This window comes from Telopea speciosissima, chromosome 5 (assembly GCF_018873765.1).
Source record: "Telopea speciosissima isolate NSW1024214 ecotype Mountain lineage chromosome 5, Tspe_v1, whole genome shotgun sequence".
NCBI lineage: Eukaryota > Viridiplantae > Streptophyta > Magnoliopsida > Proteales > Proteaceae > Telopea > Telopea speciosissima.
Window position 1 is genome coordinate 16112029 of NC_057920.1, and position 72089 is coordinate 16184117.

General features: G+C 38.8%; 3 protein-coding genes across 4 annotated transcripts in view; 2 read left to right on the top strand and 1 right to left on the bottom strand.

Moving 5' to 3' along the window:
- The first annotated feature begins 1052 nt into the window (after positions 1-1052).
- LOC122661182 (tubulin alpha chain-like) lies at positions 1053-3506 on the top strand. The gene is made up of 2 exons (XM_043856521.1): positions 1053-1271; positions 2144-3506. The coding sequence occupies exons 1-2, from the start codon at positions 1179-1181 to the stop codon at positions 3404-3406; spliced, it is 1356 nt and encodes a 451-aa protein (XP_043712456.1). The 5' UTR covers positions 1053-1178; the 3' UTR covers positions 3407-3506.
- Positions 3507-5599: 2093 nt separating this feature from the next.
- Positions 5600-55995, bottom strand: LOC122662272 (actin-related protein 4). 2 transcript variants are annotated; one of them, XM_043857854.1, is made up of 21 exons: positions 55877-55995; positions 55672-55763; positions 52047-52217; positions 51868-51941; positions 46174-46254; positions 39963-40023; positions 39782-39831; positions 38821-38875; positions 27421-27498; positions 27265-27318; positions 25018-25071; positions 24872-24932; positions 15895-15946; positions 12191-12257; positions 11137-11199; positions 10763-10825; positions 9754-9816; positions 8572-8636; positions 6642-6710; positions 6033-6087; positions 5600-5872 (listed from the first exon to the last, which is right to left on the bottom strand). In XM_043857854.1, the coding sequence occupies exons 1-20, from the start codon at positions 55887-55889 to the stop codon at positions 6042-6044; spliced, it is 1332 nt and encodes a 443-aa protein (XP_043713789.1). In that variant the 5' UTR covers positions 55890-55995; the 3' UTR covers positions 5600-5872; positions 6033-6041. The 2 variants fall into 2 exon arrangements, with proteins under 2 accessions (XP_043713789.1, XP_043713790.1); XM_043857855.1 differs by lacking the exon at positions 5600-5872 and having other exon boundaries at positions 5991-6087; positions 11137-11196.
- A 15603-nt stretch (positions 55996-71598) lies between these two features.
- Positions 71599-72089, top strand: part of LOC122662672 (amino acid permease 6-like) — a 4038-nt gene continuing 3547 nt past the window's right edge. The window contains exons 1-2 of the mRNA XM_043858372.1: positions 71599-71719; positions 71819-72052. Coding sequence (XP_043714307.1) covers positions 71602-71719; positions 71819-72052 — 352 coding nt within the window. The 5' untranslated portion in view covers positions 71599-71601. The remainder of the gene's footprint in view (positions 71720-71818; positions 72053-72089) is intronic.

Below are 72089 nucleotides of genomic sequence, written 5' to 3' on the forward strand. Positions count from 1 at the left end.
TTATTTTAAGGAGGAGAGAGATAGACACATGGTAGTGCTGGCGTAGACCACACTCCCATATAGAAAACTATTTCCCAAATTTATTTGTTCTACATAGTAGGATAGTATACCGCTTTGATATTTGTATAAAGGAGTACACCATACATGGTACACATACTCAGGCATTCTCTCTCTCTCTCTCTCTCTCTATCTCGTTCGTGTGTCCAACAAAATGGGATTATACTCTCAGGTTCTTGTCGGGTACAATTGTCCGATTCCTCTCATAGGGGGTTGGAAATGACAACTTAACCCCCTGCCTGAACAAACTGTCCGGGGGTGATTAAGTTGTCATTTTCGCCTCCTATGAGAGGAACCAGACAATCAGACGGGACAGGAAACCTGACAAAAAAAAATGGCCAAATGTTTTTTGTGCCAGGGGCACAGGTTGCGTCCAGAGTCCAGACACATGGGGGTGAGCAAAATGACCACTATGCCCCCTGAATGGCAGACCCATGTGTTTGGACTTTGGACTCAGGCTGTGCTGCAGCACAGAAAAGCTCAGCCCAAAAAAAATTCAACAAGATGTCCCAATTAAAAGATGAAAAAGGGTTGACACACAGCCGGGTTGCCTACCTTATATTTGTTTCTCTTACACCCTCATTGAAAAGACGATCCTACCCTTCCCATCCCACCCAGCTCATTGGTCAAAACCATCTTTCAATCGATCAGCCTCTCTTCAACCAGCGAAGTTTTTTCGATACCCATCATACCCTTACCAGTGAAGGGCATCATGGTACATCCCTACTGCTTTTACCTATAGTATCATAACTGCAAATTTTTCAAACGTTGAGGGAGACCCGTTACGGTAACGAAATCGAAATCGGGCGGCAAAACTAATAAGAGAAAACCATGGTTAACAGAGTCATTTTAGCTGTGGCTGTCCAATGGTTGTGCTTCGCTGGTAGCCGTCCGTCACCGTGACCACGACCAACTAACTGTGGTTAAAGAACCAGATACTTCTCCCTCTCTAATCTCTATACCCTTCTCCTATAAAAGGCGAAGCGAAAACCCGGTACCAGTCCATCTCTCATCGAAGGGCGTCTTAATAAACGCCCGTCTTTGTGGTCTCCTGTGTTTCTGTCTTCTTCTCCTCCTAAATTTCTTGTATTCTTTCGAGAGTTCCTTCTCCCTAAGCGAAAATGAGAGAGTGCATCTCGATCCACATCGGTCAGGCCGGTATCCAGGTCGGCAATGCATGCTGGGAACTTTACTGCCTCGAGCATGGCATCCAGGTTTGATTTCCGATCTGAAACAGCGAACCTCTTTTTTATTGTTAATTTTTTTTTATTCTGTTTCTCCTTTTATATTTTTTTCCCGATCTATTGTTTCCCTTTCAGATCCTGTTTTGCATGTTCTTTTCTATTTTCTTTTTTTCATTTTCGTTTCATATATCTCAGATCCGTAGATTCGTAAAGGTTTATTTTAGTTGCATTTCGATAAATGTTTGAACATTTCTTGTAATTCTTTCAAACTCTTTTGATTTCTCTGATCTAGGGTTTTCGTTCTCAGATATCCCAGATCTGTGAGATTTTTGTTGTTTGATTTTTACTTTTGTATGTTTTTGTTCAATTACGGTGTGATGCATCATTCGGTGATTCTGTGGCAGATCTTTTTGTGAGCAAATGCTACGTCACAGTCGTACATTCTTATCTATTTCCGATCTGTGCATTTCTCCTATTTTCGGATTTTCTACAGAATTTCGTTCTCTTGCAATTTAGTCAGATCTCGCACCAGATCCGGCCATCTGTTTTTCCTTTGCAGTGTATTATATTTGTTGCCTCATTTCTTACTTCTATCATCCGTTCTGACTACACTCATGCTTTCGGATTCTTCAGATCAAGGTTCTTTGTTTTAAATCTAGTCTTTTAATGTTTCTTCTCCATTTTAGTATATAAGTCGATATACATACGCATCAATTTCGTGTTTTAACCTTACGGTTTATTGTTTGTTGCATTTCTGATGTAACTGCTTGTAGTATTATGATAACCTGACCTGGTGAAAATTCTTCGGCTGCCACAACTCGATTAGTCCTTTTTTAGTCGTCCATAAGTTATTGAATTTTAGTTTTCTTTATCAGTATCTTATGATATGCATTTTGTTGTAGCCTGATGGCCAAATGCCGAGTGACAAAACAGTTGGTGGAGGAGATGATGCCTTCAACACATTTTTCAGCGAAACTGGTGCTGGGAAGCACGTCCCTCGCGCTGTGTTTGTAGATCTTGAGCCTACTGTCATTGATGAAGTGAGGACTGGAGCTTACCGCCAGCTCTTCCACCCAGAACAACTTATCAGTGGCAAGGAAGATGCTGCTAACAACTTTGCCCGTGGCCATTATACAATTGGGAAAGAAATCGTGGACCTCTGCTTGGATCGGATCCGTAAGCTCGCGGACAACTGTACTGGTCTTCAAGGTTTCCTGGTTTTTAACGCTGTTGGTGGAGGCACTGGATCTGGTCTGGGATCGCTTCTCTTGGAGCGTCTGTCTGTCGATTACGGAAAGAAGTCAAAGCTTGGCTTCACTGTTTACCCATCTCCTCAGGTCTCAACCTCTGTTGTTGAGCCCTACAACAGTGTCCTCTCGACCCACTCCCTTCTTGAGCACACTGATGTTGCCGTACTTCTCGACAACGAGGCCATTTATGATATTTGCAGGCGGTCCCTTGACATCGAACGACCGACTTACACCAACCTCAACCGTTTGGTGTCTCAGGTCATTTCTTCCTTGACTGCATCTCTGAGGTTCGATGGTGCCCTCAACGTGGATGTGACAGAGTTCCAGACTAACTTGGTCCCGTACCCCAGGATCCACTTCATGCTTTCCTCTTATGCACCTGTCATCTCGGCTGAGAAGGCTTACCATGAGCAGCTCTCAGTGGCGGAGATCACCAACAGTGCTTTTGAGCCTTCGTCTATGATGGCCAAATGTGACCCACGCCACGGCAAGTACATGGCTTGCTGTCTTATGTACCGAGGTGATGTTGTGCCCAAGGATGTGAATGCCGCGGTTGCCACTATCAAGACTAAGCGTACAATTCAGTTTGTGGACTGGTGCCCTACAGGGTTCAAATGTGGTATCAACTACCAGCCACCAACTGTTGTTCCAGGAGGTGACTTGGCCAAGGTTCAGAGGGCTGTTTGCATGATCTCCAACTCGACCAGTGTTGCAGAGGTGTTTTCACGAATTGACCATAAGTTTGATCTTATGTATGCCAAGCGTGCCTTTGTCCACTGGTATGTTGGTGAGGGAATGGAAGAGGGAGAATTTTCAGAAGCTCGTGAAGATCTTGCTGCCCTCGAGAAGGATTATGAGGAGGTTGGTGCTGAGTCTGCTGAGGGAGAAGATGGTGACGAGGGAGACGAGTACTGATGATGTGTTCAATGTGTTCAGTTTGGCTGTGTTCTGTTTCAATGTTTACAGTTTGTCATGGGGGTGTGCTTTTTTTGGTCATATGCTGGGATTGTTTTGTGTGCTGGACTATTAGATATGCTTATCCTGCCATTTCACTGTTATGATTTGCTAGGGTTCCTTTTTTTTGGAGTCATATTTGCCTTGCTTACTGCTAAGATCGGTATAATTCTTAGAAATTGGTAGATACTTTGAATTGGGAATCAGGGTGAATTGAAAATTTGATGAACATCTGATTCCCATATAATGGGAAAAAGATCTACCGGCAGTGTTTCCTACGCCATTACTCCCACGAGTCTCTCTCTCATCCCATGTCATCATCCCATGTGAAAAGACAAATCTGACTCTTGTTTTGAAGAGGAGATAGAGAGACACCTCCCAGACCGAAAAATGCATCCATGATTCTACTTTTTCGTTGAACATTTGGTACTTGTTGGCGTAGGAACACCCCCCTTCCCTAACTGTTTTACAGGGTGCGTTTAATTGGATGGTTAACTTAATCAATGGGGCTTTGTTCTCTGTGTTGCAGTGTAGGCTGTGCCCAGGTACAAGGGGATGGGTGCAATGAACACCCTACCTCTCTGCACAGGCTGTGCCCATGTACCTGGGTGTAGCTTGCATTGTGGCACAGAGAACATTCTCCCTTAAGTTATTGCTTTTACTTTTTGAGACGCAAGTAGCTGAAGTGTTCTTTTCCCATCAATTACGATTTACCAAGTTTGTCATGGCCACTGCGTCTTTGAAAATTCTTTAGAGCCCTTTTGGATATGGGTGGTGGTTTTAATATTTGTAGTTTGGGGAATGCTTGGGGGGTCAACATGGACTTGATGGATGGATGTTGAAAGTAATCGATTATGGGCGAAGTCATCATATAGATCTTGAAGGTTTAGGGTGCAAGTTTTCGATTATACACCGAGGGAAATTGTCACTACTAAAAGGAAAATCAAAGGAAAGTGAAAGGAGAATGACGGTAGGATCCTTCCCCAAATCATCTCCCTGAAATCCATAGCTTGGTGGATGAGGGAATGTTGGCAGTGATCGTCTTCCGATGGATCATCCTTTCAAATTCCATATGAAATAACATGTAATTGACACTACAAAAAAGAAAATCCTTTTATAATATTTTGGGATGGAGATATTTCGAAATAGGAATTCAACCAAGCCTAAGAGTGAAGGTGCTAAGATGTTCTTAGTACACAACCCAATGGTCCTGCAGCCCATATCCTTTATATATAAACTCACAAGAAAGTAGCAGATGCCAAAAAACACTGATGAAATTTATATCCATACAACTGGAGAGTTTGTATCTATCGTAGAGCCCTCCAGCTAGTACTTTCGATACGACACCCTAAAATTTGGATGCACTTCCAAGTTTTCACAGAAAATTCCACCTTACTCTGCATTGTGATGAAGGAATAAAGAACGCATATGAGATTATGATTCCATTCCCCATATTGAATCAATTGATGTACCTTTAAAATAGGAGGTTTGAGGTAGTTGGTGTCGGTGTAACCAGTCTATATGAGGGAACCAAGGGTTATTCCAACCGTTTACCTTCAATCCATTTTCAAGCAAATCAAACTTAACAAGGTTTGGATAACCAACTTAACACTGTTCTATATCCATGACCCATTTTTAATCTTCAAATTTGGAATCAAGAATATTTGAGTTTCTTGCCATAAAAAAACAGATCCGAGTTTCTAAGTTAATTAATTTTAACACAAGGATCCAAAGAGCAAAAGGAGAATATGGCAACCTAATTTGAAAAGTACAGCCTTATTATGGAATGAACTTTGTCAAAAGCCCAAACGTTTATCGATAATCTTGTCTTCCCCTCCTTTCCTTCTCCAAAAACCAGCATTAATAGAAGCTAAATTGATTACAAACTTGTTTTTAGGAGAAAAGAAAGCAAGGCTTCAAGTATAGTGGTATTGAGTTTATAACTGATTCAATCAACACTGATCGTCCAGCCTGAGATAATAGGGGTATTTTCAAGCCTGACAGTTCAGCAGTACATTGAACCTGTTAGTCCACTTTTAATACCATCCACCATTAGTAATTAAAAATCAAATTCAAAGAGTAATCTATTCAAGACAAATAATCATCAAATTTAATCTAGCATCCTGTATATTCACTAAGAATTGACAAATAATCATCAAATTTAATCTAGCATCCTGTATATTCACTAAAACAATCATCATCTACAGCCTGTATATTCATTAAAACAATCATCAATACACTGCAATTGATATCTTGTTGATTGTCTAGCTCTCCAGTAATGGATCGGATTCTCTCCTTTGTCCACACATGAATAGATTTAAGCTCAAGAAAACCATCCATTGACTCAGTTGGCTAAAGGTGTCTTCAGAGTCTCGATTTATCGTACCAACCGCACTTTCTTTAAATGGTAAATAACAAATCTAACTACTAGATTGTCTGTAGCCTACCATCTGATCACTGAGAAACTTCATGGCCAAACCAAGCCCCTCCTCACCCCCTGCGTGACCCACCCAATCCCAAGAGGAGAAAAAAAAAATCATAAATACCTTGAGAACAAACAGTTGCTTCTCTCTCAAACCCCGAGAAACAAAGGCTCCTACGGGCACTTCCTTTGTACGTAGGAAGCCCCATGCTCCTCATACCTGCAATCAATAGAGAAGCAACAACCGAGGAATTACTGGAATGCAGTAAGAGATGCATTGAGAAAGAATGGTGTTCCAAATTGATGGACTTAGCAGAGGCTATTTAAGTCCAATCTGGTGAACTTAGAAACAAGATTGAATGTTGACCCAGCAGACCCAGCAGTAGTAGCCTTGCGGGCCTGAACTGGGGGGAGGTAGGCCAAATCAGTCATACTAGCTCACCACAAACAAAAAAAATGCAAAAAAACCACTTTTCAGGTCCAGTTCAACTGGTGAACCAGAGTGGCCTGGATTTGGATCAGATCAGCCCATATAAAGGGCCAGGTTCTCCCGTTGTCCAGGTCAATAAAGCACCTTCATGAAATTCTTCCTAATCTAATGAATGATTTTATCAGCAAAGTCATAAAAAGACTCCCATAAAGACGGGTGAATGATTTTATTACCAAAGTTCCACAAAGACTCCCAAAAAGACAGTTATGATTATGTGAACTAACAATAAGCATTTGTATGCATTTGAAATTAGAGCACGTAGATGAAAATCCTTTGAAACTTACTCTGCTTTGGAGAACCACATTTGCTGAAAAGAACCAAGAGAAGCCAGAATGCTCCCTCCAATCCAAACACTGGATAACACACCAATAGACATTCACAAATAATCAATAGTTAGAGGGGGTGGATGGAGCAAGCCTTACCCCAATAGTTGAAAGTATCGGAAGAGAGCACAATTTTTTGAGTAGGCATGATAAATGAAAGGGAGAGTGGTTCTGATACAGGACAGAGAATTTTTTTCATTGCAACAACGCATTATTTTCATACATAAGCATTTTAACATTTCCATTCTCCTATAAATGGAGAAGAAATACTACCAATAGATCATCAAGTTCTTAAAGAGTTTCCAATGATCTAAAAAAATCTTGTAAAACCTCAACACCCACTAAAGGAACCAAAATTGGGGGGTGGGGGGTGGAAGAGGAAATTGATCAAACATTTGTAACTGTCCCCACCAGGTATTACGTTTGACCCAGAGGATCTATGTATGAACAAGTCCGTAAATTAGTTTAAATTAGTTAGGACAAATGTATCATGCTTCATGGTGGTTTTCAATCTTGAACATTACCGCAGCTTGCAGCTTGCAGCTTGCAGCTTTGGGGTTGTGCCACTTCAGCTGCCCAACATATTGGTTCCCTCCAGGCAGCTATTGGCTCAAGCAGAGGCATTGGAGCCCCACGTGAAAATCAACACACTAGCTCAGCCATTTCCTAGGCCCCATTCAGCCTCTTCATGAGCAGTACATTGTTTACCAGCAAGGTTTAAAATCTCGTTTCGTTTCGGTGTTTCAGTCTGACCGAAATTTCCAAGATACCGAAATTGCATCGAAATATAGTATTTTTTCTATGAGTTTTGCTTGGCCATTTGTGGGTGTAAAATGCCGAAATGACTGAAATGACCGAAATTTCCAAAATATTGCATTTTTTCAATTCGAACTTGCGTTTCGTTTCGACTCGACCGAAATATTCGAGATTTCGACGGAGACGAAATGAGTTTTTGAACTATGTTTACCAGTATCAGGTAGCATGTTGAAGATGACCTCCCAATAATTCCATTGAAGTAATACCCAGTAAAATATACTCGTTCTAGTTTCCATCATAGGAGTATTAGACAAAATAAATTTTTGTAACAAGTGGATTCCAATGTACACCATTGAAGAAAGAAATTAATGGTATTAGTTAAACAGATATAATGCCAGAATTTTATTCACCCTACATTAATCCTCTAGTGGACAATTTCTAGGGCCAGGTTTACCATCCATATATTGCATGTGAGGTGTGGATTTATTTATTTGAAAGGTTATCAGGGACAAATTTGGAATATTGATATGTTGCAAAAATAACTGACTCTAACAGTTTATCTTATGACCCCCAACAAAGAGAATGACTTTAATTTTAATTACCTATAGTAAAACTAGAAAAATTAATAATTTCTAATGATCAGACACCATTACATAGAGGAAATGAGACCTTACACATAGATATACTACCAACACACACAATCAAGGGTGTTAACCTTTGTAAATAGCAACTTAATCCAGAATTTTACTAGTACACAGTGAAAGTAGAAAAAATGGTATTTTGTAATGACAACACCAGTCACCATTACAGAGGAACTGACACCTCACACATATAGAAATGCTATCAAAACTCATTAAAGATAAAAAAAACTTTCCGCAAAATTATGAGCATTAACCTTTGTAAATGGTGATTTAATCTAGACGAGTTCTATTTCCCGCCCCCCCTTTACCCCCCCCCCCCCCCAAAAAAAAAAAAAAAAAAGAAGAAAGAATTTAGACATGTTCTAAATAGTCATGCTACACTCAAGAACAAAACCAATGTTTTGATTTATTACAAAACTCCTGTAAGATCCTCACTATTTAAATCCTGACCACATAACTAGTGACAAACAGCGGATCAAAGATGTGAACTCTACCTGAATCGCCGTTCTGTTGAATTCCCAATTGCCAATACTTTAACTCTAGCTGTTTGAGGAGACTCCTGCATTTGAATAACACAAAATGAAAATCAAGATGATATTTGTGGTTTATTACGGCCAATTACTCAAAGCACTGATCTCCAAAGTGAAAGATTCTATCAGACAACCATTAGTACAATTACAAAGCAGCTACTCTAGCTGTCTACATTCTAAGCTAACATGGAATCTTTTAAGAGGTACGGAAAAGTAAACACCATGAGAAATAAAATTGAAGGACAAATTTTCAGCTCACATCATAAAACTTTTAATGATTATTATAAAATCACTGACATATTATTTTGAACACATATTTAGGCTCCATTTGTTTCAACATAAATGGCTAGAGGTAAATTAAAGTTTCGGAAATACTTTGCCTTCCACTACTTTATTTTATAGCCTAGGGCATAAAATAGTCTGTAGAACTTTACATCTCTTGTTTTTACTTCCAATGAAACAAACTCTATAATAATACATTTTACTTATTTTTTAATACTCGCCTGTTTCATATAAAAAACAAATGGAGCCGTAAAAGAAATAGAAAACAACTGATGCAACAATGTCTAAGATCTTGTGAGATTTCGAGAGAGATGGAAAGGGAGAAAAAACTTAGGCAAAGATCTAGAACTAGCTCCAGCTAATTCTACTTAAGTGACCCCGAAATTCCAGAAAGTGAAGAATATAGACAATCTAGTGAATTTCATATACAGAATATTTACAACACGAGAGATGAAACAGAAAAGAGGATGAAAGGCCCAGATGCCTTTCCAGATATACCAGATATATTTAGACAACCAATTAACTTATTGACCTTAATGTAGAAATTTGAAGCCAAAGAAAATAAAAGAAGTTAACTGAAAGAAGGTGAGCAGAACTTGAACTGAAAACTTTTACAGTGCTATACAGGGCTTCAAGGGAAGGAGTGAAGGACCATACACAGTCCAGAGTCCAGACACTGAGAAATAACTCTAGGTTTACAACAATGGTGCCCAAGGTAGACGTGGTAGTAACTTAGTTATTAACCAGATGGTGCCTAACTCTGCATCTCGAAGGTTTAGCCAATAGAGAGATCATAGAAACCATCAGCCTCAAAAGCCATTGTACAGGTAAAATATCAGACTACAATTCTGAGTGAAAATTTACCTCTAGCAAGTCCTTCTCAAGGCGTTCTTTCAACTGTTGCATTGATGCTGTGCCCCCAGCAAGCTATTTAAATGAGAATGGAAGAAACAAGTAAGATCAAGTCATTGCTACGAGCTAAAACTGACTCAAGATCAATTTATTTTGATAAAATTTATAATTTTAGTCGTGTAATAAGCCTCATTCACAGAACTTAAGCACATGTAGTTTATGTACCCAATCAACCAAAACCTGTATTGAGTTTTCTGCCAAAATGTTAATGTCACTATTCTGCCAGCATGAGAAAAGATATTGGCATAAACGTTGGTTTATCGCTCTTTCATAAATTCAGTGGCTTCTAATGGAGCTGGGAACACTGCCTCAAATAGAAACTTAAAGATCGGGTTCCTACTCTACCTGCTAGTAAGTAGTAATATGGACTGAGTCTTCAAACAAACAACCAATAGAATAATTAACAACCAGCTCACCCTATCCAATAGATCAATAGAAATAACGAAAGCACAACCTACTATGATTTCTAAACATTAAGACTTTCACTAATCAAAGGACTATAAACTAAAATCATATTAAGACCAAAAGGGGCCCGCAGCTGGGATTAAAAAACCCAGTATATTTCCAATCAGTTTGGCTTAGTCTGTATCAACATGTGGTCACAGCTGGGCTGGTTCAAGCACTGTTCAGGCCTCTTTTTGGTTTTGGGCTGACCATGTGTTATATCACTTCAGCTAGAAGATAAAAACACCAAATTTTTTCTCAAGTCAAACCCTGTTCTTCCATAGGTCAGATGATTAGAATGGAGAACCAAAGACCAGCGCTGGAATCTGCTAGAAAAACCTACGGTATGGAAAAAACAATGATAGCTCATGAGGTCCAACCATTAACAGCTTGATCAGTTGATTTGTACAGAGTTTTCCTTTAGAACTCTATAAAGTTTTGTCTAAATGAAATGCCTTCAGCTAAAAAGTTTAAACTGTGCCGACAGATGTCTAAGAGAGATAAGAAATTAACTTACCAGTATACTGCTAAATAGTTCCCTTCGGATGTCCACATCACATTTATTTATGCTCTCAACAACCTATGCACAAATTCCAAACAAGATGTGACCAAAACAGTTTGAGAAAAACAATTTATTCAAGATAAAAAATAAATAAATAATTATAGTATGAGTCATTGCTTAGAGGAACGGTATAAGGTTCAGGCTGTCAGGGCAAATGCCCAGGTTCGAGTATTGAGGGTGGCCACTTTGCGCAAAAAAGCCAAAGTTTAGGACCGACTCCAAACTCACCACTCCCAGGATCCCGCATAGGCGGGACCAGCACTGGGTAATGGCCCTTTAGTATGAGCAAGATCCTGTAGAAATGCATGACAAGACAAAATGCAATTTACCATCTGGGGAAGACCGCGAACAGGAGCAGAGTCTGAAAAACTCTCCATACCGGGAATTGTCTGGTAATAAAGATAAAAATAAGTATAGGTGAAAAGTAAACAACTAAGTTAAAAGAAAAGTCAAACTATCAGCATTAAAACGAATAGTTCAGGAATCGACCAACTAAAACAATTTTTTAGACTGACATGGGAAATCCATTCCCCAGCACTATCAACCTTTAAAACAAAATTAACACAAACCCAAGAGAACACATTGACATGATTAACTATGGAAGGTTGACTTGAACACAAACTAATTATTAACAGGTTGTACCAGGGTTGGGATAAATGACATGATGAGTAAACAAATCATGTTTTGGTAGCAAATTTGGTTCAACAGGAATCTGACATGAGGCAAGATGACCAGTTGCCAACTCTACTCCTAAGCACCCTATTGCATTAGTGAGAAGACAGTGGCTCTTGAACCTATACTTATGATGCATTTGGTTACGATTTTATAATTACTGATACTCATTGTGATCACAACCTAATAGCTTTCATACATGGTAACCAATGCGGATGTTGATTTCTAGCTGACGACTGTAACCTAAATGAAATCCCTCAAATAAGTGATGAAGATGCCAAACAGGGAAGATTGAATAATTCATAGCTTTTGATTAATACTCAGGTATAAGTAACCCTCACTCTAAGAAAAATTTTAAGTACCGTCCACAATACGGAACCAATTTCCAATGATTATATAGAATCTCTCAGCTTCCACCTTCCACCAACCTCAAGTTTGACCAAGCAGATTGACCACAACATTTAAAGAGACTTAAGAGCACCAAGTTTGGCAGAAAATTGATTACAGAAAACCCAAATTTTGGAATAGAACACATGCATGCAATACTTTGCAACATGAAGTGCCAATTGAAGTGTTTGGGCATAAACAGAAGCATTATAGATTTATAGTTGCCTACTTCTGTCCCTACAATTCCCAAACCTCCAGACAATTCTGACAAATAAAAATAAAAAGAATGCAGAAACCTAACAAGCCCAAAATCAGTTCACCGACCTGAACTAAGGATGGAGTGAACAAAACATCTGGAATCTTGAATCTATCAGCTCCAACTTCTATTGTCCTGAATAAAAAATGAGATACATGAAGTGATGTAAACCAGAATGCATCAAAGCCCTTGTATCATTTTCAGCGATTTCAAGCAAAGAAAAAGAGGTCTATTGAAATCTGATGTACAACAGAAATTGGAAAGATTGCGGAGATTTATGAGTCCCGATTAATGGGAGCATAGTTGTCAAGGCGGCTAGGCAACCCCAAGATGGTGTATGGGTGCCTAGGAGACAAGGCGCTCGACTAGGTGTCGCCTAGGCAAGCATTATATGTAGTATTTATGCCATAGACATAATTATGTTAGTAATGCAATATGATCAATTTAATGTAAATGTATCCATAGTTGTCATGGAGTCCAGGCGACCCAAAGCGTTGGAGAGGGGCAAAACTCAAGGCGACACCAATTAGGTGACCTAGGCATCCAAGGCACCCGCCTAGGCGCCCAAGGTGCCAAGACGCCTAGGCGACGCATTGACAACTATGTTTATGTATCAGTGAAATATGCTAGTAATGACCCAATATGAGAAAACCAATACATAATAAATGTAGGATATAATATAAGCATATTCATCAAAAAGAATAATATAAAGCAATAAACTAAGAGCATAATAGCATATGATTAAGAAACAGAATTATAGAACATGTAACTGTGAAAGTATGATTCCATGTGTCACGTATGCTTCATAATCTTGTACACAAATCAATAATAGGGTTAGAATTAGAACCCATTACCTATAACATAACCAAAAAAAACACACACACCATACAATATGGCGTCCACCATGCACAAGACATCCAAAGCGATGGCTAGATTCTCAGTTATGGAGTAAGTCTACTTGGGGAAGTTAGCTTAACAACTGCAGAATCGATGGACAGAATGGGGGGTTTAAACCAATGATCAATTAAAGCTCTAACAGTTGAATAACCGGTAACAATAAGTATGAACAGAATAGCCAAAACAGATTCAACAACCTGATGATTTAACAAATCCTAGTTGCAACAGGATTTCTAGTATTAATTGGAAAATTCAGATTTTGAAACTATCGAAAGATTCAGAACTAATAACAGAACAAAGAACTGAAATCAAAGATCAATTTTTGAACAAAGGATTTGGAGAAATCCAAGTTGAAGTAGGAAAATAGATTTCCAAGGGAAAGGATTTTGGGTTTTTGAAGCTATAGCTGAAACTAAATAAAAAGAAAAGATAAAAAGGTCATGGTCAGGAATCACCACCTGATCTGCAGGGCTGGAATCACCACCAACAACCCAGCCTTGGAATCCATACCAGGGACCCTACTGAATCACCACAGAACCAAAGGCAAAAGCCAACTTATATTCATCACATTTGTGTATAAAGGTGTAGCCCCTTACAAACTTATATAGAAGACTCAAAATCAGACTCAAAATCAGAAAAGTATAGGCCTAAACTGGGTAACCTAAACTAACTTGGAAACTGAAATACTAAAGGAGACCGAAATAAGGCTGGACTCTTCGAGACCTATTCTAGCCTAACTAAAATACTTGATAACGGGGCCTTGACATTGCCCTTCTGCGGCCTTCCTCCTCTGCGTAGGCTGGTTGCCGCCCTCTTTCCCCCCCCCCTCCCCTCTCTCTCTCTCTCTCTCTCCTCCCTTCTTCCTCTTCTTTCTTGTATATTGGTTCTCTTTCCCTGCCCTCATTTGGGATTCGGTAATATATTCATTTACCAAAAAAAAAAATACTTGATAACAAATAAAATAAAGAAATATTACTTTAACTAGACTAACAAATAAAATAAATATCATACTGATTCCTTCTACCCATATTTTAGGCCCATTAAAGTGGGACTACTACAATAAAAACCCATTGCGATAAAATAAAGAAATATTACTTTAACTAGACTAACAAATGAAATGAATATCATATTGATTCCTTCTACCCATATTTTAGGCCCATTAAAGTGGACTAATACAATAAAAACCCATTGAACCAAGGCCCAACATGGATAGAACCAAACCCAAGGCTTATTTCCACTATAATAAGCCCATTTTCGCTGATATATCTGCATCAAAGGCAGTTGCCTTTTCCGTATCAAATAAGGTGTGTTGTCGCCTTGGACCCTAGACTGTGCCTGGATGCCTAGGCAAACACCTTGACAACTATGAATGGGAGAAAATCAGCTCAGCCTTTTGTGACATCAATGGATGATTGAGACCTAAAGAAATATTAATCACTAAAAGGGAATGGTATTCTAAGTAGCAGCAAATGAGCTGTTCATCACTTTTATTCGGACTGACTTTGGGTAATCAAAACATGTCCTTTTTGCTTGATTTTGGCTCTGTTTGGAAGCGCTATCGATTTACCATCCAATGAGACAGAGATCATGCAATTCCAACTCATACTCTCATAGTGGAGAAGTTATGACTAATTTACTGAAGGAGTGTCAATATCTGATGCGATTCTATTTTTGGCATGTTTATTTAATTGAGCAAGGTTATTTTAGTCTTTACATTATTTATTGCAGGGATCAATATTAGAAAGTACTTTAGGACAGTTTTACGATCGGCTATGATGTATGGGGCAGAATGCTGAGCAGTTAAGAAGTGTCATATTGAGAAGCTTTGTGTAGCAAAGATGAGGATGTTAAGATGGATGTGCGGAAAAACTAGGAAGGATAATGTAAGGAATGAGCTTATTAAAGCGGACTTGGGCGTCGCCCCGATCAATGACGAGCTCGAGAGAGTCGTATGAGGTGATATGGTCACGTCCAACGGAGGCCTAGGGACGCCCCAGTAAGGAGGAGTGATATGATCCCGATTGAAGCTAAAAGAGCTAAGGAGAGGCCTAAAATGACCATAGGAGAAGTTGTGAGGAAGGACATGCATAGTCTAGGCATTGCACCAAGAATGACCTCAGATAGAACCTATTGGAGGGCAAGGATCCATGTAGCAGACCCCATTTAATTGAGATTTTCCTGACTTTGTGGGCTGTGCCTCTTTCCTCTTACTTTCATCTTTCATTTTTCATTTATTTGCCATCTTGCATTTGTCGTTTTCCGTTTTTCATCTCTCATCTCATTTCTCATCCCTTGTTTTCCATCTTTTTTTTTAGACCTCAGCTTTACCTACTTTGTTTTGTTTGGATCCATGTAACCGACCCCATTAAGTTGGGATAAGGCTGTGTTTGTTGTTGTCGTTGTTGTTATCAATATTAGAAAGTGCATTACATAAGACTAGAGGGTTCCAGATAAATTCTTTGTAGTGCTTTTCTTGTATAGGCATTGTAAAGGCCACAAGCCTGCATAGTGCGTAGTCATTGTTATTTTAATATTTTTGCAGAGATTTTTCTCCCTCAGTTCCTCCCACCATCGAATTAGGTTTCGAAATGGGTACTACATTGTTGATTTGATGCCGAAATGTTCCTGGTTTGCTTTTCAATTCTGCCTAATAGGCTTATCCTTTTTGAATCAAGAACAAAACAAACAGCAAACTAAATTAAACAATCACCAAAAAGAAACAGAAATCACGACCATTCAACAGCAGTCTGCCAAGGGCACTATTATAAAGATAGAACACTCGACAATATTTAGAGAGTAGAACTTGATAATTCTAAGAGTCATACAGTACAATAATTACTACAATCTCAAAATGGACCTTGAAGTAGGAACTTACTGTCCATCTGGAAGCTCATACGGTGTTGTTGGGACGTTAGCATATGCACTTTCTGTAAAGAACAGGCTAAAAAATTAAAATTCATACTTCATAATGGAGAAGACAAGGTTTTCCTTAGTATACAGTAGAGAAATGCAGCATGAATATATTTATTTGAGAAAAAAAATTTATTTGAGCAACACACTAATAGAAGTCAGGTGTATGATCTTTTGTTAACTTGAATACCATTTGGTATACCAATACATAGTCAATGCAATGTCTACGTATTAGAAACTCTCAACTGAATTCTGCTGTTCGGATGGCACAAAAACTCATTAAAGCACACATAATTTCCAAACACAGTTTTGACGACTTTGCGAATAGCTGGCTTTTGCAGTTGTGTATGTACAGTCAATAATATGATTATTATCATTTGTAACGTAATAAGAGACACCAGAAACTAAGAATTGACAACCCAAAATAATTCCCCTCACCCAAATTGGCACACCTTTTTGATAATTCAAATACAACCACTGATGCAGGAGCACTTCCTTGGATCAACATACCCAAAAAAAGGAAAGATTTGGAAGGAAAAACAAAAAAAGTAAACCTGTTTGGTAGCCAGACCAAGATGAACCAAGTCCAACTATGGTTTTGGTTCAGTAGGACATTTACGGGTATATTTATTTATTTGGGGTTATCTTGTAATCTTTTATTTTATTCTGTTTTATTTTGAGTTAGCTGCGTAGAAGATTAGATCAGTTATTTTTTTCAGTTTCCTGAGCAAGTTTCTATTTTGAGTTGCATTTCTTCATATTTATATGCAAGAAACCCACCGTTTGGAATAGAGAATGAAGAATAAAATTGATTTTTTGTTATAGTTTGCCTGTGTTACCAGAGCCAAGTGGTTGCTCCTGGTTCGTCCCTCCTCCCCTGCGAAATCACTCCTTTCTGGTAAGCTTCAGCTTTCCTGTTCTTCCTCCTAATTCTTCTTTACTTTAACTGCTCCTCTCTTCTTCTGTTTCTGTTCGCCTGTATCCTTTCTGTGGCCAGCATTACCCACAACCAGACTCTAGATTTTGTATGTAAGATTCCCTACCTAGGGCAACTCAGACTCTAGGTCCCTGCCCCTCATTAGCTCCTCTATCGTGAGTTACAAATCTATAACGAGAACACAAACAGGAACTTCCGCCCCAACCTGAGTTCAGAATATTTTGCTAAATCTTAAATTGGTGTTTCCGCTGGATCTTGTCATAAGGTTGAAGAAGACTTGGTGACGATAAATTAACTGTCACCATATCCCCCACTTTCCCAAAATACACCTCTTCATCTTAAATCTTGTCCCTATCCTTATGTTATGTTAATGCCTAGTCCACCCTTCTCTTCAAATATTAATTCCTCGTGTCCTAGTTCATAGTTATCTACCAAGCAACCATTTTAAGATTCTGTTTATTCAGAAATCTGTCATTCCCCTTTAAAGCTTGGAATCTTGATGATTGGGTGGGCCCATAAGTGATCCAAATAAGGGTTCTCGGTCTCCGGATTGCGTCAACCATATATCGAGAGCAACAACAACTCAGCCTTATCCCAACTAAATGTGGTCGGCTACATGGATCCTTGCAAAGACAAAAGATTAATAAAAATAGTAGAAAGAAAAAGAACATAACAACAATAACAACAACTCAGCATTACTCCAACTAAATGGCGTCGGCTACATGGATCTTTGCCCTTCAATCAGCTGTATTCGAGGTCATACTTGAAACAAGACCTAAGCTATGCGTGTCTTTCCTCACCACTTATCCTAGGGTAATTTTAGGCCTGCAGCTCTTTTAGTATATTCAATCTGAATCAAGTCACTCCTCCGAACTGTAGCATCCGAAGGCCTCTGTTGAACATGGCCATGCCACCTCAGACAAGTTTCTCATAGCTTATCTTGAATCGGAGCAACTCCTAAATCAACTCTAACATGATCATTCCTTTTTTTTATCCTTCCTAGTTTTGCCATACATCCATCTCAACATACGCATCTCCGCTACACTTGGCTTATCTATATGACGTTTCTTAACTCCCTAACATTCCACACCATACATCATAGCTAGTCGCATGACTGTCCTATAAAATTTTCCTTTAAGCTTTAAAGGAATACGTCAATCACACAACATTCCGAATGCACCTCTCCACTTCATCCATCCTACTTTAATTCTCTAAGCAACATCATCTTCTATATCACTATCCTTACTGATGAATCTCAAATACCTAAAATAATCACTTTGTGGAATCTCCCTCTCATCAATTTTCACCCCCTCATTATCCGTCCTAGAGTTACTAAAGTTATACACCATATACTTCGTTTTTGTTCTACTTATCATGAAAACTTTTGCTTCCAAGGTTGATCTCCATAACTCCAACTTCGTGTTAATTCCTACTTTTGTCTCATTCACCAAAACAATGTCATCAGCAAAAAGCCTCATCTTGGATGTCCCTGGTTCACAAATCCATGATAAGTGCAGACAAATAAAGGCTTACGCTGACCCTTGATGTAGCCCAATTGTAATTGGGAATTCACTACTTTGACCCTCCACGGTTTTTACACTAGTCACCATAATGTAGTCCTAGAATAGGAGATAATCCTACTAAGAGCCAAGTGAAATCAGGTTCTGATCAAGTCTGCTGTTTGGGGTAGATTTGGGGTTGTTTAGGGCAAATCTAGGGTTTAGGCTAGGGTTATGGATGAAAGTAATATATGGTAATGATCAGCAGGTCTAGGGAATTATTTTGATATAAAAAAAATAAGATTTGATTAGGTTTTATAATTCTGCAGATTTAGGGTTAGGGTTTCAGGTTTTAGAAATTAAGAAAAATTACCAAAACTAGGGTACGAGTGGGATCTAAGGGCTGGTCTTGGGATCGAGTTTACCAAACAAGGAGGGGAAGATTCGATCCAAATATGGGAGGGTTTTGATGGTTAGAAGTACTGATTCTGGGTTTTTAGGTTTATGGGGGATGAGGGAATTCTAGGGTTTTGAACTAGGGATGGAGACAGCAGTCAGGATCGAGTGGAGGGGTTAATGTAGTGATGCTGTATCTGAAGTTTGAAGGGATTTGGGTGATAGGATATGGCTGGACTGAATTTAGAACACTAGGGTTTATGAAATTAAAATAGAAAATAAAGGGGGAATTGATTGGAAAGGAGAATGAATAGAAAAAACAGAATTTAAAGTTCAAACTCACTACTGGAATCCACCGGCAGCAGCTTGAAGGATGAAGGGTGAAACCACCTTCAGAGGGAGATCCTCCCAGCCATCACGGCGTAAGGAGTCGCAGGAATCCACCCACCCTTTCCACCTTGAAATCCACAAGGATGCACACTCACAAGGAGCAGAACTGCAGCAGCAGTCGGCTAGCAGCAGAAAACAGTCTTTTAATTCAAATTTCAATGTGTGGGAGCCTCCCACGATTTTTACTTTTATAATAAAGGGCCAATGGCCAAATCCTAGTACAAATTAAAGTCTCCTCCTTCTAAAATCGTGGAAGGGAGAGATTTAATCTAACTTAACTAATTTAAAACAGTAAATTGACTAAGATACCCCTACTAACTTAAAATAAAATAATCTCACTTAAAACAACTAATTTAAAAGAAGATTCCATACTAGCCAATAGGATATAAGGGCCTATTAACCAATAGGAACACTTCACTTAAATTAAACCAATTGAACCAATTGGATGCAACCAATTTTAAACCGGTTCAATCTAAAAACATAAAAGTAACTAAGTATTAGGCTAATCCCGTATGCAACCTATATACCCCTAGTTTAGGCTCATTAAAGTGGCCTATTACATAGAAAACCTATGGGATCAAAGGCCCAACATACATATAACCCAACCCTAGACTTATTTCTCAAGAAATAAGCCCATTTCGGTGATGAATCTGCATCACACCACATCATAATACATATCTTTAATTACGTCCACATATTTACTCAATCAAGAGCATGTTGAACAATACAAAAATGACTAACACCACATGTCCAATAAAATGAGCATTCATCACGCCATAAATAAGGTACACATATCCGTACAGTATCGTCCAGATATTGGTATCGGTCATGGCCGATACCGATTTTAATGTAATACTAGGATTCAAATACACAAATACGACCCTAAATTACAATAGGACAACTCATACTAATGGCATTACAGCCTTCTACCAATTTCCAGCAACAGGCAATGACAGGAACACTTATAGGTGCACAGCAAGGTATTGTAATTATTCCAACTTCCAACAATATCTAATAATGGTCTAGGATGATTCCAATCACAATAGGACTAAACAGCAACAGTTTAAGATCTACCACAGAGTAGGGAAACAGGTTAAGAAGCTAGGAATCAACAGTCATCAGAAATAGCAACCAAAGTGCTTGACTGGACCTTATGTTCCAATCGAGTGGAGATCTAATAGGGTTGACTAACCCCTCAAAAACACAGCCAAAATTAATGGCTAGATGTTGAAATAACAATAAGTCTCAGAATTAGTAACTAAGGTCCAAAATTAATAACTAACTGGTATAGACCAATCTAGTAACTGGATCAGCCTCAAATTACCATCGAAGGAAGGATTTGAAGACTGTACTTTGCTGTCAAAATATGGGCTCTAGTTGATGGATGGACCTCCACTTCAAAGGTCTTGAAGCTTTCACCAAGAAACACCAGTGAGGCTGAACAGCAGGGTAACCCTTTGTCCTATCCAGCCAACAACTGATGAAGCAGCAGTAAGCACTCTTCCAGCAGCAGCAAGGAACCTTCGATTGTGTCTCAGTTGTGAAAAAGAATCTAAGCACAATAAGGAGAAACAGGGGTATTGATACAAGAGAATAGGAGAAGGCTAGGATAGTGATTTGAGTCTCTCACTTGCACCTAGGCATCTCACCTCAAGGCCTCTCATCGTCACCTCACTGTTTCACAAGCCCATTAGCAAAGCCATAAACTCAACTTCGTTAAAATCTTGAGAACTCCTTAAGTCCAGTACATACAGATTGGCAGTAGCCATATCTAAGGAAATAACAGAAATAGAAATAACAAAATTAGAGAGTACCTTACAATGCCAATATTGGGACTTGTACAGCAAGAAAACTCAATGGCAACTAAAAATCCTAGCTTTTAACACAAAATAAAAAGTCGTTAAAACAAAATATTAGAATAAGATATCAGCTATAGATCCCCACGATCTGGTTCTGAGTGAACCAGAAAACACCCAGCCGCATGGCTGGCCCAGCCCAAGGTTGGTGGCTTAAAGGCCCACAAACCTGGTCCACCTAATTGGTGTCATGGATCTGGCCCCTTAGGTTCATGTGGCCATATTTCTGGCCCAGAAACCTGTCTACATCAGATTCCTAAAACCGTGGACATTACCCAGTGCTGGTCCCGCCTATGTGGGGTCCTGGGAGGGGTGAGTTTGTAGTCGGTCCTAACCTTTGGCATTTTTGCACAAAATGGCTGCCCTCATTATTTGAACCCGGGCATTTGCTCTGGCAGCCAAAACAGTTTACCATTTTGAAAAGAATCACACACCTCACAATTAAGTTAGGCATATAACACACTTTTATGACCAATATAAAACTGATTTCACCATCGGTAAGCAAGGGACGTTTTGGTCATTTCAAAGGCCAACTAGAAATTATCGATGGACTGATATGATCTCAGTTGGACCCATACATGAGCTTCATCCACCAAATGGAAAAGGAGTGGTTTGGGGGTGAAATGACATGTTTTAAATATGTGTGAGTTACAAAACAACTCCACCCACTTGACATTCAAATGTCCAATATTTTATTTGAGTGTCCACAGGTATTGCAATATACATTATTTCAGGGCACCCAAGCACCTAATATTGGACCTAGGCTTGATATCGCAATTTCTATCTCCAAGTATCTACCCAAATGCACCATAAAAGAAATCATAACATTGGTGAAACCAATAAACTCCAGAATTCATAAAGCGAAAGCTACAAAGAGATGTTTACGCCTGATTAAGGTAGACGAGGATTATTCTGAAGTTACTCATTGTAGTTGTGAATGGAGGTTCATAAATATGCTTAATTGAAAAAGATGAGCAAATTTTATGTATCAATAAAACAAGACCTTAAGCAACAATCACAAGGGAGAAGGCCTTTTTTTTTTCTTGGGGGGTAAACAGCCATACTAATAAAACTAGAAGCAAGAGAACAAACAAACATGAGTAAAGGATCATCCTCAACAAATACGAGATAACTCAAACTAAAATAATGAGCAGCCCCTAGACCCTGACTAATGTAGCTCTAAATAGAAAAAGGATCCTATTAGAGGCCAAACAACAGGATCTCAATGGACTGCTGGTTCGAATGGGCAGAATAGGTCAACTAGGGCAGAATTAGGGTTAGGATGAGGTATTTGAACTAGGGTTTTATTTAGTAATGATGTGCAGGTCAAAAGGAAGCTAATGAAATAAGTTTGGAATAGGTTTAAACAGAAATTAAAATTCTGAAATTCTAGGGTTAGGGTTTTGGGTTTTGGGATTTAGAACGTAGGTTGAAATTAGGGTTTTTTATGGGAGTTTAGGGCTAGGGTTAGGGTCGAATTTTCCAGGTAGGGAGGGGAGGGTTCTATCCAAGTATGGGAGGTTTTTGATGGTTAGAAGTACTGATTCTGGAATTTTAGGGTTTTCGGGGTTTAATGGAGATGAGGGATTTTAGTGTTTGAGAGACAAATAAGGCAGCAGCTTGGGATCGAGTATAGGTAGTGGTATGAAGGGGCTGTAGTATGAATCTGATTGAATTTTGATAATGGATGAAGGTTTAATGTAACCTAGATGATATAGGGTTTAAGGGAATCGATGGGATTCAAATAAAATAAAAAGGGGAATGATTGGGAGGGAGGATGAATGAAAAAAAACAGAATTTAAACTTCAAACTAACCACTGGAATCCACCGGCAGGAGCTTGACAATTGAAGGAACCTCCCAATCGTCTCGATGCAAGGAGTCGCAGGAATCCACCCACCCTATCCACCTTGAAATCCACAAGGATGCACTCACAAAGGAGCAGGAACAGCAGCAGCAATCGGCCAGCAGCAGAAACAGTCTTTTTTTTTCAAATTTCAATGTGGGGGAGCCCTCCACGATTTACTATATTAATAAAATGGCTTTATGCCAAGTCCTAGTACAATTTAAAGTCTTTTCCTTCAAAAATCATGGAAGGAAGAGATTTAATCTAACTTAACTAATTTAAAACAGTAAAAGACCTATTTAACCCTACTAACTTAAGTTAAAAGATATCTAACTTAAAATAACTAATTTAAAAGAAGATTCCATATTAGCTAATAGGATATAAGGTCCTATTAACCAATAGGAACACTTCACTTAAATTAGACCAATTGAACCAATAGGATGCAACCAATTCTAAACCGGTTCAATCTAAAAAAAGAAAAATAAAGCTAAGTATGGAAAATAATAATCCTAATCTATGGCTCCCTATTCAAGCCCTAAGTTCAGGGCCTCTTCTTCTTCTTCTTCCTTCTTGGAGCTGCATCCTTGACCTACATCTTTCACAACGGATAAGAGTTCCATACATGACACCTAGGCCAGACAACCCCAAGTTTTTCCATGAGATCCACAAAACCACTTGCTACTGCTGGCACCCAGTGCAACAAGCAGTTCTGGTATTTTATTCTTCTTATTTCATGTGCAAGACTCCTAGATCAGTAGTTTTGCACCCAAAAGTCCTAGAGCATTCCTATTAGAGAACCACCTATTAAATAAAACATTCCTTGACCACTCAATTAGATCCCACATGAACAAAACCACATTAGGAAAAGGGTCATGTAGATAAGTCACCTAAAGGGCTTATTTTATTGAAAATAAGCTTTGGGTTGGGTTATGTATGTGTTGGGCCTTTGATCCCATGTGTTTTCATTGTAATGGGCTACTTCAATGGGCCTAAAATATGGGTAGAAGGTAGGCATACGTGATTAGGCTTCATTGGGTTAGTAAGTCTTTATATTAAGTTGTTTAATAGGCTTTGAATTCCCTCCCCTTGTGTTAGTAGGCTTCCTTTTGTTATTATGTTTCCTTTTTAAACTATGCTTAGTTATTAGCAATAGGATTGGATTTTCCTAGTCAGATTAGGATTTAGGAATAGATTTAATTTTTTATTTAAAGCTTGTAAGAACCATTGGCTCACAGACGATTTGATGAATAAAAGTTTAATTCTCTGCAATGGAGTGTCATGCAATTCAGTAAGAGGGGGTGAGATTCTTGGAGGGCAGTGAGTTTATGTTCCTTGTTGGTGGAAAGCCATAGTTATCATTCTTCTCTCTCTAGTTTTTGTTAAGGTACAGATTTTTTTGCATTCTGTCCATCTTTGATCTCTGAAATTCTTCAGTCAACTCAACATTATACTTACTGATTTGAAGGTGAGATACTTGATTCAAGACTTCAAGTTCTGATTTCAGTACTTTGATTCGATTTGTCCGGAAGGTGTTTAGTCTGAACTTGAGTTCATCCAACCTACCCCTACCCACCCCCACCATGGGTGGGGGCTCAAAGAGTACCGGAGAGGGGGGGAAAGCCATGATCTTCCAGTTAAGCTAAGATATAATTGATTACCAAATGAGGAGCTTTAGGTATTCAACAATAAAATAAATAGCATACCAAAGCCCAAGAAGGATGCCAAATTTACTATGCATTCTTTTGGACTCAGTTGAGTGGTACATACTAGGTTTGTCACAAGGAAACAATAAAAAAAATGGAGTTGTGATGCTGGGATCTTGGGTAGAAACAGGTGCTATTTTAGTAAATGGATTAATGCCTCAGATGGCGAAAGAATCCTTGTATGCTCTGGAAGGAAAAAAATCATTAACGGATAAATATCCTGTGCAAGAAATGGAAAATGAAGCACAAGAAGGTAGCAGTAAACAAAGTCTATGAGTTCAAGAGGAGAAGGTACTAAGGTTGTAAGAAACACAAACCATCATATGGAGTATCTGGGGCCCGGCATACACATTCCTTGATATCACTGGCGATTGCCCTCTGTGATAAATAGGAGAGTTTAGAGCAGTACCAGCAATGTATCACAGCATCTAAAAAGGAATATTCAGTACAAGAGATCAAATACCTGACAGTAGAGCTTGTAACTTTCTGTTGTATTTGGAAAATCAAGATCTACTGTCTTTAAAATTCAGGGAAAGAGAGAAAAAAAAGTCAAGAGAGGAAGGGAAAAAGGAGTATTGTAATATAAAATATCAGCATAGATGACATAAGAGCAGTATCAAAGCGTATAAAAGAAAATAAGTAGCACTCACTCAAGTCAAAAAACACACTGGCATCTTGTAAAATATAAATAAAAGTAAAATAGGAATAGTCCAGCTGTACAAAAGGATGTAGGTGTAATCATAGTAACAATGATTAAAGAGGAAAAATGATCAAGGAGGCATTGACAATGAAAAAATCCGGTAATCATCAGTGGAGGGCCTTTCTAATTATTGCACAACCGGAATTTAGGAAGAATTGAACCCATTTCATCATATATGTAATAGTTTTCTCAACGCCAATTTTTAAGTTCCCTGTCCCTTTCTTACATGGGTTTCCAAACCAATCAGATCCAAACACTCCACCCATGTAATTAAATCCAATGATGGATGTCTTATCCCATTTTTATTGCAAAACAAGGTGATGGAGGACAAGCACAGGACACCATAAATTTGATGTAGACCTAGGATCCAGCCTAAAAAATGGTCCAATAACACCATCTAGCAGGAAGAGTCGACAAATCAAACTTCTCCACTAGCTCCATCAGCTCTGCAACCATAGTTGGCTGAACAAGAAGAAAAGATGAATCAACCTCCATTCTCAGAACTCCGCTGCAACCCCTCCAACCTCTGCAAGAACCCCCGCTCCCCCACCCCCTGGAACCCCTCACGGCCGCTAATCAACCTTTATTTCTCTTTCCTCTTCACATGAACGAAAGCTTTGAATTTAAATACAGAGACAATAGAGAATAAAACAGAGGATCAGAAGTGTAAGTCTTTTCATGTGCATAGGAGGCATAAGAAATTGATTCAAATTCTCATTTCAGTTGTGCAATTTACAGTTCGGTTCCTTCGATTTTCTTCGCGAATTTACCAAGGCGGTCTTGATTCCACCAGTTGGCTGAAGCTTCAACGAGTTCATTTTGAGCACAAATCAATTCAATGGTTGGCTTCGTCAACCTAGGGTTTCTCTTTAGATGCTTCAGTATCTTCCATGAAATTAACGATTGGGAGGCAGCGGGGGCGGGGGTTCTTGCAAGCGGCATGGGAGAGCAGAGGTCAGGTGCAAACTGCCTGGAGTTCATGGGGAAGAGGTTCTGCAGGTGGCGGAGGTGGGACAGTGGGTGCAGGGTCTCGAGGAGGTTCCGCTCCTCAACTGTGATCGGAGAAGGTAAGGGGTGGGTTGGACATGGTGATCAGAGAAGGTAAAGTTCAAAGGTAAAATTGTCAAGAATGTTTCATGTTGATAGAGGAACACTATTGGGTAGTTTTGTAAATCTAAACAGTAAGTAGGTAGTTTGGTAATGAAACTCAATAGTGTGTAATCTTGTAGTTTTCCCAAGAATTTATCCAGACCTTGGATAAAGCAAGTTCAGGCCCTGGATAGTGATAGAATCAGATAGGCCAATGGGACCAGTAAATAGAAAGTACTAGCAAAATAGTTTGTGATCAAACATTTTGATCAACATAGATTGAATGAGATTTATAATGTAGTTCACCTGCTTAAATTTTTCATTGCTTCCATCAGAAAACAGAGAATTTAAAAATAACAAACACAGAGTACAAGAGACAAAGCTCACGCACAACCTGACCATACAATCTACAGTTGATGCCTGCTAAAAATGCCTAGTTTTTTATAAGCCCCATTTCAAGGTCATCAGACAGAAGACTTTAGATAAAGTTGCTTTTTCCCTCAAGAGGAAGAAAACTCCACCTATAATTTCAGTCGAAGAGGCACCAAAGAATCAAGTAACACAAAATCTGGAACATATTTTGAGCTCCCAAAACAATTCCCTACAACTTTTATACTTAAAAAAGTTAAAACTTAAGTGCTGAACACAGATTGGCATCCACTATGAAACAGTCTCTCAAAATACATTACCCTGTCAGAATTATGGAAAGAATACGATTAAGTAATTTATTTTTCGAGCATGTTGGAACATTAGGGAAAGCACGCATAAAAACACCATTCCTACCATAATGCTCATGCTACTCATCACCAGGTATACCGGAAAAAATACCATATTTCTGATTTCTTAACAATGTTAAAATCAAAGTATGACAGAAAAAGCAAAAGAACGGAAGATATTCCTAACAATTAGAAGGTCGTTTACCTGAAATTCACCAGGCCTAATTTCCTTTCTTTTAAAAGAATATCTAGGCTTCATCTGCAAAATAAGCCCCAGGAAAAAAAAATTAAAGCAGCAATATAAACACATCAAAACTTAATAATTATCTTTCCATGAAAATTTAATTTAGTTGTAACTTACCATGATGCCTTTGCTTTCTAAGCTTTTCATCATGCACTCAGTAAGGAATTCCCCCCCGATAGGAGATGTTCCCAAAGCCTAGTGTCACCCAATCAACCATGTTTAAGGCACAGAGAGATGGATTGAAAAATAAATATCAATATATATATAGGATTGAAAATTAAATATTAATATATATAGAAGACACTTGTATGCTAGGCAATATTTTTGGAAGACTATTGCCAAAGAAAATGGGAATATAAGTCTTTGGGTAGTTTCGATTTCATCGTGTAAGTAGCTTGTGTTTATGTAAGATTTTGATGTTTATACAAGATTTCAGAAAAAATTCAGATCACTAATACACGCTCAGGAATCGCCACCTTGAATCTTGTTTCAAGTGGAAGAGTGAATGTGTGAAAAGGAATGAGAAGAAAGGAGCACCTGTCAAACTTCAATCCAACAAAACCTTTTAACAGAAAAATGGATTATGGAGCATAGTCATACAAGTTGACAAGGTGGATGGCCCATTCATTTATTACATAACATTCTGGATCTGTTATGCCACGTAAATATTATTTCATGAAAGCAACATAAATAATTGAAAAGGGAAAATTACGCATGGTAAAAATACCCAGGTAAACAGAAGCAAAAGAATAAGAACTAATTAAATTTTTGTACAAAAATATGTATCCATTAAAGGACGTTTAATAAGAGGATGACCTCTGCTTCAATATCTCTGTCTTGTAATGCATAGAATCTGAGAAAGGAGCTCTTATCTATATCCAACATTAATAAGAACCTTAAAAACTGGCAGGTGGATCTCCTTGATGGTTTGATATAGTAAGTAGCACACAAACTGAACTACGAACCAAGGAAGTGGAAAACAAACAGCATACTACAAAGGAACTCTTACTAATACATGCTACAAGGAAATTGTGGAGACCGCGATCTGTATCCAACATTAATAAGAACCTTAACAATTGGCAGGTCGACCTCCTTGATGGTTTGATATAGTTAGTAGCAGACCAAACAGGACTACGAACCAAGGAGTTGAAAACAAATAGCAAACTACTCTAGTAATGAATTGGCTAGATTAGAAAGAGAAGAAAGCTGCAGTTTTATTCCAAATCCTCGAAAGGTGAAAATTAGTATTTTATAGTGTTATCAGGGTCATAAAATGGTGGTTTTGACCCCAAAAAAAAGGGGGGACAGGATATGAGGTTTGACATAGGTCAACTGGCCCATTATGGATTATGTTATGCAGAGTGTATTAAATCCTGACACATTGGATTTTAAGGTTACCAATAATTTACATTAACAATACAAAACGAAAAATAAAAAATAAAAAAGTGCTAGTCGTCTTGAAAAAACTCAATGGCTCCGCGTGAACTGCTCCGAGAGTTCCATGGTACAAATTTCTTGATTTTTTTACTCGATTTGATATTGGGGAATTGATTAGAAGCTGATAACAACTCTGTAGGAGTGATTAGAAGTTGAAAATTTGCATCCAATTGCAGGAATTTCAGGTCGAACCGATTTGGACGAAAACAGGTAAACTTTACATGTATCCTAAGCCTACTCGTGCATTGCTTAAGCATTTCCCTTTGTATCTTTAATGTGTCTTACATCTCTTAGCGCCTCTCCAAGGTGTCTCTTAAAACCACCCTACAACACACTGACCAACACCGATTCTTTATACCTTGGTTATGCAATAACAGAAATAAGAAATGTGCAAGTGTTAGAATGTGTAGCGTGAGGTGCTGGTCCATGGTGTTAGAATTTGTAGCGTGAAGTGCTGGTCCATGGACAGTGTACTGGGGATAGTTCTTCTTTAATACCTTATTATCTTTATTTGTTATTTCCTTTTGTAATTAGGATTAGGCTTATCTTAGTACATTATCAATTGTAACTATGACTTTCCTTCTTAGTAGGATTCATTTCCTACTAAGATTATGTTTCTAAGTATTATAAGTGTTTCTGGCTGGTGTGATAGAAGGTATTTCCTTCCATCGCACTCTGGCCCTTAAGTCTCACTCTCTCTCGGTTTCTATTTCTCTCTTTCCACTTCATCTTCTACCTTTTGGTGCTGGTTTACTAAGTTCTGGTATATTACATGGTATCAGAGCAAGGTTGATCATCACTCAACACTGAGATTCTGGTTTTGATAGTCAACTAGGTTTTTCTTTCTTCATGTTGCAGCATCTACGCTGCTATACCAATTTTTGAGGCCTTAGTTGTTGAATATACAAAGATGAACTAAGGTCTCCTGGGTTTTACTACATATACCTGGCATCTCATCAAAGGATCCATGCAAGAATCAAGGTTTTCTCAGAAGTATAATGGCAGTACTCTGTTTGTTAGACAGATTTGAGATCTGATACTATCCACTATCAAGCCACAAGTTATGTTCCATATTTAGGGGTTTTATTGACCCTTATTGATGTAGATAAGTCACTTAGAGGGCTTATTTTATTGGAAATAAGCTTTGGGTTGGGTTATGTATGTATTGGGACTTTGATCCCATGGGTTTACTTTGCAATTGACCAATTTAATGGGCCTAAATATGGATAGAAAGTAGGAAAACGGGATCTACTTCATTGGTTTAGCAAGAGTCCTACTTTGATTTTTTTTTTTTTTTTTTAATTATTTCTCTTTCCTAGTCAATTTAGGTTGCCTTATTAGTTAAGGATAGGTTTAAGCCTTTCCTTTTTAGTGTCTAAGTCTATTTTTGAGTCTTCTATACAAGTTTGCAAGGGAGGCCAGCATTGTACACGAATTTGATTAATGCATATTGGTTTGAACCTTTGAGAAAACCCTGAGATAGAATGGGTGAGATGCCAAGGCTGAGATAGCCAACCCCAACCTTCCCCCATCCCCTTGCATCGGTTCTTGAATCCAAACCCTAATTTTATTCAAATCGATCTCAAGAATTCTACAAGTTGCTGGGATTTCGTTTCAACAGATAGTTACATCAATTTCTTCAAGATTATTGCATCAAGATCATTGCTTCCAGGGTACATACCCATCAACCGAATCAGCAGGAGCAATCCAAACATCGATCTAGGAGAACCTAGGGTTTCTCAAAACCCTAAGTGCTGTTCGATCTCTGTTTCTCTCTATTCTGATTGGCTTCTCTTTATTTAGGAGATTATTTATTCTTGATTGCTGCTTCAACAGGTTATTACTGTGTAGGATTATCTCTTTTGGTTATCTTTTGAGATCTCATCATTCTTCTTCAACCAATTTAGAGATCCCATTGTTCTCTTGAGAACCCCATTCCTCTCTTCCTTGTTCTTTGGAAATTTTCTATTTGATCGTGCCTAGGATTAGACCTATTCTGGTTCTAGTCTTACATTGAACAGTAAGTTGGGGTTGATATGGACTGATGGCTTAGAGGAGTTGATTTTAGGTGTTATTTTTATTATTAGACACTTATTTGGTTTCCTATTTGAGTTGTAATCCTAATTCGGAATCCTAGTTCTGTTAGGAATCCTAGTTAGAGTCTAGTTTCTATTTTTAGGAATTTTATTTTATTCCTAGAAGTTGTCTTAGGTATTATTATAAAGAGATGTATGTGGCTAAACAGAAAAACGAGACAGAGACCGAAGAGAAAAGAGCTATTGATGAAGCTGTAAGATGCGGGAACGGTGAGATACCGTGGGTGAGTGGATGATGGGCTGAGATAGCCTGGATGAGATAACTGATCTTATTCCCCCCTTCTATATCCCTTTCTTCTCCTTTCCTATCTTTTGATGTTCTTCTTTCAAATGTAAACATAAAATAGCAAGAAAAGAGTTTCAGTTATTCAAGTTTGTTCGTTTTATTGAATTGATCCTACTGCAACCAATTTCCCGCTGGTTTCCCTGGTTCGAGGTCGACTTTTGCATTACTTATACAAAGGACCTTCAACATTTTTCTCAAGCCAAACCAAGCATCTGGTTGGGTGCTATACTAATCTCCATCAGCTGGTGGTACTATGTCACTCTATTTTCTGGGCATGTTTGGATCCTCCACTATTAGAGATCTAACCTTCTAATCAGGATAGTATTTTGGGGATTTAAAGGTCAGCCATAAGGTGACCTTCGATCAGAGTAAGGATCACATCGGGTCCTCTGATCTTCTGCATAGTTGTGGTTTTCTTTTGCTTACCTAGTTTTTTTCTTCTCATCGTTCTGATCTCATACATTACACAGTTACTACTGCATCTGATTGGTTATCAGATTCTATATTTCTATGTATAATTGGTTATCAGTTATATCTGATTGTTAGATCAGATCCTTATTTCCTGTTTCAAGTTCTATCAAGGCACATATATAAACTGGTTTATATGTTCAATCAAGACTCATATACATACTGTTTATCATTATGCTGGTGACTGGATTTTTTACTGGGTATTGTCTCATACCAACCATGGGTGACTCCAAGCCCCCGGTGGACACAGTTACTGCACAAATTACTTCTACTAAGCTAATTGGTGCATCCAATTATCTTCTTAGGGCACAGGCAGTTCGGGTTTACATCACCGCCAAGCAGAAAATGGATTTTCCTAACTAACCACCACCTGCTACAACTGCTCTTGAGTATCCTGAATGGATAGCTGACAATGCCACTATACTTTTCTGATTATGGAATATTATGGAGAATTCTGTGGCTGCCAATGTTATGTTTCATACCACAGCCAAACTGTCAAAGGTGTCTGGGAATTGCGACGAACTCAAAGAGAGTTTCTCGCAAGACAAAAACATGTTCCGGGTTTTCGACTTATGTGAGAAGTTTTTCTCCTTCAGGCAGAATGGAAAATTTGTCAGTGATTACTATAACTCTTTAAAGGACACGTGGGAGGAACTCAATGTGTATCAACCTTTGTCTATTGATATTGAAATCTTGAAGTCTCAAGTCAAATTGCTGAATTCTTACAAGCAAAATTTTTGTCTTAGTTTGGACTTTACCTTCAACCTCTCAACAGCCAGATACTTGCAGGCAAGAAGATTTCCATCCATGTTTCTGTCAGATTCAGCGTATTGTGTCTCCCTCCTTCACCAAATCTGACTACTTCCACCAAGGAGAATTTCTTGTTGAATAGTGGTAGTTGTGGCCGTGGTACTGGTTTTCCAGGTAGAGGACGAGGTTCTTGGAAAGGAAGGGGTCGTGGTGGTAGTCGAGGCAAAGGACAGCCACCTAACCAAATCATGCATCACATTGTGGTCTACATAATCATACTATTGATACATGTTGGGAAAAGCATGGTAGGCCAGAATGTGCTCTACACCTCTCAGCCAACAGTGTCACCTCTGCATAGAGCTCTACAGCGATGTCACCCTCTGATGCCAATATTGCTACTATATCTAGAGGTAGTTAACATGTCTCTCCCTTACAAGACGAATTAAATCAGTTACGACAACGTACTCTGCAAATTGAGACGTCTGCATCTGCATCCTGATGCAGAATGATCACCAAATAGGGCTTATTTCTTTAGAAATAGGCTTAGGGTTGGGTTATATCCATGTTGGGCCTTCATTCCCAAGGGTTTTTTATGTAATAGGCCACTTTAATGAGCCTAAACTAGGGGTACTTAGGTTGCATACGGGATTAGCCCAATACTTAGTTATTTTTATGTTTTTAGATTGAACCGGTTTAGATTTGGTTGCATCCAAGTGGTTCAATGGGTCTAATTTAAGTGAAGTGTTCCTATTGGTTAATAGGTTCTTTTATCCTATTGGCTAATATGGAATCTTCTTTTAATTAGTTGTTTTTAAGTTAGATTCTTTTATTTTAAGTTAGTAGGGGTAGTTAAGACATTTTAGTATTTTAAATTAGTAATTTGACTTTGATTAGATCCCTTCCACGATTTAAGTGAGGAGGAGATTAGATTGTATGAGGATTTGGCTTAGGCCTTTAATTATAAATAAAGGAATCATGGGAGGCTCCCCCACAACAGATTTGAATTTAAAAAAAGAGATTTTCGTGGCTGCTTGCTCTCCAAGAGTGTGTGCATCCTTGTGGGCTTATCAAGGTGGCAGGGTGGGTGGAATCCTTCGACTCCTTACGCCATGACGGCTGGGAGGCTCTTTGTGAAGGTGGTTCTATCCTTCAATGCTAGATTTACTGCCATGGATATCTGCTGTAAGTCTACCTATTAATTTCTGTTTTATCCTTTTTTCCCCTTCCCCATTCGATCCTCTTTTTATTTCTATTTGTATTCCATAAACCCTAGCCAGTCTTAAATCTGCCCAGACCTGTTCCCTCATTAGATTACCATCAAAATCAGGCTACAGCCCCCTTCCTATGTCCCCTCCACTCGATCCAGCTTTGGATCCCATCCATCCATCACAAACCCTAAATTCTTCTTCCACATTAAAACCCTAATTGGCCCAAATTCTGTCTAGACTGTCTCAGCCAACAGATTACCTTCATAATTGGATCGAACCTTCCCCCAAGTCCCCCTAACACTCGACCTAAACCCCAGCCCCTGAATCCTACTGTTAACCCTAGTTCTAGTTGTTTTTCTTGATTAGAAAACCCGAAACCCTAACCCTAATTTCTGCAGGAAATTAAAACTGATCCAAATTCAGATATTTTTATACCATAATGGCCCTCTAAACCTGCAGATTAAAATCCTATAAACCCCATTCCCAAATTCCCATCCTAAACCCTAATTTTGCCCTAAAACAGCCCCTAATCAGCCCTAAACAGCAGGCTTAACCGGAGCTTGATTCTACCTGGCTCCTAGTAGGATTATTTCCTATTCTAGGACTACATTACATCCACTGCTAATATTTTTTTTTTGTTGGATGAAACATCCACTGCTAATATTGCTCACTCAGGTACAGGCGCATATCTTGACTCCTCTTCCTCCACACCATGGATCATTGACTCTGGCGCCACTTCTCATATGACTGCTAAGTCGTAGGTCATTTCTTCTCTTCAAAACATTAATAATCCTGCTAGAGTCATTCTCACCAATGGCTCCTCTACTCAGGTGTTGGCATCTGGTTGTGTCTCTTTACCTTCTTTTCCTATATTAAATTCAGTTTTCATGTTCCTAAGTTTCCTTTAAGTCTTCTAATGGTCAATTAACAAAATCATTAAACTGCTCAGTAACCTATTACCCCACTTGTTATGTTTGTCAGTAGCTCCAAACAAGGAAGATGAATGGTGGAGGACGTGAGAAGGATGGCCATATTATGTTGATGGGACCCCTACTACAGTAGCTTTTGTTGCCTCTTCTACGTTTCTCCTCTTCAGTGGCATTATCGGTTAGGACATTTGTCTTTTTCCAAGCTTCAACAAATGATTTCTAATTGCAAGAATATTTCCTGCCTTGAATATGAAACCTGTGAGCTTGGAAAGCATCACCATACCTCATTCCAATCTCGCAAAGTTCCTTGTAGTTCTTTCTCGTTTTCTTTAATTCACTCTGATGTGTGGGGCCCGTGTCGTGTAAAGAGTTAGTTAGGTTTTGTCTATTTTGTTACTTTTGTTGACGATCATTCTAGGATGACATGGTTATATGGGTTAAAGGATCGTTATGATTTTTTATCTACATTAAATTCTGAAATAAAGACTCAATGTGTTGTGTCGATTAAGATTTTTCATTCGAATAATGCTTTACAATATACCCAACGTGAAATATCTGAGATTTGTTCTGCTCATGGAATGAACCATCAAACTAGTTGCACTTACACGCCCCCCCAACAAAATGGTATTTCTGAACAAAAAAACCGGCATTTGCTTGAGGTTGCCTGTTCGCTAATGCTTCATATGCATGTTCTCAAATATTTGTGGAGTGATGTTGTTCCTACTGCTTGTTATTTAATAAATTGCATGTCATCTATTGAATAACCAATCTCCCTTTTCTGGTTCATCCGGGTGCTTCTTTGTTTGGTTTACCTCCACGGGTTTTTTGATTGTGTGTGTTTTGTTCACAACCTTCCCCCTAGTCTTGATAAATTATCCTTGTGTGCTACCTAGTATGTGTTTCTTGGATATGCTCGCACTAAGAAGGGACATAACTGTTATGATCCTATTACACGTCAACACTTTGTGAGTACTGATGTTACCTTCTTTGAAACTACACCATACTTCTCTACTGAAAGTCGTGAGATGGATGCTGAGGTTCTTCTTTCTTCACCGATTCCTGCTCTTATTCCTCTTACTGACTCTTCCATCACTAGCCCTTTACCTAAGGAACTACAGGTCTACAAGCACCATCCCAAGGCAACTTCAACAGAACCAGCTACTTCTTCGCTAACGTCCCCTACTTCATCAGACCCCTTGCCTGCGGATCCCCCTCTCCTGACTTGTCAGTTGCCCTTCGCAATAGGTACTCGTACTTGTACTCAACAGTCCCATGTTGTTTATCTTTTTTCTCAATTGGTTATCGTGTCTCACTTTCCACCTTTACTTCGCAACTTTGCTTTGTCTTTATCTTTAGTGTTTGTACCAAATAAGTATCAAGAGGCCTTATGGATGTTAAGATGGATACCATGTTAGATCGTCGGACATGGTCTCCTACCAACTTCCCTCTGGAAAGGAGTTTATGAGGTGTCGTTGGGAGTATACAGTTAAGTACCTACAAGATGGTTCTATTGAACAACTCAAAGCTCCCTTGGTGGCCATAGGGTTTACTCAGACTTATGGTGTCAACTATTTTGAGAACTTCTCTCCAGTAGCACGTCTTAACTCTATTCATGTTCTTATTTCCTTGGCAGTGAATCTTAACTGGCCTATATTTTAGTTCGATATCAAAAATGCATTTCGATATGGTGATCTTGAGGAAGAAGTATATATGGAGCAACCTTCAAGGTATGTTGCTCATGGGGAGGATGCATCCAAGGTATATCACCTTCACAAGGCCATTTATGGGCTGAAATAGTCTCCCATGTGCCTGGTTTGATAAGTGCAGTAAAGCTATGGGTTCACTAAGTGCTTCTCAATCACTCTATTTTTGTTTATCGTTGTTTGGACAAAGTCATCATTCTCGTTGTGTATGTTGAAGATATTACAATTTCTTGGAATAATTCATATGGCATTGACTATGGCAGGGCATATCTACACCAGCATTTTCAGATGAAAGACTTGGGGAAGTGGATGCCAAGGTACTTCTTGGGAATTGAAGTTGTTCGTTGCAAGAAGGGGAACAGTTTATCTCAGAGGAAACATGGCATTGATCTTCTATCTAAGACTAGCATGTTGGGATGTAAGCCTGTTGATAACCCTACGGATCCTAACCTGAACCTTGGGGCATCTGATGACAAAGATTTTTTGGATAAACATCAGTATAGAAGGCCTAGTTACGAAGCTTATTTATTTGACTATTACTCATCTTGATATTTCCTTTGTAGTTGAAGTAAGTTAATTTATGAAAAATCCTAAACAAGCTCATTGGGATGCTGCTTGTCGCATTCTAAGATATCTTAAAGATGTTCCCGGGAAAGGTCTTGTCTATAAATGCCATGGTCACATAGATATTGTGGGTTATCTGATGTTGATTGAGTTGGTGCTGTCGATGATCACCGATCAACCACTGGATATCGCATGTTTGTTGGTTATTCTGATGTTGATTGAGTTAGGGTTATCGATGATCGCAGATCAACCACTGGATATCACATGTTTGTTGGTGGTCACCTTGTGATTTGGAGGAGTAAGAAACAGACTACAATTGCTCAGTCTAGTGCAGAGGCTGAGTATAGGAGCTATGACATATTGAAGGGGAATTGATGTGGTTGAAGTCTCTCATTCAAGAATTGGAGTTCTTAGTTGCAATACCTATGAAAATTATTGTGATAATCAAGTTGCGATCTATATTGCGAGCAATATGTTTTTTCATGAAAGGACTAAACATATTGAGGTTGATTGTCATTTTGTAAAGAATGTAGTTATGAAAGGGCTTATTTCGACTCCGTTTGTCAATCCCGGTGATCAACTTGGTAATTTGTTTACAAAGGCATTGTTCCGGCCAGCTTTTCTTAGAGGTGGTTTCAAACCAGGTATGGGATACACACACACACACACACACATATTTATATAGGGAGAATGTTCTCTGTGCCGCAGCGCAGGCTGCACCCAGGCACATGGGCAGCCTGTGCAGGGGGGCAGGGTGGTCATTGCGCCCACCCCCATGTGCCTGGGCGCAGACTGCTCCGCGGCACAGAGAACCGCGCCCCATATATATATATACACACACTCTAGCTTGAGGGTGAGTGTTAGAATGTATAGCGTGAGGTGCTGGTCTGTGTCATGGGATAGTTCTTTAATAGCTTAGCTATCTTTATTTGTTATTTCTTTATTATTTACTAATGTAATTCGGATTAGGCTTAGCTTCGTACGTTGTCTATTGTAACTATGACTTTCCTACTTAGTAGGATTCAGATTCCTACTAAGACAATGTTTCTAAGTATTATTGGTATTTCTGGCTGGTGCGAAGGTATCTCCTTCCATCTTCTCCCCCTTTGGTTCTGGTTTACTAAGAACTGGTATTACCACATGAAGGAAACAGCACACTTCACTAGGATTGAGCATGATTCGAATGGGGCCGATTAGGGTCTGATTCAGCAGGATACGAGTGTGGTTATAAGGTTTTCAATTTATATAATCAGGGAGAAAAGACCCCAACCATGGATTAATATAAGGGTTGATAAAATCTCAAGAAAATAGAGAGTAGAGTGATGCAGATTCGATTGGATCTGTCTGATATGATTTGCCTCTGAGTAGTGAGCCCACTAATGGAATGGAAGAGATCTCTGATCTGATGGCTAGATATGGTCCAGATTTGATATATATATATATAGAGAGAGAGAGAGAGCTAGCATAAGACAGAGAGAGAAAACACCATTGGCAACAACCAATACTCTCAAACAAAAATTAAATTCATTCTATTCATCATAAATCATGGGGATGTTACATATTTATACCCCAAATAAGAAAGAAGCAGACACTAATGACTATTATTTCCTAACTCGACTTATCCTAAAATTGGAAACAACAACATAACTCTTAATAAATAAGAGAACTTATAGCCCACAACTTACCAAAGCAATAGAACCACCAAACACCTAAATCCATATTTACCACTGGGCCCCACAACAAGATTGCTATTAATTAAATATTATCCTACAGTATTAGGACCATTTTATTACATTGCTCCACATAATAAAATTCAGATCCAAGAACCAAAGATCAAGCTATATCAAAGTGTTGAGATCATGCTCCTGCGTTATAGAGGCAGAGCACAATAAAGAAGAGAATGGAGGAATAAGCAGATGAGCTACATAGGCTGAGTGTTGCAACTACAAGCACAGCAAAGTAGAGCAACAGCTCAACTTCAATTCATCAAAAGCAATAAATGAACGCATTTTCTTTTTCTTTTTTGTCTTCTTTTTCCTTCTTTTTTTTATTAATAAAGGAAAGGTAGGGGAATACCTTCTGAAGTACATAGCCATCGTGTACAGGTGTGACAGTAGTAGATCCACCACCACTGAACAGGTAATACTTGATAGAATTAGATAGTGCCATCTTCGAAATAAAGAAGAGAACTTAAGCAGCAATGCAGACCCCAATAGAATGATTTCTTTTATGAATAAAATTTATAATGTCCCAAGTTGAAGGATATGATGTTTGATAATCAACACGGAATTGGAATCAAGCATCAATTACAGTTGACAAATGATTAATAACTAATAAAGATGGCATAAAGAGAAATACAGGACCAAGTACCCATAAATTACAGGAACAGCACAGAGTCACACAACTCACAAAAGGTTGACTGAAATATAGTTACACGATGCAATGCATCCAATATTCCAGGAGAAAAAAAAACATTTTCCAAGGTTTACAACACAAATACACCTCTAGGGCTGCATAATTAAATAACCACTTAACCAATTGATTGCAACATTTATCCCAAAAAGAAATAATTGCAACAAGCCCATGAGTAGTTAGCTATTTACTGCAGACATTTTTTCATTTAGACCTCCTCCCTTATATTACTAACAAAAGAAGGGGCGAGAAAAAATTATAGTATTTTCATAGTACCATGCCTGTGGCAGATACCACTTCCATCAGAACAAGTGTTAAAGCGAGGAGTTGTAGCTTGTGTTTAGATCATTAGATGTGATCTCACCTTTGATGACAGGATAAATATACAGCAAAGAATGAAATGTTTTACTTCATCATGCAATCTAACATCATGACATATACAAAAGGCTGTAACGTTAAAGAAGACACATAGTGCACTAATTAATGCAGTGGCTGCTCACAATGATAAGATACAGAAAAGTACTTAACACATGGATCTTTACAGCTACCAAAACATAAAGAAACGAGAGAAGAGACAAATCAAGGAAAATCCCAAAGAAGAATTCATCAAGTAAATCAATCCCACCTATCAACAACCAAAGAGGTAGCACGACCGGATGCAAAAGATGTCAGAACCTACATCAAGAAATAAAATTGTCAACGCATAGTTAGAAACTACAACAAAATGATAAGAATAATAAAGGCATGAGGCCAAAAACAAATTCAAAAAAAATATTAAAGGCTGAGCTAAGATGGCTAAAGCATACAGCATTCTTGGCCAAAAACAATGCAGGGACTTTGTATCTTTCAAACATAAGCTCGGCGGTCCTGTTCACAACTTTAGGAATAACGTTAGATCCAACCCAGTAAGAGGCACAAGCCAACTAGACTTTCAATTAGGCAAGAAAAAAGGATTAAAGTCCAATCAAAATAATAATCAAGCAATATAAATGTGGAAAGCAAGCAATTGAATGATCACAACTTTGTAAGGAGTATGAATTAGATAGACCTTGCAAACTTGAGGAGATATTTGATCCATGACATGCAATCCTGAATTAATAGAAAGGGCTTCAGGAATCAGGTCATGAACTGACCTTCTCCCAATATATAGTCCGCTAAATCATCATTCAACATATTAACCAGAATTAATGCTTTGAAACCCAATTAAATTTTCTAAATAATCAATACCAAGAGAAGCTAGATATTTGACATTAGCAATTTCCAATTGAAAACAGGTCAAAATGAGAACCTTGTAGAGGAACAAAATACGTATTAGGAATTCAACAACAAAAATAATTCTTTACCAAATACCAAGTACAATAAAGTTTACAAAAAAAATTAAAAAAATAGTTAACATTTTTTTTAGGGAGAGAGTAAACCTTGAACATCTACTCTCTCACTTCTAGTTTTCGGTAAGAACCAACTAAAACAAAGCCAACCTTTGAATCAGAGCTAGACACTCCCAATAATAAGGCTAGACTCACCATACAGCACGTAATATTCCCCACCCACAAGTGAGACTGTCGGCTATGGTGTTACAGCAATATAGGTAGATTAATAACCACAGAAACAGGACTTGGAATAGACTTAAATCAGGCCATGAGTACCAACAGCAACAGTACAATTCCCCAAAATAAGATGATAATCCAACGGAAGGATTAATAGTTCCAGCAGGTTAAAGAAATAGAGACTATGGAATTTAAGAAATAGCAACTAGGGAAATCTCACAAACCATAGGGTAGAATACCCTCAGACTTGGATAAGATGTAGGGCTTAGGCAAAGGGATAATTCCCTAAATACTACCATCAACTGATAGCCTAGTTAAGAGATATAAATCCAATCAGGAGATAGATGGTGGTTACTAAACATTAAGGCTTACAGCCCAAGCCGATAGGACCAGGGGATGAAACAACAATTTAGGTCTAAGTGAGGCTTGGAATGTAGTCTAATGCTTTAAAAGATCTCAATGACCTGATGAAGATGTGTTGATAACACCCTAGACCTGAAATTAGAAACTAAGAGAGAAATAACCACTCACAGACTAGAAGAAAATCCAGCCACCGGATGGGGCTGAAACTGATATCGATTGGAGGTCCCAAAGGTGGGACTATACTCTAAAATATTAACTGCTTCTGTCAACCAGAAGAGGAGTTGCTGGGGACTGAAGACCTGCTGCAAATAACTTCACAGAATGGAGCCAGTCTTTGCTCTTAATACCGACTTGATGAAACAACAGCACTGATGTAGCAACTAGCAAATATCGATGCCTCACAGAACAGGGATTGTAGCACTAATAAAATAAAAACAATGAGAGAAGAAAGGAGGAATAAAAGGGATATGACCAAGACCTCTCACTCACCTATTTCCTTTGTCCATCAACCATGATGGAGTCTCACCACCACTGTTCCTCACAGCAAACTAGGGCATAAAGCCAAATCAATCTTCATTCATAAAATTGTGGGTGTAGGCACTAAGGCCATTACAATATATTGATGGTTGTAGCAACCTCTACAAAGAAAAACATAAAATAGGAACCCACGCATGTAGTGGATGCCTTGTACAACAGAAACTGTAATTTTACAAAAAAAAAAAAAACATACAATAATATCTCTAAGTAGTATCTACTAAAGACTTAAATTAAAAACTACTTAATCACCCCCACGATTCTGGTTTTTAGTGAACCAGTAACATCCAGACCATGGGGTTGGTCTGGCCTGAACGAAAAGGTCCAGTTGAAGAACCATGGAACGAAGTATGGGCCTGATTCTTCTCAATAGCCTACACCTGTAGGCTGTAGTACTTGTTGTAATGCTTGTCTACATCAACTCCCCCGGCTTAGAAACATTCAACTCTGACAAATGTAGGAAGGACATATATTACTCGTAAAGATCCGGGTTGATACGCTGAAAATCATCTGCACGGATCCATGTGGAATCAGGTTGAGGACATCCACTCCATTTCAGAAGGAAAGAGTAATCGCCGTCGCCTCTCCGTGCTGTGGTGAATTTGTTATCAAGAACATCTTCAATTTAATCTTCAACCGGTGAAGCAAATTGGGGAACCATAAAGTATGCTCAGTATCACCTTCATCCGTATGGTGGCCCACATATAGAGTAAGATCAGCAACATTAAAAACTGATGGGTCTTAGTCCACAAAAGTATGCTCCGGTCACACCTCTCCACTTCATCCATCCTACTATAATTCTTTGTGAAACATCATCATCTATGTCACCTTTTTTGTGTATTATAGACCCCAAATATCTGAAATAGTCACTTGGCGGTATCTCTCGCACCTTAATTTTCACCATGTCAGCATCCATCATAGTGTGACTAAAGCTACACATCATATATTCTATCTTTGATCTGCAAATCTTAAAGCCTCTTGTTTCCAAGGTCGATCTCCACAACTCTAACTTAGTGTTAATCCCTGATTTGTCTCATCCACAAAAACAATATCATCGGCGAAGCGCATACACCACGGTACCTCGTCTTGGATGTTCTTGGTTAATACATTAATAATAAGCGCAAACAAATAAGGGCTTAGGGTGGATCCTTGATGTAACCTAACCGTTACTAGAAATTCCTTGCCATGCCCCCCCCCACAGACCTCACACTAGTCACCACACCCTCATACATATCTTTTTTACCTCTATATACTTACTTGACACCCCTCTCTTTGCAAGAACATGTCGGATTAAGTACCCGCTTGATAACCTTACGAGAAACAGTTTCTAGTGTTTTCCAGCTCTGAGAAATGAGAAAACACCCTAAAAAGCGCTTGGTAAATGGTGTTTCGTAGAACGTGTTCTTAGGAGCATAAATCAAAATTTATGTGGCATGGAAGCCTTTTGACAGAACATGTCCAACATGTTCTGGGCTGAAAATTACAAAAGTTTGCCTGATAAAAACTCCTAATCGTTGGACGCACTTCACGATACACACACCTCTCACTTGATACAAGCCTTCGTCCTTTTCACGAGCTCTGAAGAAAAACCCTACTGTGATTCGAGTGGATGCTGTCAAGAAAAACGGAGGAAGCTTCACAATACACACACCTCTCACTTTGACACAAGCCTTCGTCCTCTTCATGAGCTCTGAAGAAAAACCCTATTGCGATTCGACTGGATTCTGTCAAGAAATATGGAGGAAGCCTCACCAGGTACTCTCTGTCTCTGATTTGTTCTCTGTGCGTCTGAAGCTTGAACATAGAAGCTTTGAATAGCCCTGTTTTCTCATCTAGGGTTCAACGATCTCTATAAGCCATTATTGGCTCAAAAATCTTACAAAACCCCCCATTTTCACCTGTGTTCTTCTATCATCGTTGAACCCTAGAATGAGTAATTTTTTTTAACTTTGTGATCCTTGAGTATGATTTTTAGAGGTGGATATCATGCTTTAGATGCCTATTGTTTGATCTCTGTGATCTTTGTGATTTTTTTTTAATTCTGTGATCTTTGTGTATAAATTTTCCACACACACTTTACCCTGCTCATCTAGAAACGTTTCTAGAACAGGTTTACCAAGCAGGTCAAAAGCGGTTTCTCAACACAAAAAGGGAAAAAACTATTCTGCTGTTTCTCAGCACAGAAACAGTAGAGAAAATTACTCATTCTAGGGTTCAACGATGATAGAAGAACACAAGTGAAAATGGGGGGTTTTGTAAGATTTTCGAGCCAATAATGGCTTACAGAGATCGTTGAACCCTAGAATGAGGAAAACAAGGCTATTCAAAGCTTCTATGTTCAAGCTTCACACACACAGAGAACAAATCAGAGAGAGAGAGAGCGAGAGAGTACCTAGTGAGGCTTCCTCCGTTTTTCTTGACAGCATCCACTCGAATCGTAGTAGGGTTTTTCTTCAGAGCTCCTGAAGAGGACAAAGGCTTGTGTCAAAGTGAGGTGTGTGTATTGTGCGGCTTCCTCCGTTTTTCTTGACGGCATCCACTCGAATAGCAATAGGGTTTTTCTCCAGAGCTCGTGAAGAGGACAAAGGCATGCGTCAAAGTGAGAGGTGTGTGTATCGTGAAGTGCGTCCAACGATTAGGAGTTTTTATCGAGCATAATTTTGTAATTTTCAGCCCAGAAACGACAAAACATGTCCAACATGTTCTGTCAAAAGTCTTCCATGCCACATAAATGTTGATTTATGCTCCAAAGAACACCATTTACCAAGCGCTTTTTAGGGTGTTTTCCTGTTTCTCAAAAGGGGAAAACACCAGAAACTGTTTCTCGTAAGGTTATCAAGCGGGTACTTGGTTAACCAACGTACCCCACAAACTCCTAAGGCTTTCCACACTTCTATTGGGATCTCATCCGGTCCTGGTGTCTTGCCTACGTTCATCTTTCTAAAGGCTTCTTTAACTTTTGCCACGAATCCTTCTTACATGTCTATGATGTATGGCGTCTTGTTGAATAAAATTGTTAACTGTTCGGTCATATTCGAACTATCTCCATTTAGAAGTTCACAAATATACTTATCCCATCTCCTCACAATGTCCTCATCTCCTATTAATAGCCTTCCATCCTCCCCTTTTATACATCTCACCTGGTCAAAATCTCTACTCTTCCTTTCTCTCATTTTAGCTATTTTATAAATAGCTTTTCCCCTTCCTTTGTGTTAAGACTAATATAGAGCTCCTCATATTTCCTCTCCCTAGCCATCCCCACCTTCTTCTTAGCCTCGTTTCTAGCCTCAATATATTTCTTTTTATCTTCTGTTTCTTGAGTCTGTTGCCATATCTTAAAACACTCTTTCTTGGTCTTGATGGCTGCTTGGACCTCCTCATCCCACTACCAAGTCTCCCAAGGGGCCTGACACCTACCCTTTGCTTCTCCTAGCACATCTTTAGCAACCCCTTAAGACAAGTCATCATCTCGTTCCACATCACATTGGTGTCTCCCCCAAAGTCCCACTTTCCTTGTTTCACCACATTTTCAGTTAATGTGCCTAGGGACTCCCTTTTTAGTCTCCACCATCTTATCTTAGGGTCCATAGGTTCCCTCCTCTTACGCTTCTGTGCACTGAGGTACATATCCAAGACCACCAGTCTATGTTGGGTGGCACAGCAGAACAACTTGAACTAAACCAACGTACCTAACCAAACGTAAGATAAAGTAACCTGATTGAGGCTTAACCCAAACAGGTCTAAAGCCAAAATCACTAGAATAGCACCTATTACACTGGTCTGAGGAAGATCTAAGTACAACCAAACCAGCCGCTGGAATTTCAATCTAATCCAACCATCCTCAATATTTTAACATTCACTTCAGCTCAAACTGACCAATGGATTCCAAGGTTGGTCCCATCTTGCCCCACTTATAAAGTTATAAATCATTCTTCAAAATATATAGTTGAATGCTAATTAGTCATTAACCGCATCATAACCTCAGAGGCAGAATGACAGGCCTCCTCTTTGTCACTTCAGAAATACAGGAAAAGACTCAGATGTGCATTAAACCCAATTTGCGATTGGATAACAGCCTGGAATTATTTATGTACCTCTAGGATGTCCCCAAAAAGGACTGTCCTAGAAGAATCCATCCAGGCCCACTGGAAACATATCAACAAAGGAATTCAAATTCTTAATAATTGATGGTCAAATTGTCATCAATGATTACGACAATTTCATTCTCTTTCACAAGAATTAGTGATAATATAATAACAGTGTATCAGTAAAATACTAAAATCCATGGTAACAACAACAAAAACACTTCATTTTTCAAAATTTCATGGTGTTTGGGCCAGGTGTCAGTACTGGTTGCAGCAGCAAAACTTCTCTTTCCCACACAAGACTATTTAATTTTCACATCAGGTACCAACTGTAACCATGTCATACACATCTATCTGTGTCAGACACCAACACCTGTGTCCATATCCCTGTTACCTACGGTGAGAATAGCATGATTCATAAGGGGAGAGAAAAGAAAATCAGTAACAAACACCACAACAGAAAAATGAGCAGTCAGCTACCAGATCACCTTTCTCTCTGTTGTTGAGTATTAGAAGATGGTTCTGCGAGTAGCATGGGATGCTCCTTTGGATCAATTAACAAGCGTTCCCTGTCATGATAGAGGCCATTATTATTAAAATGTAATCAAACTCAATAAAGTCTGCTTGTTAGTAGGAGTTAGGAGTCAGTAGTTAGTTGTTTTCCTATCTTAAGTTAGTTTCCAATTCAGACTATGCTATGCTTCTAAGTTGTTCAGATTATAAATAATGGGGAAGAGACCACGATCGATCCTAAGCTGCACCTATCGTGGTTCTCAGCACATTCTCTCTCTCTCTCTCTCTCTCTGCCATCTCTTCTCTCTCTTTCCCTTCTATTGCAGTACTGGCTACTGATCTTGGGTTTGTCACACAAACAATTGTAAATGTAAGGCTGTGCATATTTGCCACCTGGAAAAAATTATTTCATTTTGATTCCCCACAGCATCCTATGCACAAGGGAGATGCTTCAAACTGGATTCTTTTCAAGTCAAGCAGAAACAAGATTTTGTGTTATACTTAGCTATGCCATCTTACTTTCATCAATAAATTGTTACTTATCCCAAAAAAGTAATAAGGAAAATCATTCCCAGAGCCCAATTGAGAAAGCTTATTTGAACACCCATACCTAGTCAGATTTTAATCTAAGGACAACAGATTGAAGATGTTGAACATGTAGAATAATTAATACCCTTTCATGGTACCATTAAAGAGCCAGTTCATTGAGACATTGATGTCAACTTTTACGAACTGAAAGCTACAGTAAGGAAAAGTTGACACAATTGTTTCTACCAGTCACAGCACGCCCATGATCCTACAGGCAACAAACAGAAACATAACCTGGAACCTTGTCAGATCCTTCCACCCGATTTTCAAATAGACCTGGGAATCTCCTCATCCAGTGACAGAAGATATGAGGAGATACTATACCCCTTCCCAGCATATACCCATGATAGAAAATTAATAGGTGCACCTTTAATGTAGACAAACTAGACATTTCCAGCCCCTCCTCCAACAGAATCCAAATGCACGGCCATCGCTTGAACAGGAACAAGAATCAAAATATCCCACTCCCTCCTCCGACCCTTCCCTTATCCGTTCTCACACACCCTTCACACAGAACTGGAGTTCATCTCTGCACATGGTGCGATAAGTTTGTGCTTGTACTGGAGACTCAGGGAGGTTTGTTATCCTTAAATTTTTAGGTAGAGACAGAGTTGAAGAGAGTAGCATGTACTGTGGACCCTCCATTCCTTCCAAGTTTTCTTCATACTGCTCCCCTTTTTCCCCTTGTGCTTCTCGCCAATCCCTCCTTTCAGATTCTGGTGGCCTGCTGAATCACTATACTTTTTGTAATGACTATATTTAATTTGTAGCATCATCTACTGCTCATATAGAGGATACATGCCTACATGGAATCCCTCCAGTCAGTGTGCAATAAAGTCAAAGATTGATGTCAGCTCCTTTTTAATCAGGTACTAGTTGGGGGAGGGGACATGTTTCAAGACCATGAGGGATCAGTTTTACTGGCTTTTCCAGGTCCTATTGGCTATTGTGATTCAGTTACTGCAGAGTTGAAAGAGACCATCCAAGGTATAGAGATTGCTCTTCCTGGTCCTTGGAGATACATGCACCTCCATTTGGAAAGTAAGAGCCTTGTGCGCTAACCATGGTTTTACTTTTGTGTGGATGATGCATTCGGCCACTTCCATTCATGGTTCGAGAACTCGCGAGATCTCGCCGAGTTTCTCGGTTTCGTGAGATAGCGAGTCGAGATGGGAGTCGGTTCCTAAAACTGCAATACCTCGCCGAGATCTCGGCCAAGTCTCGATTGCCATTTCTCTATTTTTTTTAGTTATAAAATTTCAATATCTCACCGAGATCTCGATATCTCGGTAGCGAGTTATATGGTTTTTTACCCAGTTTTCATGACCCATATGCCCATATGCCCATTTTTTTAAAAGAGAGCAATGTACAGAACTCGGAAATCTCGAGTTCTGTCCAAAGCTCTCTAAAGTTTAGAGAAAAACACTCCAAGAGCTCTCTCTCTCTCAAATTTCTTCCTATTTCTCTCAAATCTTTGGTGGATTATGATGTTTGAAGTGAGATTCAAGTGGTAAAGTGAAGATTCAACTCCAAATCATCACCTATTTGTAGGATTTCAAAGCTATTTTCTAATTTTTCCCAAATCTATTTTTTTCAAAAAAAATTGTGTAATACTTGTTAGATTCATGTGGTTTTGATATATGTTAAACATCTTTGCTCGATCTATCACTTGATGGAGTCGGATTTATTTTTCAATTATTAAATTTTTTATTATAATTTCTGAAAAAATAAATGATTTATCTGAAAAAAGAAAATGAAAAAAATAGGATGAATGGTGATTGTTTGAAAATGAATTTGATATATGTTAAACAACTTGGGATGCTCTACAGCCCCATGGATTAATTTTTTATTTTCATCCATTAAAAAAATTATTTTATTTTTCAGATTTAATAAATATATTATAAAAATTTATAAAATATATATAATATTAAGGAAAAATACTTGTTGCTTATGGAAAATTATGTACAACATATGTACATAATATTCAACTTGAAATGGTGTCAAATACATCATTACATTATATTTTTCTTATACTTTTAAGTTATAAATATTTTTTAAAAAAATTCAAAATATTATTTTTAATTAAGAAATAAATACTAGGGTTAGGGGATAAATAAGAGATAGTTATTTCATAGTTCTAGTTGCTTGACATTACGTTTAAGAGTTATGAATAGCATACTTAAGTCTTGAATACCTTACTTTAAGTGATCCATGGTTATTAATACATGCTTTTTTATGTAACAATGTAAAATATAAGACATTTTGTACACAATGTCTGATATAGCATGGCAACATGGAGTCCCCATGTCCGCAGAACCCATTGAACTGTCCAACATTTTCCAAGAGGACTCTGATGACGATGAGGATCCCCTATTCCAGTGGGTGAGGGATCGTGGTACACCTGATATGGACCAGCCTGGGGGTAGGCCCGACCCCAACATTGCGTCTGTAACCGGCACTGATGTTGAGGATTATATGTTGTCGCAAGAGGGGCGTGCACATGCAAAGTCACCGAAACCGTTTGAGCCTGCTGTAGGAAGTCCTACTACTGATGATGATGGTAGTGGTGATGACAGTGGTGATGGTGATGGTGGTGGGTGGTGGTGGTGGTGGTGGTGGTGGTGGTGGCATGCCGAGTGACGGTTATTATGATGATCGTCATGAGGGGATGCGCGAGCAGTACCAGTATGAGGTGGGAACGCAGGGAGACCCTGTGCGTTTCACCGGTGAGTCTCAGTTTACGCATGCCACTCAAGATCAAGACCATGGTGGCCACCCTAAAACATACAAAAGAAAGAAGGGTCGCCAACACTCACATTAGTCAGATGCTCAAGATGATGACAACAGTATGAACACCATGCTTGCAAGTTTGGGAAGCATGAGTATAGATACTACTAGTGAGCATCAGTCATGGCAATCATCTCAACATCATCATGGCTATGACTATGGCCAGGAGAGCACCGGTTCTGATTATAGTGCCTATGGTTAGTATGGGCAGTCAGCAGCTGAGTATGACAGACAAAGCTCTGGGTCAGGTTTTGGGTACATATTCCCAGTCCCAAACCAGCCATACATGCCTCAAACTCAATATGACAGTAGCAGTGGATCTTACACTTCATACCAACAGCCTCCCATGTACCCTAAGATAGGGAGATTGGTATATGTTGATGAGAAGATTTATATGGCAGCTGTGTCACACTAGGGGTGTCAATGGGCCAGTTCGGGCCGGTTTCGGTTCGGGCTTTTCGGTTTCGGTGTGACTTTTATAGAAACCGAAACCAAACCATTAAGAATTGTTCGGTTTCGGTTTTGGTTTCGGTGCAGTTTGGTTTCGTGTCGGTTTATGATAACGGGTTGATATCGGTTTGGATTCGTTTGGTACCGGTTTTATATAACTAGTAAGGTCCGGTTAGTGCTAATTTTTCTTCTTTTTCTCTTTTAAGTACATAAAATATTTCAAATACAATGCATCTTTGTATCCTATGTCCTATGGCCTATGGATACAATTGGTTGGGTAATCACTAACAAAGGATATGAGATACAACACATTTAGGGGGCAATGGGGCATTAGGCATTTATTGATTTACTTATTTATCGGGTTAGGTCATTTTGGTTTGGGTTCGGGCCTAACGGTTCGGGCTATCGGTGCACCGTCGGACTAGCCCAAACCAAACCAAACCGTTTGCCTCTCTGGATCCACAAACCGAACCCAAACCATTAAGAGTTCAGTCCGGTGTGGTTCGAGCTCGTTCGGGCCGGTTTCATCGGTTCGGGTTGGGTATTGACACCCCTATGTCACACTATGTGCAACACTATAGCAATTCCATGACATGGGAATTCTTTGTGGATCAATTTGGGGATGAATTTATTACTCAATCATATTTTATGTAACAAATTCAGTGAACATTGATGTAATGTACTTTTTATTTGAATGTTTTGATTGATAATTTGATATGTACTAATTAGAATGTTTTGATTGCTAAATTTACTAAGTTTTACTAAATTATATGTAGAGTAGGTTGTCTTAGACTTTTAGTACGACTCGTCGCCTACCAACCTATGGTCCAAAGTAAAACTCATATTTGGACTTGTTTTTTGGCAAATCTGGGCATGCCATTGTGTTTAAATGGCCTGAAATAGGCTGGATACCAAGTTTTAGACCCAAAATATGTGTAAAACCCACCGAGTTGGGGGTCCAAGTTAAAAAAAAAATAAAAAATTGCACCAACTCGCCAAGATCTCGACTCGACTCGACTCAGTTTCTGGCTTGGCCGAGATGCCACCAAGACTGGAGTCTTAGAACCTTGCTTCCATTACAGAAGAGTTTGTTAAGTTGGGGGTTTCTGGGGTCCCTTTGTATTTAGGCCCTTTCCTCATTATGCAGTTTCTTGTTGAGGGTAACATCTTAGCTATATATTTCTTACTTCCCAATAGAAAAATATTTTGAAGTTTATTCTACAAAAATAAAAAAACATTGACTCAACAAGAAAGGGGGGGGGATGATAAACTCAGATTAAATCCAGACAAGTTCGTAAATGCCTTATTGATAAAGGAATGTTCTTCCACCATCTTGTCACACCACAACTGCTACCATTTGTCATACTTCAATAACAAACTAGAGGGTTTTAACATAGTAAACGATATAAAGATGCAGTTATTAACTTCACAAAAAAAACGCAATTAAATCCTCAACTCAATGACGACTCAACCAGCTTGGCATCAGCTACACAAATCCTGCTCCACAGTTTCCACTTTCCACCATGTTAATCTAATCTAGAACAATATCTCCCATTAAATCATAAGCTATCATTTCCTGATGTAAACCTAACCCCCTCCCCCCCGGGGGTGTTTTGATACTAGTTATCATACCATTAAACATATCCCACAACTCAAACTTACCCCAACTGTTTGGGATCAGCATCTCACATCCCTATCTAACATAGTTGATATATCTACTTGAGAAGCTATTCTTTTTATATTATAATTCCATGTCTTAGTCCATGCCCACTTAATGCTTAAAGAAAAATCAAGAATAAAAAGGGATGGAGCATGAGCAATAAATTTAAAAATCCAGTTCCCACCTGAATGCATGGTCCCATATGCTGTCAACTATATCCCAGTTCACAACTACTCCATCCTTTATAGGAGAAAGCACCTGAATAGGTAAACAAAAATCAAAATCATACAAAGAAAAAAACAATAGCAACAGCTTCCACCAACAGCAGAGAAAGAAATAAGACTAAACATTCGACAATCTGACCTCCATATGATCCCGGCGGTATCCTAGAGCTTGAGATCCAACATAGAATTTACGCTTAGTCTTGCTTTTATCTGAATCAAAAGATCTGGCAACAGTTTTAGAATCAGGGGCAGATCCAGAGTCGGATTTGACAGCATCATCAACATCCATTTGATCAATTGAGCCAACAACCTTGTAAAACAAAACCACATATTAGGATAAAAAAATTCACAATTTTATTCCGATAAGGGATAACAAGCACAAGAAATACGAATAGCAATAATTTCTCTAAAAAAAATTGTGCCAGTTAAATTAAAATGAAGAACAGTACAAAGAGTTAATGTACAAATTCCAAACATGTTTAAACAGAGAGACATGTGCACAATCCCAACTAAAGAGATTAAAACCCAAAACAGAGGAATGAGAAACCGCAATATTCACAAGGTAAAAAGTATTCTAGATTCTAGGTGAGCATTCCTAGAGAGGGATCTCTCGGCATGTAGCTAATGGGGTCGATTTCTCCCATGTGGCCAGCTACTTTGGTAATTCCCATCATTGGAGAGACAGATGCAACAACCATTGGATTTTCACAATGCATGATAAAGGAACAAAAAGTCAACAAAGGAAAGCAAAAGAACGGTATCTATTACGTAATTTACCAAAGCATAGGAGTCTTTCAGGACATAAAAAGCTTCTAAACTCTAAAGGGAGAAAGATAAACCTTCAATCCTCAGACAAGAGCATGAACTAATACACCAGTCAAAATCTGCAATACCCCCCAAATAAGCAAAGGTTTTCGAAATGGTTTATCTTTCACCATTAAAAAAACACAACCAGTCCATACCAAGACAGGATAACTAGAAGAGTGACCTATTATGTAAATGGATAACCGAAAATCCAAATTCGATCCGCATCCGTATCCTTTTAGGGACATCCGTATTCATTTAGAGATATCCGGAAAAAAAATCTGAATACTCCGATAAAAATCTGTCCAGTAAAAATCCGAATACTTGATAATAAAAAATTAAGAAAATAATGATCTTGAGGGTTTTTGAAGATGCAACAGGTTCCAGAATATGAGGAAAAGAGAATCATGATCTAAGAGATATGGATTGAGAGTAAATAGTATCCGCTAGGGGGAGGAAGGTCCGGGTTACACAAGGCAGAGATGTAAACGGATGGTCGAAAATCCGAATTCGATTCGTATTCGAATCCATTTAGAGGTATCCGTATTCGGCCAGGGAATATCCAGATCTGTTCCGCATCCGAGCCGAATCCGATCCGTTTACAAGCCTACCGTTAAACTTAGGGTCATATATCCATCCTGAGGAACCTAAACACGGTGACTAAAACACTAGGCTCCACAATTGCAAATCCCATAATTTAGTTCAAATTCCAGAGGCAACAATTCAAAAAACAACAAAATCGCACTCTAGATGAAATCACAGTACAAACAGTGCAACTACCATCGACAGAAGTTTCGTAAAAGGGGTCAGAAGTAGTGGTCTTTCATGCCAACAACAATTTATTATAAAATTTAGAATATGAAGGAACAAGAGAGCCTTCCAGAACAATGCTGAACCTCCAAATTGGGCAGCTTCTAAAGCTAAGGAAAGATGATTTTAGGGGCTCTGTTTGTAAAGACTTCTGTTGTTAAACTTGCAACATAAAAAGAGAGAGGAGATTTTTTTCATGAGGTGTCCAGTTGGCTTTTTGGTATAGCCTCTCCCTTGGAGGCCCTATACAGTACAGTGGTCCTTCTTGTTATTGGTGAAGCCTGTTCTCAACTTAATCCAATACGTACTGGTTCCTTCCCAAAATCAGTGGGTCCAAATTTTTTTGGAACCCATTTATGCTGGGGACAATTTTGTACTTTTGTGGATTAGGGTTTTTCTATATTGTACTGCACGAGACGCTATATATATAGGGGGTTAGGCTTGTATCATTATCATCGAAATAGCTCAGCTTATTGCTCGGCCGTGATCGATCTTGGGTGAACCACGTAAATCTGTGTTTTGTGCATGTGTGATCTTCTTCTACGTTTTTCTTTGGCAAATTGCTGTTCCGCTACGTTTTTTAATTCCTAACACTTCTTCCCTAATAAAACTTCTTGACTTATCCGACGGGAAAAACAGGCAATGTAAGTTTGTGCCTGAAATAACACCCATTTTCTCTTTTTGCTTGAACCTACTAGCGGGTTTGAATGTTTGAATATGAAAATTGGTTGGAACAGAAAACATTAAATTGGAGTATAGCACCGAGATGATACATATATAGCTATGGTGTCCATCACATTAATTTAGGCAAACTTCGTTAAGTAAATAGCAGTAAGATGCCACACGTATAAAAATGTTGTCTATCACATTAATTTATGCAAGTTTCTTTAGGCCCGAAACTTCATGAAAATCCTAATTAAGCATCTCCAAACATATTTAAACCTTTAGATTGTTTAAAAAATAAATAAAAAATGGTAGTTTGGCTTCGGACCCTAGGTTGCTAATGTAAGCCGTACTCTGCTTTATACTTTCTCTATAATCTATTGGCTCTATTCTACACATAATTTAGTATTAGAACACACAATATGCAATTAAAACAACTAATATATGTATTAGGAATGAAAAAACCTAATATTGGAAAGCATTTCATAATTTCCAATAACGTTACATGGTACAAGTTACATTGGTAAATGACTACATCTATGTGTTACATATTGCACCTCTCTGGTATCCTAGTACCACATAGAGCTCCAAGGAGGATCAAGATGCGTTATAGTAGTCCCCAACACCTTTAAATTGGAGTCTTGCACAAATCTTGCTCAAATATGACAAATCGTCATTGTAGATACATTGTAGTAGTCCCCAACACCTTGTCCCATCAAGAAATGTAGATGCTTTGGTCCAAAAACAAGAAATCTGGGGTTTTCTAGCAGTTTTCCTTACTCCCAGCTGAAATAGGCGAAATTGATGAAATGGGTCGAAATTTTGCATATTTTGATGGAAATATGATATTTAAATACTTGTCTTGGATTGTTTCAGCGAAACGTCACATAAATATCGAAATTTTGTATGAAACGCAGAAATTTCGACCAAGATTCTGCATACTTGCTGAGTTGACCATCATTTCGTTTCAACTCTCATCGAAACCAAAATAATTCGTGAAATTTTGGCCATTTCGACCGAAATGTCGATTCTCGACCATGCCTAATCTACAATAAATCTCTCAAGAGGAAAAATCAATTCTAATCTATAATCATCCCAAACAATGACTTTCTCCTCTCCACCTCTACCTTAGAGTATGAAATTTTCCTAATTTAGATTGCATTTTTTGAGACGAAAACACAATTATAAGCTACAATCATCCCAAACAATGACTTCCTTTTTAGTTTTTCTCTTCTACCATTAAACATGAGTTGCCATTGAATCCCTTAAATACTATGAAATTCAAATAAAACAAAATAAGGGTCGAATCTATTATGTAAAAGTGAAGGAATCATTGATTGGCAAGTTATCAAGTGAAGGGATTTGACACAGAGTCCAAGGTAACAAGCACCAACAGCCACAGACTCGACCAATGAAGCTAGAACTTTGAGAGAAACGAACAAAAATCACGACTGATAACATAATGCAGATAACAGGTACCAACTTACCGATGGAAATACGGCCTTGGGAGCATCTTCACCCGCATATCCAGCTTTACAAGTGTGGGAACCCAAGTCAATTACTACGGCCGATACTTCGTCTACTCGGCAAAAACACAAGTAATAGTTAGAACAGAAAAAGAAAATAAAACAACGATGAAAGCATTTTCGTATCAAATCGCGCAGGGAACTGAAGAGAATGAAATACACTTACCACCTCCATACATGATTACAGATTTTAAGGGTTCAAGAAAGAAGCATCGAAATTGGTACAGTGAACAGCAAATACCCTAAATTTACAAAGTTTAGGGTTTTTCGTTTGTGAGAGGGCGTTTGCGCGGCTAAACTCTGGTTGCGTGTTTGGGCATTCGCACAGATTGTGAATAAATCACGTGATACAATCACGTAGGGATGGTTTTTGCCTTTTTGGGTACAAGTCGTGCTGTGGTCAACTTTCACTTCCTCTACGGGGGACTTGGATCTTGTGCAGCTGTGGCGAGAGCTGCACTGTGCAGCACCAAAACCCATCCTGAATACTGGGGGGGGGAGGGGAGGGGGGGGGGTTCATTTCACATGTGGGGCCTAGGTGGGACTCACCTATGAAATGGCTACCTTATCCCTATTTTTCTTGTCGTTTAGTGGTGCTGCACAGGTGCAGCTCCCGCCACGACAGGATAAGATCCCTTTTTGTGCCTGGACTCCGCTTCTTTTTATTACTAACTGTCGTTTGCGGTATTCGATTTGCAATTTATACGTATTAAGCATGCTGCTTCACCTCTTTAACGTCTATCCCCCCCCCCACCCAGCGCAGTGTAGTTCGGGGTTTAGAGCTTGACACATGAAAGATGCGATATCCAACGTGTCAAGTTCGAGAATAAAGAAAAAAAATGGGTCAATCAAGCTCGCACCGTTGGATGAAGCATCTTTCACGTGTTAAGCTCTCAGCCTTGAATTGAATTGCACCGCACTCCGCAATTAGGGAATTGGAATGGATTTGTTGCATAAGAGCATGGAAACCTTGGGGCTAGCTTTTAGGCATGTAATTCGAGCCCGGTTCCTTCCTATCCGAAGCAAGACCTGTTAGGAATTAGTTCAATTCTGGCATAACCCCATAATTGGGATGTAGATCAGACACTTTGGCTTAGCTGCAAGTCCGGTCCTATCAAATCCCTATCCAACTCTTGAATCCATGGTTCCTATCCTCAAATGTCACCCCTTTTGTCCTCTAGATCACGTCTTCCTTAAGGCGAGAGATCTGAGCAGGATTAATGGAATTTGTCCATACCTATAGTTCTTGTCGTTAGAGGTTGCACCCTTGCAGTCCATGTGTGAAATTTCTTATTCATGGTGCCGGCGCGAGGTGTCGATAACCGGATGTTAAATATGAACCTTTGGCCCATATTTTGTGAGCTAACTTTGGCTCAGTTTTCGCCTTGATATTGGAGGTTAGACAATTGCTTGCTAAGTTGGTTGGTGCCTTGCCGATAGATTGTACGTCTGTTTACATTCTCTCCCCTCCTTTTGTACCTGGAGTTAAAATCTCATTGGGTAGTTAGGTAGACCAATAAAAAAAGGGATAAGACATGGGTCAGCCTCTACCGATTTTAATTATAATCTAAGAATCGATTTGACACCCTAAAATTGGCATGAAAACTTGGTTTGAATCGGCGGCTGGAATACGGATGCAATGTTTGTTGGGACGTTGGGTGTTCACTTTACGGTGTTTTAACAATCGGCACAAAATTGAAACCAACACAAAAGAGGAAGGCCAAATTACATGAGAATCCCCTCCACTATTGCTCTTAATGCTTTTTTATCTTGTTGCCTTCCTATGTATGATACCGTTTTATCACAACTCATTAATGTGCTTCCCTTACCGTCACTTGCTCATAGAATTCTCTCTTTTAAGATAATAATAAAATAATGGATAAGAGATTTTCGTTTGGTTGCATGGTCTCTACACCAGTGTCTAGGCCAGTGAGAGAGCACACCTCGGTATCCATCTTGAAGGCAAAGGTGTCATTTCAGGGTGCCCTGTAAGAAGGCGTAGGGGAAGCAACGACGCAGGGATCTTTTTCCCAAAAATAATATATAGTATATGAGAGAAATGCTTCTACATGACCCCACTAAGGGAGGTCTCCTAAATAGTGCACCTAGTTCTACCATATATGGCAAGACGATGTGGCAGTTGTGAGTGTTGGATAGGAAGGTGGGCATCTACATTGGTCACGAGTCAATTAGTTTTAGCTCCATTTAGGAAAAAGGAAGCGGAACCAGATCCAAAGATCTTGGATTGAACCTAACCTAGCCCAAGCCGGTCCAGCCTTATATATATCTAATAAGGCCTGAGGTGAGATATTCCTGACCAACCTTGGGCTGGATTGGGCCTACGCTGAACCCTATGGACCCAAAAATCAGCTCAGCTGCACCCCTATTGCTTCCCGTTATGAAAGTACAATTTTTCAGTTTTTCTTTTTAGAGTGAATTTCTTGGATTTTAGATCTTGGAACATGCCCTCCAAGGATAGTTTTGGGATTAAAATCCTCTTCAATTCCCTAAAAGTGCAATTCAGTGCAGTGCAGTTCAGGACTGAGAGCTCAACATGTGGAAGATGTTAAATCTAGTGGTGCCGAGCTCGAGAAGAAAGGAAATTTTTTTTTGGGTCAATCAAGCTTAGAACCGTTGGATTTAGCATCTTTCATGTGTTGAGCACTCAGCCCCAATTTGCACTGTACTACACTTTTAGATTGTGTTTGGTTGCGAAAATTTCTAGATGCCTGCATTGATTCAAATGTAACATCAATAGATGAGAATATCTGTGGATTTGAAATTTTGTCAGAATAACTGTTTGATTACCCTGATTCTAAAATCTAAATCTACCTAAAAAACTGTTTGGTTATCCTGATTCTGAAACCTGAATCTACTAGAGTAACTGTTTGGTTATCCTGATTCTGAAACCTGAATCTACCCAAAATGTGATAAAATGCAATGTGAAATAAAATTAATTATACTAATTATTTTATTATGTAATAATAATAAATATATAATCACAGTTAGAATATAAATATTTAAAAATTTTAGTATTTTTAATTAGTAATTTAATTATCTATACACACTGCCTTCCATGCAACCTTTGCCCTGGAATATTATACCTTCACGACCACAGTCCTCACAACTTGCCACATTATCCATCTACACATTAATTATTTTTCAGTTTTGATGAATTTGAGTAAGAAATTTGACACATGGCTAATCCTACCTATCTCTCTAATTAACCACTAGAAGAACTACATCATGCATGAATGGGTTCATCATAATTTATATAAAATCAAAACCACCAACCCAAAAAGGGGGAAAGAAAAGAGATTCAAATTTGAAATTCCCCTAAGATCAAATGCAAGGCAATGACATAATTCGTACAATGTTGAATGACACCTTGAATTGTATCCAATTCTCATTTTAAATTATCTAATTAATCTTACTTTAAATTTCAACATCTAGTCTTCTGAATGGTGCTATTTGTTGATCAAACAAAACCAATCAATCAATTAAATAAAAACACTGCTAGATTGCAATTCACTTGCCAAGGATCCCCCACCTCTCTCTCACACACACCCACACAAAAAAAGAAGATAAGACCCACAAAAATCTCAAGAGCAATGGGAAAGCTCAATAAGAACTGAAGTGGCACACATTGAACGTTGGATTCGTCCAACTACTTGAGCTGAGAATTTGAATAATTGAATAGTATATGATTTCCAAGACTGGGTACAAAGTTTTAAGATCATTTACTTGCCTAATAATCATATACCATTTTTCACAAAAATTAGAAATGGAGGCAAGATAATATCAAACTAAAAAGAACATAAGATAATATCAAACCAAAAAGAACAGTAGATTAACACATCCACCAAATTAGAGTTTCTGAAAATATCCAAAACATGTTCAAATGATTAAAATTAATATTACATTAACACAAAAACCCATGATATAGTTCAATAGTCAACATCTGTCATATACTCATCCTCCACATCTCCTGCCATCCAATCAGCCCACATGTTGTCGGCCACTTCCTCTCGAAATTGATCACAGTCATCATTACCAACATCAGCATCTTCATCATCAGTGGAAACATCATCATCATCATCATCATCTTCCTCATTTGTTTCATCACTGGTACTAGAAGCTTCATCTTCACTCTCCTCCGCTCCCAGAACAGTAGCGACAGTCGCTAATACAAGTGTTTTCTCCTTGCGTTTCTGGTAGGCCTCATCACTCTCATGTTTAGTATCTATGTATATGTATATCTACGAATCAAAATATAAACACCTAGAACTCAGAAACTAACAAACAAAACTGCACACCCTAATTTGTTGTTATCACTATTCTTTAGTTTGATTACAGAAGAAACTATGATAATTGATATGGCTGCAGGTAATCTTAGCAGTTGGAACAAAGCTTCAATCAATCGTAATGCAAATGGCTCTTGAAATCCAAGAAAGACATGCAGTGGTTCAAGGAATTCCTCTTGTCAAAATCAGTGACAAGCACTTTTGGTTTAGCAGGCCCAAGGTAGTTCTTTATCTCATCCATTTCGTGCTATTTCAGGTTAAAAAACAAATGCTTTGTGTCTTTACAAATGATACTATCTAAAATAGAGTAATCTGATTTAGTTAAAAAAGATAAGAAAAGAAAAGAAAGAGAGAGAGAGCCTTGGGATTGGCACCAAAAGAAAATCCATCTTCTTCTTCAATTCAGGCACATAAAACACACTCCAGTCCTAACTCCTAACCCATCTTCTTCTTTAATTCAGGCACATAAAACACACTCCAGTTTAGACCTTTATCTCCTGAGGTTCGTTGATCGGTACGGTTGTGCGGTTCCTCTTATAGGGGGGGGCTAAAATGACCATTCCACCCCCTGACCGAATACAATACCCGGATGGGGTCTACCCCCTTTTTATTAGAGGCACTAGGGAACCGTACCAGGCAGGGGAACCGCAGGTGATAAAAATTCCTCCAGTCCTAACTCCTAACCCATCTTCTTCTTTAATTCTTTCTCTGAATCGTTATCCTCTCTTGTTACAGCACAGTGTTGTAACGTATCGTGCAGTGCCACAGAGGCCATGTGGCACAGTGGGCCCCACATGGTGCACATGATCTCTGCAGCCACCGCACGATGCGTTACAACATCGTATTGTAACAGGAGAGGATAAAATTTGTCTTTCTCTCCCTCTTCCTTCCTTTGTTTTTACAAAGAAAAATAGACTCTCAGTTGATGTCGGGTTCATGCACTTAAGGTGGAAAACTGTAAATTCAAAATCAAAATAAGGTACATGCACTTAAGATTGAAAACTGTAAATTCCATAAAGTCTTAGTTGATGTCTAGCACAAAGTATGAAAGATGAAATTATTTCTTCTTTTTTTTTTTTCTTATTCGTAATCATGATTTAAGAAGATGTCCTGTTCACCATTCGGTACATGCACTCAAAGCTGATCTGGTTCAAAGCTGATTTGGTTCAATAGAGTGGAACCTTCCTCCCCTCTACTCTCAATTATTACTTCCCCCTCCCCTACAGTTTATGTTCTATTACAATTAGACCCAGCCCATTAGTGTCCATCTATTAAGTCGTGACGTGGCTATGGAGAAAAATTTTAATGCCCAAAACAACCCTAGGTGCATGTAAGATGACCCTTTTACGTACCCTTGGGATAAAAAAGGATGAGAAGGCATCAGTGTCCCCTTTTCTGAATTTGGATCCTCTACTGCCGAGCTGCCCGGCAGGACCATGCTGCCCAGACATGGTGCTGTGCACAAGGAGTGCCTTACCCCTGCCCAAAAGCCTTGTCCGAGTGAGGGGGTAAGGCGGTCTTTACGCGCAGCACCGTGTTTGGGCAGCACGGTCCTATCGGACAGCTCGACAGTAGAGGATCTTCTCTAACGAAGGTGAGACACCCGACTCCCAGGGAATGCACCCAAATGGCACTGCAATTCACAGACATGTGGGCCCCAATCATGGGCATTGCAATTTTTTCCATATCTTCACTCTGTTCCCTTGGATTTATTTCCATTACAGTCATTGACTACCTGCTGAGGTAATGGTAGTTGTGCTTCTTGTGGTGTTGGTGGTGGCATATTAGAGTCATAATTCCAAGAAAAATCGAGACCGAACCAGTCGAAATCATAAAATGATTCTTCCAGCGCTTCCTTTCCTCTCCTCTAACATTTATCTTTGTATTATCCTTATCAACATTCTCCAAATAATTTGACGTTTTCTTCTCCCCTCATCTCCAGATCTCACCTTATAAGCTTCGAATTTCTTCTTCATTGCCCGTGGAAGTCATGGCATTTTGATTTGCTTCCAATGTAAATTTCATAAATTTTTCTATTGTATTCTAAAAATCTCTTTCGAGATAGTCGATCCCTTTTTGGATTGGGGTTTCTATCGCTCTATTACATCTCAAGCATTATTGTTTGGCGGTTTGGGAATTAGGGTTCCAATCGGCGACTGTTAGAGTGGAGATTTTAGGGATTCTTCTTTCCTCCAATGAGTATATATTGTTGGTGTTGGATATTTAGATCTGTTTACCCACAAATTCGGCACCAACGCGACAAATTGTGATGCGTGGGCATGCCAGAGTTGTACGACTCAATGAGATGTGATGGAATAAAATTCAACTTTTAATCATAACGAAAATGAGATTTTTTTAATGCCTCGATTGCTCCAAAGACTTTAAGGAAAATAAAATTAGAATGGAAGAAGATTGAAATGCAAATTGCTTACTTGCAATTTGAATATGTTGAAGTCATTACAACTTGTCAAATCCGAAACTGATGATGCTTATAATTTGGTATGTACACTACAACTACTCTACGATCAAATCTCTTACTTTTCGAGAAACGAATTCGTTGAAGTCTTCACAATTCTACCAGCCACAAACTGATGAAGCTTGCAACTTGATGATAATGGATGACCAAACATTAATTCTATTGAATTGAATACTAGTACATTAAAAGAACATACCATGGAGGGAACTCAAAAGGAATACTTGATCGATAAGAAAATGTCTTCTAAAACATGGGCCAAAAGACATATTGTTGGAGTTATTTTTCAAGCAAGACCTACATGAATGCCTCTTGAAACATGGACCAATGAGGCATTGGTGGTTGAAATCAAACTCCAGCAAAAACTAAAGGATGAAAGATAAACATTTGAAAAGAAAAGTACAAGATAAATTGAAGTGTAAAGACATGCTTGGATTGGCTAGGAGTAACTTCCACTTCCCATTTTGAATTTGAATTTAAACATCTTTAGGTGGTTACGTAACTATCTATCACCACCTCCCCACTTTGTTGTTCAATTAAAAAAAAAACCCCTTTCATGGCACATGCAATGCACAACCTTAAATTGTGTATAGTGTTTCGGTCAAAGACCAAAAATAGGGTGTAAACAAGATCAAGGTTTTCTTGATTGAGGAAGAGATTTTGAGGTTGTGGATGAAGTTAGATAGGGATTGATTAATTGGTTGAGAAGTTGCAATTTTTCAGAATTTTGTTTCCATCAATTTGTTGGATGTTAATTGTTGCAAGAAAATGTATCGTTTGTCTTTTTTTTTTTTTTTGCTACTGCTTTTCCCCCGATTTTTGGCTTTGTGTTGTTGATAAATCTGAGAGTTTGTATTGCGATTTAAGGATACGGTGGGTTTGGTGAAGGGACTAAGCAAATAGCAAACGATTGGCTATACATCTTTTTGAATGGTGATTTTGGTTTAATCTTTTAGAGATTAGGAGGGGAGTAAGCAAATAGCAAACGATTGGCTATACATCTTTTTGAATGGTGATTTTGGTTTAATCTTTTAGAGATTCGGAGTGAAGTCTGTATAGCTGAAAGAGAGCTACAACAGTAGTGGTGAACAGAGTGGGAAAGGGGGGTGGAGGTGGGGTCAGGGCTACCAGGAAAAGGTTGAAAGGCGGTGGAAGCAGCTACCTCCCTATATTGGAGGTTGCACCAAGTTGTGCAGGGGTGGTTGGAGGTTGCAGCGGTGGTGGGGCAATGGGGTACACAATGGAGGGTGTGATGGGGGTGCAAGTGTGCAACCGTGGTTGAAGAAGAAGAAGAAGAAGAAGTGGTGGGTCCCACCTTTTATATTAAACCAAATTATAACTAATAAGTTTATAAGTAGAATATATCCATGATACACCTAATTATGGCCCAAAGGTTCAGGTTCAGACTCTCAAATTTGAAGTTTCAAACCAGCATTGCAAGTTGCAATACCTACCCCCACTCTCCAACCCCAAAAAAGGGTTTCAATCAATAAATCATGGCTCTCTCTCTCTCTCTCTATCAGCCCATGGAAGAAAAGCAGGAAAATACAGATTTCACAGGCACAGAACAGTGTCTGAACGGGACGTTGTGGGCACCATGGTCCCATTTGTAAAAGAAAGGCCGGTTACACAAAGAAAAGAAAAGCAAGCAATTCAAGGAATGAAGAAAATTGAAAAAGGCCTCTCGATCTTCTTATCGCGAATAAGTCATCCAGGCACGGAAAAAAAGCAAAACAGCTTCTCTCATCTCATGTATGAAGGCAACAGCCAGCCAGCAGGATCCAAATATATCTCCTTCGCCAGTGGGGTTAAATCGGAGGCTTGGACGATAAAGTCCAGGACCGTTTCATCACCACCAATTCTCACCCTTTTCTCTCTAGTGCGGCTGGACCTCCTCTTCTTTGTTTTCTTTGTCTCTCTCTCTCTTTCTCTCTGGTTTCGTTTTTTTGTCAACAACACAAGTGCTGCTAGTTTCCACCGACTAAAACATTGTTTCAATTCTGTCCTTACATTGTCTCTCTCTCTTCTCTCTGGAATGAATTATGAATATGGCGTTTAGCGCTATCACACCTCTCAGCGATCGCTCACAAGGTTCAATCATTCATTTCCAGAAAAGACTAGCTAGAAACAGGGGATCGGTATCGGTATCGTATTGTCCAAATACTGATGAATAAAATAAAACCAGATAGCCCCCATAAGGAAAATTCTTATCCACAAAACTTTGACGAAAATCATTATCCAAATATGGATAAAAATATACCCTGGGATTCTCTTCATTCGCAATTTGGATGAATATTGACGCCATTTTGATCATGGTTTGAGGTATCGGTATCAGTAGCGTATCAACCAGTACTGACTGATCCCAATATTGTGTCAGTACCGTATCAGTGATACGATATAAACAATGATTATAAAATGATCAAAAAACCCATTTTTAAAAGAGATTCAAGGATAAAGTTGTTTGATACCGTCAATCCGTTCCAATACTGTATCAATATCGTACAAATGACTAATACCGGATCCGATACCAGGCACTAAAACCATGATGTGGATGGATGTCTTCCAAATGTAATGGTCCTTGAATCTGACACATTTTATATCACTTCCATGGTTTAGATTCCATCTTAGCCAAAAGGTTTTCCACTTTTCCATCACGTAAGGGATGGGCCTTAACTGGACCACCCTGTTTTTTAAGTTGAGATCATTATGTATGGTGCTACATAGCATACATCCCTGTCTACTTGTGTCTATCTCTCTCTTATGAAATGATATATATTTTTGCCCTTTATTGTCGCAAGGGAGAGATAGCTACAAGGAGATACTAGCATATGCTACATAGCCGGATGGGGAATTCAATCTCTACTTTTAATTAACAAACTCCCTCGGCTTGGAGGTACCTAGATGGATGCACGCAAGTTGGTATCAAATATCCTATATAATGCAAGGGAAAAAGGTGGTTTGTTAGCACCTTTGTGTTTGTATCTCTCTCTCCTCCTCACATGAACTGACCACATGAATTGACCTAGCTAGCCTTCAATTTACAATGCCATTTTGTCGCATCTTATTAGGGTGCTTCTTTATATCAATTTGATGTTTTAGATTCCATCTTAGCCAAAAGGATTTCCATCAAGCAAGTGATGGGCCTTCATTGGACCACCTTGTTTTTTAAGTTGAGATCATTACGTACAATGCTACGTAGCAAGTTTCAATGTCTGTCTCCCGCTTCTCTCCTCTGAAATGATATATCATATATATGTTTTTTTATTGTTGCATGGGAGAGATAGACACAAGGAGACACTAGCATATGCTATATAGCTGGATGGGGAATTTAATCCCTATTTTTAATTACCAAACTCTCTCACCAGAGCTTGGAGTACCTAGATGAATGCAGACTAGTTGGTATCCAATATCCTATGTAACCCAAGGGGAAAATGTTCTTTGAGGTGTTGGTGGAGGATTCATTAGCACCTTTGTGTCTTATCTCTTTCTCCTTACATGAAATGACCTGGTTGCCTTTGGGAGCATGGTTTTAGTGCACGGTATCAGAACGGGTATCGGTAACCTGTAAAATCGATATGATACTGATACTGTATCGGCCTTGATCGGCTGTATCGGACAAAATTACCCTTGAATCTCTTTAAAACATAATTTTTTGACCATTTTACTCCTTATCCGTACTGTGCTACCGATATGGTATCGACCTGGTATCAGTATCGATGACTAGTAAAATCGGTACATATTGCCCATATCAAGCGATACGATATCAATACTTAGAACCATGTTTGGGATGGTGTGGAGATATTGATCATCTAGAGGTTTGTTTGGAATAACTAAGCTTGATAGTCAAAATATTAACATCATTAATGGTGTTTTGTCTTATATGTAAAATCGTTTTTTACCTAATTTTAGGACTAAAAACTAGAACAGTAGCATGTCTTTGTCTCCCATGCGATTGTGGTATGAACGATTTTGGAAAAACCAAGATGCAATGATGTTCACAAGAATAATCCCAGCTTTCACATTGATCTTCTTGATTGGTTAACAAGAATGTGTAAGAGGTTTTTATCATTAATGTATATATGCTCCTATGAATAATCAAGGTCACAAAAGCTTCACATCTTCAACCTTTGATCTTGCTCAATGTTGCTATATATATCTCATGTTCACAGATGTTGCGTTCCCAACAAACATAGAACAATGGGCTTGGGGTATACCATCTTGAACGATCAAGGGAAGCTAGCATTCAGATTAGGATTATAGGAAACTCATTTGGCTGGAAGTTGATACATCAATGTAGACATCTCATTTTGTCACCCCTAGAATTTGATCAGGTGACGATTAAGATGTTTCGATATGTCATGGGACCCATTTTTATGACTATGGACGTTTCCCATGATTTCAGTGATGTTTTAAATCTTTAAAATGAACTTAGAATAAAATGATTTAAAAAAAATGAGTATTAAAATAAATAAGGAAAATTAAATGGGCTTTTTATGGATAGGTAGGACTGCCCAGTGTGTAGGAGAAGGATGTTGTTGATGCTTATTGCTCGTGACGACCTCATCGCCATGTAAGGTCATTTTTGAGCCCTGACAGAAGTTTGCGGGTTGCTGAAGGAAACTAACCAAACCAAGCGCATTTTTAGGCCGTCGTCAAAAGGTTCCCCCAACCGGCAATGATCCAAACCCAAAACCAAGCTTAGCATTGATGCAGGATTAGAATAGGACTAAGCCCAAAACCCCAAGTCAGCCCAAGTTATTTGAGGTAGACTAGCTCAGGCCAACACTGAAAAGGAATCTGTCAGTGTTGTCAACTAGTCCCTGACGTCGGCTAACCTTCATTGCACATCAGAAAATTCCCTACCATTGTCGATTCTTGGGTAGTTGCAGAAACTTGGACTCTTGAATCTGAGGTTTCCAATGCATAACATAGCCTTACCTAGGTCGTTGCCAACCAAGGGACTAACCTAAATTCATCCAAAGACCCCAAGAGATGTGATGAAAGCAACCAATTAGTTGTAATCCACCACAACTCAAGAATTAGTATCATGGATTATTTTACCTCTATTTTTTCCCATTGATGAACCATAGACCCCAACAATGAGGAATTTTGTTGATTGGTTTTTTTTTGGGTAGAAAGCGGGCTATTCATACATGCGTGTCCAGCGCCAAGCAAAAGAAAACGGAATACATAAAACAGATAGATAATTTGATAAGCGCAAGGTAGGGATATAGAATATCCAAAACCAAGGAATGGAAATTGACCCGGTCTCACATGCCATTGACAGGGTCATCCAGGCTAGGAGTTGGTTCACAACAACTTTCCTAGTAAACAGGCTGTAGACACAGCTCGATTTAAGCGCATGCACATACGTGCCAATAAATGGGTCCCCACACATGCCGAGTAAAACTGTGGCTGAGGTTTCGGAGCCGAAAACATTAGGCCCAGAGAAAAAGCTGTCGACACAGCAAACAATACAATTGGATACATTACAAATATCCAAGATACTACAGGGATCACGATGGATGGGCATGGTTGACAGAACCATGTGCTTTCCCACCAAGGTGAATGACAACATGTCAGGTCCCCACAAACCCAGGAGGCAGCTTGGCCGACAAGCTACCACCCATACCTGACACCTACTGACGATGGCGATGGCGGTGGAAACCAAGAGCAGGGCCGGCTTGAGCTTATATTCCATCCATCTCCAGGATCTGGTGTCGCTCAACTCAGCAGCGAGAGGATCAACCATGACAAAGCACAAAACATGGAATTTGTTGATTGTTCATATGATAGTCATTGTGGCAATGGTTAAACCCTTAAGGTTGAGCATTTTGTTGTGCCCGTTTTTCTTCTTGAACATATGGGTTATAGGGGAGCCTCCACACGCACAGGCAACCTCATCTTTTTCATCAATCCTAAATGGTTCGGCGAACGTCTCCACTCGTTGCAAGCGCAAGGGACGACGGTGATTGTGAGAGAGGGCTCATGAGAGAGAGAGAGAGAGAGAGAGATGATAAATTGATTTGAAATTAGGAATCGGTCTGATGTAGGTCATCTCTATTTGATGGATCATTTTCCTATAGCTATGAATTCCATTGGACCCAAAAATGGTACATTTGACAAACATTTGGAATAGCAAACTGACGAGTTCGTCCATTCGGAATGTTGGCACACCAACCGGATCGAAAGCACAACCGATTTGAGTTGATCATACCAATAAAGAAGACTAATTCATTCTAAGTCAAACCGCCACATTCAGTTTCATTGTGCACAAGAAAGCAGGCCGCTTCAGAGCGCAACATATTTAGCTTGGAATAATGGGAGTGAGTCCTAGAACCGATTGATTATTAATGTTAAATAATAGAATAAGTGAAAGCCTTGTTTCCACGTACAATAGATCATTGAAAAGCCAACTCAATCAATATGTGAAAAAGCTATGATGGAGTCGGCTTTCTCAAGTGAGTTTCACTTATCCACCCTATTGTTCCCATGTTTTGGAGTGCTAGTTTCAACAAGCTTTCGATCTAATTTGGTACTCTTTTTCTTCTATCGATCCAGATGAATTTTATCAGTTGCCCTTCCTCGCCTTTGATAAGCAGGTTGTCTTCCTCTATTCCTTCCATTACTGACAACTAGGAGTGCCGCTATGCTAGGACTATTGACTAGTGTGCTAAGTTTAGCAGAGAAAGATATCAAAAAATTGGTCAAGAGATTTGAATTTAAATCATCTAAATTGTAGAGATTTGGACTCCAATTCTGATTACTAAAACTATGGTGCACTTCATTTTGCATTCTTAGTTTTGTACATAGTAGAAATATCTCTATTTCAATAAAATTTAAACTATTTGCTAAAATACATGTTCATCTTTCTTTTAAAAAAAGAATGGAGAAATTTTTCTTCACCCTGCGGGAAGGCCTTAGCCACCATCCTAATGTCCTAAAAAATCCCCATCCCCCCATTTATGAATGGTCGAATATACCCCCAACTATTATATGATAAGTTCTCATGTCATCATCCGAAAACTACGATCAAGGGATTCCCTATCACCTTTTTTTTATTTTAAATGATAAAAAACCAAAATATATCACGAATCGAAAGAAGAATATACAAAAGCATTGTTTGATTATTGAGCCATTTTGGCTAGGTTAGAAGCAACCACCGAACAAAGAGGATCCTTCTTAAACCTAAAGTTCATATCCTGACCTATAAGGTTAATGTCTAAAAGAAGTTTAAGTAATGGCCAGGGGACCAGAGCCAAGGATTAGTGGATGGAGATAGAAGAAGATCAGCAATCCGTTGATTCGAGCACCATACTTTTTTCACCTTCAATCCTAATTGACGAACATGTTGAAGATCTGTATAGATACTAAATAGCTCTGGTTCCATATCATAATACGATATATGGGGACTTGCAGCAATCAAACTAAACTTTCCATCTAGCAAAAAAAAGGTAAGACCATCCAACAGAACCTACTCCAATACGTGATCTAATGTCCTGCACAGATCAAATCAGGAAAATCGAAAATAGGCTAATGTGAATAGATATTTAAGCTAAGAATCACATCAACTAGAGAATAAACATTATGAGAAGCAATTGGGGGTGAGAATAAAACTAAATCTGATATCCATAAGTTTATATTCTTCATGATCCAAATCGGATCCGCCTTCTTCAAACCATAAACAACTTTGTTCCTAATAAACCATATAAAGTAGTAAGTAGTAATAAAAATTTCAAAAAACCAACTCAAAGTAGATTTATCCAACTTGTACTTGGACAAAAAGGAGGTGTAATGGTTTTCCAGAGAAGTATGAGATAAAAACTCAGTTCTCAAACCTAACGGATCAACAACTCAAATATGTTTAACCCAATCACATGAAAAAAATATGTGTCAGTATAATTCCACACAATCCAAAAAAAAAACCGAGTCCAAAAAGAATTTATGTTTTTATAAAATACAAAAGAAATAGTTCAACATATGATAAACCACATGATTGTTGTGATAGGCACAAAATTTAATAAGTTATCAATTCCAATACACACCCACATGAACTTTCTAATGGAATAGGAAGGTAGAAAAAACGGGGGAAAAGAAAAAAAAAAAACCCTCTCCATGGGCCCTTTTCAGATTAGTTTTCCTTTCCACTTGTAATATAAATGATAACAGTTGTGCCATTTTATTGTAACTGCCAAATGAGGAACAGTTCGTACCATTTAAAATGTCCAAACAAGGACTTATCATCAATAGCATCAATGACCAAACCATGGCTTTTTCATCACGATCTTTGAGTCTTTGACCTCCTCATATCTCTCATTCTAAAAAAGTGATCCGGTTCGCCGTCACCACTGACTCACAATGAAGCAGGACAACCGTACATATTGGACGATCCCCAAGATTCCCATCAAATGGACGGCTTAGATCTAATATTCATTATTCTCTCCCTAACCATAGGAAGCAAAGTAGGAAATGGTTTACTAAAGTTTAGAATCTATTCTCATAATTATTGCCATTGGTCATTATTGTAATAAAGTTAGTGAAGAGAAAGACGACTGAGATTCCAAAGTCAGCGGTGTTTCTTTCCGGGTGGACGGCTAGAAATCACTATGGAGAGTAGGTCCGGCAAGACTTCAAACCTCCACCACCAGTCGTGCTGTTCCGGCCACTCGATTGTGCATCCAACTTTTTATCCCTCCGCCAGTCGGCCCATACTATATAGTTTTTTAATTTTCCTTCAGTTACTTATTATATTATTGGAGAGGTTGGGGAGGTTAAGTGGATGAATCTCCCTCTATGCGGGTCCCTTTGACTCAACCAATACAAGGAATCCAAAGAGCATATTTATGGGTCCCACTAAAAAATCATTTCTCTCCCTATATTGGTTGGCTCAGAACAGAGGAGGAGGAGGAGGAGGAGAGAGAGAGAGTGAGAATCCACTGCATTGATTTGGTTTTGGTTGAAGTGCTTCTTGACCTGAAATCTGGCTCTTTTAATGCTTCTTGCTTCTTAATTTCCATCTCCATTTTCATATATCTCCTCCTATATATATATCTTCTCTCTTTCAGTACTTTCTACAAACAAAATTAGTGGTAGTCAGGAAGAGAGGAGAAAGAGATGGCTATAGAGTTGCAGAAGAAGAATGGGTTGTTCATGGAACACGCTTCTCATGAGGTTATGGAGAAGGGATACACTGGAAAGAACATGGATGATGATGGTCGAGAAAAACGAACTGGTATTAATTAATTCATGGATTCATGCATGCTTCCCCAATTATCATTTTTATCTTTTTCTTGATTATGGTTATTTTTTTTTTTTGAATCTTGAAATGAAGGAACGATGCTCACTGCAAGTGCTCATATAATTACTGCTGTAATTGGGTCTGGTGTTCTCTCTCTAGCATGGGCAATAGCTCAATTGGGTTGGGTAGCTGGTCCTGCTGTTCTCATGGCGTTCTCTGTTATCACTTGGTTCACTTCTACTCTGCTTGCCGATTGTTACAGATCCCCTGACCCTATCACAGGGAAGAGAAACTATACTTACATGGATGTTGTAAGGTCGAATTTAGGTAAGAAATCTCTCTTAGTTTCTGTTCCTTTTTTGGG

What these genes read in the sequence shown, in the direction of transcription:
- LOC122661182 (XM_043856521.1), top strand. Translation starts at nt 1,179, where the DNA reads ATGAGAGAGTGCATCTCGATCCACATCGGTCAGGCCGGTATCCAGGTC. An exon ending in GCCTCGAGCATGGCATCCAG is followed by an intron (nt 1,272 to 2,143) that starts GTTTGATTTCCG and finishes ATTTTGTTGTAG; the next exon opens with CCTGATGGCCAAATGCCGAG.
- LOC122662272 (XM_043857854.1), bottom strand. An exon ending in TATGAGCTTCCAGATGGACA is followed by an intron (nt 12,258 to 15,894) that starts GTAAGTTCCTAC and finishes TTTTTTATTCAG; the next exon opens with GACAATAGAAGTTGGAGCTG. An exon ending in TTCGCGGTCTTCCCCAGATG is followed by an intron (nt 10,826 to 11,136) that starts GTAAATTGCATT and finishes ATTTGTGCATAG; the next exon opens with GTTGTTGAGAGCATAAATAA.